This window comes from Pinus tabuliformis, chromosome 1_2, assembly GCF_031772625.1.
Source record: "Pinus tabuliformis cultivar Carrire ecotype Pingquan chromosome 1_2, CPIR1, whole genome shotgun sequence".
Taxonomy (NCBI): Eukaryota; Viridiplantae; Streptophyta; class Pinopsida; order Pinales; family Pinaceae; genus Pinus; species Pinus tabuliformis.
In genome coordinates, this window is record NC_142298.1 from 1,101,950,225 (window position 1) to 1,102,022,313 (window position 72,089).

The window sequence follows — 72,089 nt, forward strand, 5'->3', positions numbered from 1 at the left end:
GCGGTTTCGCTTCCTTAACCCCATTGCTCTTTTTATTGTTCAATTCCATGTGTTTTGACCCAATATGAAACTGGGTAGAGTGATTTAAATTTCCCTTGCTCAATTTCTTCTTTTGATGATCCTTTCCAAAATTCTTAAGATAAGGAGGTTTTTTCCTTATTGTAATCAGTATAGAATTGTTTATGCCTCCACCTTGACCCTGTTTTAAGCCTTCGCCTCTATTCTCAAACTTCTCGTAGCAAAATCTAGGTTTACTTACTACCTCATCCATTGACTTTGGATTGTCAATCTCAATCCTTTCTTTGTAACAGGATGGTAAACAATTCAAAAATAATTGTACCTTGTCTTTCTATTATTTAATGTAAGCAACATACTATAATAAATTTTTAAATTTTTATGCATACTCATACGTAGTTAACTATCACAACCTTAACTCATGGAACTCCTTGGCACAATCATCATAAGATCGCTCACATAGGTATCAAGACAAACTATTTTTGAAATTCCTCTGAATAAATTTTCTTCTCCTCCAATAGGCTTACAATTTTCCCCTCTTCCCACCAAAAAGTAGCTTTGCCCTATAGCTAGTAAATAGTAATACTAGCCTTCAAATTACAATCGTACTCATAACCCAGGATTTCACATCATCCTCCTTTACCCCATCAAAAGTAGGGGGTTTGATTTTCCTAAACTCTCCTTGTAACTCCATATTTTTCTTTTCATTATGTGATTTTTGATACATCCTATCTGATTAACCTACACTTTCAGACTTCTATCATTCATTTTCCAATTTAATTCGTCTTCATCCCTTCTAGTTCCATGTTTCTATGGCTATAATTGTCAGTCCATTATCTTATCATCTTCTCTTGTTACTCACTATCATTTAACAAACATCAATTGTTGTTTATGAGATAAGTCAACTATTGTTGAAAATTTTGGATGACATACATAATTGAGGGGATTGTGATGTACTTCCATTACCCACTTCCACATATAATTCTTCCTCGACTGTTATGGCTGGAGGGGAACCCTCTTCCATGTTGTGACCGTCTGCTTCACTCAAGAAACTTATAAAACAATAGAACCTATTGTCATTATCTCATATTTATTTTTCTATGCATATTTTATTTTACTATGATGGTTTATTGAAAGCTCGGTGTTGAAACTTGGCTCTAATACCATCTACCATGGCCCTAAGTACAACCAGATGCTCTAAATTATTATTTTTTTTCCATATTTTATTCATTTATCAGCAAGCACATTTACCACATGGATAACTTCAATACCCTTTTTCCTAGGAAGTGCATACATGAAATTTATGTATCCGAAAGAAATGTTTCCCTACACCTAATTCATAATATTATTTTATGTTAAGTTTCCTTATAATTTCTAAGTGAGTACTCTCTATTTATTTGTCACAATTAGTTTAACTTCTACACACCTTCATGTTTTAAATCAACTTAACCTTACGACTAAGCTCACTATCAATGGTAAAGAACTTATGTCCCACACACAGTATCATTAATGTTGGAGTGGTTTTACCTAATCCTCTAGCTAGGAAGTTGGATCACCCTTTATTACCATTAATTTAATAGTTATCTATGATGTCATTGATTTGATATATGTATTACTACTTTCATACCTACTCACTTGTAATGCGTTTGCATAACATTGTATGGAACTCGCTCGAAAAGTTTCATAATCCAACATGATAATGATTTTGTTGAATAGGTATATCATTAAACATAGTTTTTTCCAAGTTCCCATGTAATGTACCTTGGGTGACGCTTCCACCTCGAGTCCATTGGTTTTCTGGTGACCACGTGAAAGTCACATGGCTCTTCTACTGCAAAGACGGGATAGTGGGGATGGTTTATCATGCACTAGAGGGTGTAAATGGGTAGAAGAAACCCTACACTACCATTGGTTTCCATCGAGACCTCATTTTCTTCCTGTAAGTTCCATTGAAGTTGTCACATCTCGATGTGCCCACACAACACCCGTCTGCATTGAGTCTTGCCAAATGCTAATACCAAAAGTTCAAGGTAAGCTCAAGAACAGTAGTTGTCATTGTTTAAATAATGTTCTTTTTTTATATATCATTCCTTATAGCTCTTTTGACCTACATCTGGAAACCTTATCCCTCCATGATTTATTTCCTTCTATTGTTGTGGTTGTTTCAGTTTGGAACTGTAGCTGGCCACCGGGTTGAAGATGAAAGGTTCAAGTTTACTTCTCATACAATCCTCACAAGGTCATATTTTTTCCCTAGACCTATAATCTTGAAGAGGGGAGAAATCCCTAATTATGTGCATTATGGCTCAATTTTTATCTTACAGATCATTTCTATTAGCTAGTCCAATGTTTCTCTTATATAGTCTTACGATTTGAGCTCATCCAGCTAATGGGTTTTCCTTACTGTGGATGACTTTCTTCCCAATAAGTAGTTGTGGTGAACTCAAGTCTAAATAGGTTGCCCAGGTTTCCTAACCAAACTAGTATACACTTGGGTCTTATCTCCATGGGTTTGAAACCCATTAACAACAAGGCAATTAAGATTATTCCCTCTTATATATTCTTAGTCAAATTCCCTTACATCAAAATCACAAGAATTAATATGTAAAATTTTGTTTTGTTTCTCTTTGTAGTGAGGAGTTTGCATATTCTAGATTCTAGGAGTAGGCCAACCGACCTCATCCATATACAGGTGAGAATTTCTAATTTCTCCATATACATTATTTTCTCTCGCTATCTAAGTTTTTTTTTTCTTTTGTTTATTTTCCTCAATATTATGAAGCTTAATTCCATGTTGCCTTCTTCTTTAATACCTACAAGTATAACTAAAACCCACTCTTTTGTCTTTCAAAGGTAAATGATTTGCGGGTGCAACTTCTAATGATCTCTATGGTGCCCCCCATAGGTTGGTGCCTCATGCGGGATTTTGTGGTAGTCTTTTCCAGACAATGTTGTTCTCGTTTAATTCCTAGAAGGGATTGTATTCCTGTATCTACCTATATTGAATTTAAGAATACTTTGGAATTTGTTTTTTTTTATTTAGTTATGTTTTCAAGGATTGATATCACTTTTGTTCATAAAGCCTCGACTCAATGTTTGTAACTGATATTTTTTCCCTCCGAGTACTAGATCCAATCCATGATTTAATTACTTTATCCTATCAGAGAATGTATGTATAAATTGCTTTTGTGTTAATGTAGTACCTTTTTACAAAGCGTTTCATATGAAATAGAAACTCCTAGTTATTCTATTATTTCTTGCTTCATCATTACTGGAGATTTTGTGTGAGTTAGAATAATTATTTCTTAATTGGTTGTTCTCAATTTAGTTGTTAAACTATATAACTCTGGATTTTCATAACAAAATGTTAATGTAATTATTATTCCTTCAATATTTGTTCTTTGGGTTGTACATTTAATTTAATTTTGATTTTCATCCATCATGTGTTTCCAGGTTTTCTATACATATTATTCAATCGAATTACATGCACTTTCCGACATGCTTCATTCTTAAACCAAATTTTACCTAATTAAGGGACTTATTATGAAATAAATCCTTATCTATTTCTTCTTGCTTTAGGGTTTGTTTACCTTTACTTGATAACTAGAGAAAACAAAATATATATTTTAATTGGAAAACGCTCTTATTTTTTCAAAAGGGTGGCCTACACAGTCCAATAATATAAAATATGCACTATTTAGTTTCCTTTATATGTATGTATCTATCATGGTTAAATTATACCATATTAACAAATAGAATATAAGTTAGATTATTCACTCTTATATCTAATAGTATGGCCTCTCTTTATGGTTATAATGGGAAATCAACAAATATATATATATATATATATATATATTTATATATATATATATATATATATATATATATATATATATATATATATATATATATATATATATATATATATATATATATATATATATATATATATATATATATATATATATATATATATATATATATATATATTCAAATGAAACCCTCTGGCCTGACATGACTTTAATGATGTTATTAGGATTTCTATGGTTAGGGTTATTGGTTAAAGGTTATACATATTAGTAATCCACCTCCAAGTAACTACTGAGTATCTCATCCTTGGTTTGTTTACTATACTTGTATATCACAACTATTGTAACTATTAATTATCTTCTATATGGATCGCTTGAATATCCTACATAAGTGTGTTTTAGCTCTATGTTCCTTAGTAACTAATGCCAATATCTACATTTCAAATGTCTAAATACATCTCTACCATCAGTAATCCTAGAACGAGTTTATAAAATAAATAGTCACAGACAAAAGAAATAAGAGAAGGAGTATTCTCCATTCTCTTCCTTTTTTACAAATTTCTTGCACGCATACCCACTCGTTTGACTTTCTAGAACACACGTAGACACATATATTAAATGATAACTTAGTTAGCATACTAAACTAAAAAAGAACTTGTGCTCCCATCAATGACTCTTAGAAAAAAGTAGTCATGGCATACCATTCCCAATTATTTACATCGAATATTAACATAATAGATCAGCAAGTAATTACAACATATGTGCAACAAATCTCATAGCTAAAGATTAAGTGTACTTTAATTATTCCTATCAGATTCCAAAACAATAAAAAAATCCCCATCAATTGCATTTGTGGACAAATACAAAATTCAAACTATAATTTTAGATTTAAAACACCCAAAAATATAACCGAATATGATCTTGAAACTTTGCTTGGGAAATATTAACCTCCCAACCTGTAATAGATACTCCAGTTCCCCCCATGCTAGAATCTCTTGCCACTAGAATCAAGAATCTCTTTTGATTAGAGACAAGGTATTTTATGCCTCACTTCCCTAACATATTTTTCATTAGCAACATCCCACCTTTCAGGGTCTACCAACCCTCTAGCCTAAGCTTTATTTCTTTTCTTTTCTTTTCCCTTGAAGCCCAGATTTCTCTCTTGTGGCACTTTATTCCACCATTTTTCTAGAATTTTTTTGAAATGTGTGATCTAATAGATTTTCTCTCCCGTCATATTAAATATTCATAATCAAATCGTAGGGATTTTTAGATGTTATTTAAGGGCAAAATTGTTTGATATCATCCACGCTCACTAGTTTCTGGATCTTGGAAAGAATTTATTTACTTTAGTGTTTCTTTCATAACTAGTTTTTAATTTTTCTATTAAAAAATTCATTTATTACATAATCATAATGTATTGTTCACTTTAATTCAAGTCTATAGTGGCTTTCTAGCATTCACAACTATAAATGGTTTAATCTAAAAATAACAAGATATTTACAAAGAAATAGATGGGTATTAAATCTTCCCGTCTTTTTAAATTAACACCATCATCAACCTTTACTATTATTTTACTTCATTCTTGAAAAATGCACATTAAGTTTCTTTGATTGTATCCTTTGACTCCCAAGTATCCTCTTGAGCTGTCAAATATCTCCAGTATACTTTAACCTAAGTGACGACTCGTTTTTTGAGCAAGATCCCTTTCCAATCTATGATGCATAGTGGATCTGGCAAGAAATCTCCTTCTGGTTCCACCTGTATCAAATTCCAACCAATAACTTGACAGTTATCATGTATAAATTTCTTTAATAAGGACACATGAAATACATTGTGAACTTTAATATTTCTAGGAAAAGCCAGTTGATACGATATTGGACCAACTTTCTCCAAGGTTTCAAAAGGCCCACAAAATTATGTGCCAATTTTTCACAATTCTCGGTTCGTAGTATAATTTTCCTTGGTTTAAATCTTAGTTAAACATCGTCTCCAATCTTAAATTATCTATGGATCTTTTTCTTCTCTGCATAGCTTTTCTACCTATCCTGTGCAGTTTTTATGTTCTACCTAATCTACTGCACCACATTTTCCATTTCCTACAAAGAATCTGGTCCTAATATCTGTCTATCCTCTCGTTGACTCCAGCTAAGTGGTATATGACATTTGTCTCCATAAAAAGCTTCAAAATCACTCATTTTTATTGAAGTTAGATAGCTAGTGTTATATGTGTATTATGCTAAATACAAAAGATCATCCAATTTAGTAGGTCTATCCATGGCATACATTTACAAGATATCCTCTAGGATCTTATTGGTCCTTTATATATGTCCGTCCATTTCAGGATTATATGTTGTGCTTAAATTTAATTTAGTTCCCATGCCACCAAACAGATGTTTCAAAAACTTAGAGGTAAATTTAGCATCTCTATCTAACACTAGCATCTTCGGTGCTCCATGTAGTTTGAAAAATTCCTTCAAGGAAATATTCGCAATCTGTGTTGTTCCATAAGTAGACTACAAGAATATAAAATGTTTTTATTTACTCAACGTGAGCACCACCATGATGTTTGAATCATGTTGTCATTTTGTCCTTAGCAGTCCTGTAATAAAATAAATCGAAATTACTTCCCATTTCCACTTAGGAATGCGCAATGGGTTTAGCAATCTAGCAGGGTGTTGGTGTTCCACTTATACTTGTTGACATTCTAGACATCTTGCTAAGTATTTTGCTTCTTCTTTTTTCATGCCTAACCAAAACAATTATTTCTTTAATGTTGTTATCATCTTTTGATACCTAAAATGGCCTAAATATGGTTTCTTTTGGTACTCATCTAGTGTCCTTTGTTTAGAACATCTCACATTGGGAATATACAATCTATCTATGTAGGTTAGAAGTTTTTGATGATTTTTAGCAAATCCTCGAATTTCTTAATTTCTATTGAAATTCCATATGTTTATGATCTTGTTGAATTTAATTTTTAATCTTGTCTACAAAATATGTACTAATACTACTCACCAGTAATCCCAATGACACATGTGTGTGTTAACTTAAGGCATTTACTATTTTAATTTATTTACCTTTTATGTTTTTAAGATCAAATTCAAGGTCACTGAGGAAAGATAGTCACATTTCTTGTCTAACTGTTAGATTAGGTTGGTTTAAAAAATATTTTCAGCCTTATGTGATATGTCACTAAAGTAAATTTCTTTCCTAAAAGGAAATGACTCCACATCCTTAGGGCATCGATCACTACATCCAATTCTAAATAATATACAATATAATTATTCTCATGTGTCTTTAATTTCCTGGACTCATAGGCTACTACAACATTCTCCTCCATCAACACTCTGCTAAGGAATTCCAAACATTCATCAGTACAAACAATAAATTTCTTTTTTGGATATGAAATTTTTATTATATGAGTTACTGTCAGAAGTTGTTTTAACTTGTAAAAGCTTTCTTGACATTTGACTGTCCTTTCAAATTTTGTTCCTTTCTTTTGAAAGGAACTAATGGGATACGACAATTTTGAGAAACCCTCTATAAATATTTGATAATATCTTGTGATCCCCATAAATGAGAAAATTGCTGACACATCCTTAGGTATGGGTGAATTCATAATAGCCCTAACCATTTTAGGATCAATAGAAAATCCATCCTTGGAAATGACATGACCCAAATATTGTATTCTGTATTTGTAAAACTCACATTTGTTGAGTTTAGTATATAGTTGACGTTATCTTAATGTTTGTAACACTAATGTCAGATGTTCTTTATGCTCTCCTTCATTTCTAGAGTACACTAAAGTATTATGTATGAATACCAACACAAACCTATCAAAGTATTTGTGAAGTACATTGTTCATTAAACGCATAAATATTTCTCGCGCATTAGTGAGACCAATGGGAAACACTATAAACTCATATTGTGATCAAAAATGGATTTTGGATAGACTTCTAAGTATATGTGTTCCACACAGAGGAAAGAGAAAGTCCAAGGATGCTCCTATAAATAATCCCATTGCGTAGATATTTTCATTCTAAATCTACTACAGTTTGAATGGGCCAAAATGGACTTCGGATGTAGAAGTTACCTCAAAAGGAAGTTTTCCTTTGTCCTTTGAAAAGCAGGCAAAATATTCTAAAAATGGGCTTAAGGCCTTTATAAAGGAAAATCACATCGGAATGGTCCAAGAGGTGGACTTAAAGTAGAGGCAGAAGATATCCCCGATTACCGATCCCTGGCATATCGGGATGGATGCAGGCATATGCAAATAATATAAGGAAAGGACCCTGGGCCGATGGGACGTTGTGATCGCCGATATCACCGTTGACGGATCAACGTCGATGATGCTATGAGATAAGGGAAGGAACCTCGAGACTATGCAACATGCAATTGTCAATCTACAATGTGCGATCTCAGCCATCCGATCAAAAATGAGATCAATGACCAGGATTAAATCAACGGTCGGGAGATCAGTGATCAGATCAATGGTCTAGATTAAATTGGTGATCGACAATCAGCGACCCCTGATAGCAGGGCTAATTTGATTCTGATTGCGATAAGCGATAACGGTCAGACCCAATGGGGATTATAAGCCCGATTACATAAAATTTGAAATCCATGTTTTTTGATTTTCTGTGTATTAGTGCCTTTCCACTATAAAAACCAAAATGCAAAGGAAATGACCTAAAGTGATAAAGCTAGACCCAAAAGGTTTAAAGATGTGGCTTTGGGTTATTTGAGTTCCATGGTAAGTAGGATTTTGGGCAGGCCTCAGGCGGTACGTGGTATTTGGCAGGCTCCACCCAAACCCATACACTGGCTGACATGTGGCATGGCGCAGGAGAGAGAAAACCACCTTTTCATGTGGGTAATCTTCGTGCACTTAAGCCACCTGAAATCAATTGTTAGTTGTTGGATTGGAGATCACGCAGATAAATGGTGGGCTTGTGATAGCCATAAATGGAGGACTTGAAAGAGTTTATAGGGGCGATTTCATAATGTTTGAAGTCTGGATTTCGCACCCGATAGTGTATTCTCAAAAAAATCTCTGTGTATTGGATTTTCCTCCATTTTCAGGCTTTTGCCTCAAGGAAGGCCCTGAATCCTCTGTAACTGCCCCTGATCACTTTGCCACACTCCAAGTGGACGTTTTTTTAGTCAATGATGCGTTTGAAAGCTACCGAGCTGCAGAGCCAGATGGCCAGTCGAACAAACAATGCACATGGGATGCGCAGGGCCGCAAAGGGATGATAACATGCAGAGAAACGACCAGGGAAGCCTGAGAGTTAGAAGAATGCCTAAAAGGAGTCAGAGAGCTTAATTGGCAAGGAGGCTAAAGATTGATGAATCTAATGCACAAAGAGCTCGGGGTCGCTAAAGAAGAGGTTTTAGCTGAGAGAGAGTGAAAATCCAGAGAGCACGATTAACAGGGAGCAAAGCTGCTAAAGGTCATGGAGGGTTGAAAAAGGTCACTTGGAGGTCGACTGAACCATTGATGCATGCAGAGGCCGAGAAGGAGCTCAGAGATGCTAAAGCCGAGAGCTAGAGCCAGAGCCAAAGCGAGAAAGTCGAGAGCTTCAGAGCCAGGGATGAGATGGTGTTCTAAGCCCATTGTGTTCTCTGTAAACTAGTGGATTTGAGCGTGGAGCTTGTAAAAGAACTATTGCCATAATCCTAGAGAGCCTAGTCGAGTTGACTAGAGCTCAAGGAGATGTAGCCCAAGAGTTTTGGTTGAACTCCAAATTAATATTATTGTTATGTGTGTTACTTATTTGTTGCTTTACTAACTGTCGTATGTATTTTATACCATCATAATCAAGTGAACTTACAACACATAATGGTTTTAAAACAAATATAAGCATACACCTATGTTCAAACACATTATTAATTATGCATTGGTTAATCAATAAATATTGGGAATATTTAAGATTTGGAAGTGGGAGAGGTTCTTGTAAGCTTGACAAGAAGCCTTTAGTGCCATATTTTTGGATTAGGTGGTATCGGAGCCTGAGATTGATTAACCACACCTTCAAGAAGGTGATATCAAAGCTGATTATGCTAGAGCATGTGGTATCAGATCATAATACTTGATTGACAGAGCAAATATTGCTTTTCCGAAAGGTGTTTAAACAACCAAAGGTTGATTGTATTCTTGTTTGTAGACTAACTATTGTTTGAGTTTGCAAAGCTAAAGGGAAAGCTATTGATAGCTCAATCCAAGAAGGACAAGAAGGAAGAAGGCTTGAAGGCATTATTCTATCCCATAGGACCTCAAGGCAATCCTTGAAGCACAAGAGGTTTTTTGCAAAAGGTTGCTTAGATAAATCCTTTTTAATCTTGTTTGAATTTCTTTTCTCCATTGGTATAATGACAACTTCTACAAGTTAGTCCTCAAATTCCTCCTTCATCACAAGAGTCTTTGATGGATACATGAGGCAAGACTTGTTCATCATGATGGACAAGGTAAGAGAAATGTAGGAGGACAGAAGGAAGAGCAACATACTTAGAGAGCTGTTAAATTCCATGAAGGAAGAGAATCAGTTTCTTTCTGACAAATTGCAGGAAATGGAGAGGAAACTTCATATTGCAAATATGAACCTGAAAATGATGCATGAGTTGCAGACACTACTCTTTGTTTCCAAAGAAGCCTTAGTCAAGTATCGGCTTGAAGAAGTGGTAATTCCATTTTGTCTTCAAATTCTTCTAAGAATTCTTATATTGGTTCTTTTGAAAAAGATACTAGAGGCATAGGTTCCAAGATAATGTCCAAGATGGGCTATGAAGGAAAAGGCTTGGGTAAGCATGCACAAGGTATTGTTGAGCTAATAATAGTTTAGGAGAGGCCTAAGTATTCTGGTCTTGGCTATGGACAATCTTATGGAGAAAGTACCAAACTTGCCATGAAGACTATTGAAACAGCTCCAAGAAGGAGTTTCATTTCAGGTCTTTTACCCGAAGATTGTGAAGATTGTACTCTTGGGGAATGCAATGGCGTGAAGCATACCTTGCATAAAGAAGGTGTATATCAGCATACACTTGAACAAGAGAGTTGTGGAAACTCTGACAACCTTGAAGAAATTGATGGTGTTCCAAAGGGAGCTACTTCTTCATTCAGCTCACCTCCTCATGAAGGAAAAAGAGGTCAAAGAGAAAGGTATAAATCTGGTTCTAGTCATCTTCCTTTTGATTTTACAAAGCATGATAAATTCCCACATAGATATGGGAAACAAATTGCATGTTACTTTTGTGGTTTGAATGACCATAATGTTTCTAGATGTCGGAGGAGAATGGCCACATACGGGAAAATTTTGACAGAAAGGAAGCAATAAGCCAAAGGTCCATTGGACAAGGAAAATCATGCTTTTAAGAGGATGCACATGTGTTGCACTTACTGCTATAAGCAAGGGAATCTTCCTGAAAGGTGTTGGACTTTGAATCTAGCAATGCTCCCACAAAAGCTGAATAAGGTGGAAAGAGAGGATGGAAAAAATGGTAAGGAAGATTCCATGATTGATGTGTCTCAGGATGATTCACATGTTCATGCTAATGTGTAGACAAAGGAAAGACCATTGAAATGGATTGTTAAGAAATGGTTAGAGTTCTTATCCAATTAAGATTGCATGTCTATTAATGCATCTATTTTAATTTCTTTGTTGATGGAATGCAAGTTGTAGGATTTTACCAAGAAGGTGAATGGAAAAAGTTAAGTAGGAGACTCACTTTGTTGCTGCAACATTATGTTCATTTCAGCTTCGAAAGTATAGTGTGCTTAAGTGAAAGTTGAAGAATGAAATGCATGCGTAGGCATGATGTGCATGAACATAGGGATGTTGATGATTTCCTTGTATTTGAGCATGTATGTGTAATTAACTTGCAGTGTTGATTGCTTTGACATGCATGCGATGCAATACTGACTTGGGAGAAGTTTGTGTGGTCTACAAGATGGAGATAATGATGAAGTGTTTCATATTTTGAAAAATAACTCTTAAGATCTTTTCTACATGCTTGACTTGAAGGGTCATTTGTTTTAAAGGCACGTTTTGTGCGCTTGTTATCTAGTCCATCATTTGTATGCAGATGTAAGACATGGAGGTGCTCACACTATTTGAAATCTGTTTCTTTTGTTGAAGCAGAAGTTTAGGCCATCTAGTTGTTATCTGTATTTTTTTTGTTCTTAACAGTTGTTGTTGATAGCTTTTCAAACAGGTATAAATGAAAAATTTGTGAAGTATATGTACTTCACATTTGTTTGAGCCACCTTAGATCAATGATCAAGGAAAAAAAGTTCAAACTACCTTCTGTGACCATCTCAAAAAGAGTTTTGCATGAGGTGAAGAAGGAAGATAGTTCTCCCCAGGAGGACCAGCACATCTAGGAAGGGAAGTGGTCAGAGGCACTATGCAAGGCAACTGCATGGAGGTTGAAAGAAGAGGGTGTTGTTACTCTCATTTACTGTTCAGATCAATATATCAGTCTTTTGGAGACCAAAAGTCCTTTAGTGAGAAGGCATGATCCAAAATGGATTTTGGATAGACTTCTAAGTCTAACTGTTCCTCACAAAGGAAAATGAAAGTCCAAGGATGCTCCTAGAAATAGTCCCATTGTGTAGATCTTTCCATTCTGAATCTACTACAATTTGAATGGGCCAAAATGCACTTTGGATGAAGAAATTATCACAAAAATAAGTTTTCCTTTGTCCTTTGAAAAGGAGGCAAAATATTCTAAAAATGGCTAAAGGCATTTATAAAGGAAAATCACATCAAAATGGTCCAAGAGGTAGGCTTAAAGTGGAAGCCAAAGAGACTCCCAATTACTGATCCCTGACATATCGAGTCAGAGGCAAGCATATAAAAAAAATATAAGGAAAGGACCCTGGGCCGATGCGACATTGCAATCACCAATATTGGCATCGTCGGATCGATGTCACCGATGCTATGAGATAAGGGAAGGAAACCCAAGACTATACGACATGCGATTTCCATTACATGGCGTGTGATCTTAGCGATCAGATCAGAAATGAGATCAATAGCTGGGATTAAATCAGTGGTTGAGAGATCGGCAATCCCTGACACAAAGGTTTGATGTGATAGCAATATGCGATGCAATCTGGACCATCCGATCGAGGATCAGAGCAATGGTCCAGATTAAATCGGTGATCGACGATCCCCGATAGTAGGGCTAACGTGATTGCGATTGTGATAACTGATAAGGGCCAGACCCGATGGGGATTATAAGCCTGATTACATAAAATTTGACATCTGGGGTTTTTAGATTTTCTATGTATTAGCGCCTTTCTACTATAAAAAGAAAAATATAAAGGAAATGACCTAAAGCAATAAAACTAGACCTAAAAGGTTTAAAAATGTGCCTTTGGGTTATTTGAGTTCTATGGTAAGTGAGATTTTTGACAGGCCTTAGGTGTTAAGTGGTAATGAACGGGCTCCGCCTGAACCCATACACTGGCCAACACATGGCATTGCGCAGGAGAGAGAAAACTTCCTTTTCGAGAAGGTAATCTCATGCACTTAAGCCACCCGAGACGGACTGTCAGCTGTTGGATCAGAGATCACGTAGATCAATAATGGGCTTGCCATATGAATAAATGGTGGACTTGAAAGGGTTTATAGGGGTGATTTCATCATGTTTGAAGTCTGGATTTCGCACCCTGTAATGTATTTTCGGAAAAAATATCTGTGTATTGGATTTTTCTACATTTTCGGGCTTTCACCTCACGGAAGGCCCTAAATGCTCTGTAATGTTCTGTTATATAGCTAGGGTGGATAGTATGAGGTACAAAGGGAGGTACCCAAGGGAATAATGTAATAATGGGATGGGCCATAGTAATAAATAAGGTCGTTAACCCATATCATGTAATGGACCACAAGTAGTTAGTAATAATATAATGGTCCCATGGTATTAGATAGATGGTATTGAGGGAACCATGGTAATGACCCATGGTATTATATGTATGAGGCATATACAGAGGCTAGAGACTCCACATTGAGAGGTTGTCAAGAAATATTGTATGAATAGGCATATGGCTTGTGGAGTGTTCACCTTCCTTGAGGCGTGAATGTATGGTGTTGCCTACCTTAAGGGTCTTGATCAATAAAGTGAATCATTTCTATCTATATTCATATCTTGTCATTTATTTGGCTTATTTGTGTTCTCATATATTGTTAGATCAGATCTATAACAAATGGGATCAGAGCTATAACAAATGCTACCAGAGCTATAACAAATGGTACCAGAGCTATAGCAAGTGGAATCAAAGCACTTTCTTTGGAAAAAGTGGAGAGATTTTTAAATTTTTGCAGGAACTTTCTGGGGCAACGAGTTTGCAAATCAAATCTATACGTTTTGGGGGGAAATCTACAAAATATAATTGTAGATCTAGATTCTTTGTGAGAAAATACCCAATTTCGAAAATAAATTGGCTGAATCGGAGTCCAGATGAAGGAGATATCGCTGATCTAAAAATCAGTGGGGTTGCACACAATTTTTCAGGGAAGCGAGTTGGAGGTGCAGATCTGCACATATTGGTACAAGATCTATAGAATCTAATTGCATATCTGGATTCTTTGTTGAAAAATACCTGATTTCCCAAAAACAATTAGTTGAATCAGAGTCCGAATGAGGGATATATCACTGATTTAAAATCAGCTCTTTTTTCATAATTTTTGGTGATGGCGGGAGAGTTGCAATGTGGATCTGAAAGTCGAGCACCTGGATCAGGATTTATATCACATGGGCAGATGCAAAATGGTTGTTCCATTTCCAAAAACAGGTCATAATAGGGATTTTGAGCAAGATTGACTAAACTATGAAAATTTCGAATTTTTTCCAATTGAATTTTTTTCTCATGGCGACTCCATATTTTACAGGAAAAGATAATGATCCTACTATTGAAGAACACATAAAAATACAAAAGTCATTATGGCCAGAACATTGGAAATTTTGGGTAGTGACTAAATTTAAAGATGAGGCAACCACATGGTGGGAATTACTTAACCAAAAGAAGTGTTCCAACTTGTCCGATGAAGAATTTGAAAAATTTTGTTTAGACAGATGGTCTCATGCCAGAAAACAAGATAATGAGAAACATGTGGGGTTATTTAGTATTGGTATCTCCTCATTGCAGGTTCATGGATTGATTCAAAAGGAGAAGATCATTGTGTCTATAAATCCTAGCTGCAAGCATAATTTTATCAATGTTAATTTGGCAAAAAAATTGCAAGTTCCAGCCAAACACATTGAAAAAATACAGGTTGATGATGAGGATGTTGAAGTTTATAAGGATTTGAAGCTTTCTATGGATAAGTATGTGTTGCATGGTGATTCTTATACTTCATATATGGATAACATGGATGTTGTTATGGGATACCCTTTGATGGAATCAATGGGTACTATCAATATTAATGTGCACAAGGAATTCCTGAAGCTCTGGTATAAAAAGAAGGAAATTACATTACAGGGTATTTCAATAAATAAACAAGTAGATTCCAAGGAGGCTGAAGCAGAAGATGTTCCAGGGACTGACATATCACATGATGAGTCTTTGATGATCGACAATCAAACACAAACAGAGTCTGAAGTAGAAAAGGTTATAGGTGTTGATACATTAGATGAGGGCTCAGTGGTTGACGTAATATTGGAAGATAAGACACCACAACAGGCACCACAACATGCAATCGATAACAGTCAAGCTCTTGTAAGGGGTGAATTAAAGAAAGAGACACAGTGGGTTAAAACTTCAATATATCATCATCCACATCACCCCGCAAGACATCAACCAACAAGATGGGAACCAATTAGCCACAAGGACAACAACCCCCACTTGATAGATAGAGAGGAGCAAAGATCCACCTACTACACATCAACACAGAAGAGCTGCCACGGTCAACTTCCATCTCAAGCGAGCGGGGCACCAGCAAGATCGAGGGTTCACCTTTCTCTCGGATGGCTAGATGCACGTGCATGGTACGAGTGGACTACTCTTTTGAGTAGATATTATTATTTCTATTCTTCCCATGGTTCGGGGACGAAACATGGTAAGGGGGGTGGAATTTTATATACCTAGGGGGGATAATATGGGGTACAAAGGGAGGTACCCAAGGGAATAATATAATAATGGGATGGGCCATAGTAATAAATAAGGTGGTTAACCCCTATCATGTAAGGGACCACAAGTAGTTAGTAACAATGTAATGGGCCCATGGTATTAGATAGATGGTATTGAGGGAACCATGGTAATGACCCATGGTATTGTATGTGCGAGACCTATATAGAGGCTAAAGACTGCACATTGAGAGGGTATCAAGAAATATTGTATGAACAAGCATATGGCTTGTGGAGTGTTCTCCTTCCTTAAGGCATGAATGTATGGTGTTGCCCTACCTTAAGAGTTTTGATCAATAAAGTGAATCATTTCTATCTATATTCATATCTTGTTATTTCTTGGGCTTATTTGTGTTCTCATATATTTTCAGATTAGATATATAACAAGTGGGAGCATAGCTATAACAAGTGGTATAAGAGATATAACACGTTGAATCAGAGCACTTTCTTGGTAAAAAGTGGAGAATATTTTTAATTTTTGCAGGAACTTTCAGGGGAAGCGAGTTTTTAGATCAGATCTATACGTTTTGGGGAAAACTATGCAAAATATAATTGTAGATCTGGATTCTTGGTGAGAAGATACTTGATTTTGAAAAAATAAAATCGGCTGAATCGGAGTCTGAATGGAGGAGATATCGCTGATATAAAAATCAGTGGGGTTGCAGACAATTTTTCAAGGCAGCAAGTTTGTGGCACGGATATGGACGTCTTGGTGAAGGATCTATAGAATCTAATTGCATATCTAGATTCTTTGTGAAAAAAAATCTGATTTCAAAAAAACAATCAGTCGAATTGGATTCTGGATGAGGGAGATATATCGCTGATTTAAAATCAGCTCATTTTTTAGAATTTTTGGTGACGGCGAGAGAGTTTCTGTGCAGATCTGAAATTCCAGTTCCTGGATCAGGATTTGTATCACATGGGAAGATGCAAAATGGTTGTTTCATTTCTGAAAACAGTTCATAATAGGGATTCTAAGGAATATTGACTAAACTGTGACAATTTCAAATTTTCGCCAGGTAAATATTCTTTTCATGGCGACTCCATATTTTATAGGAAAATATAATGGTCCTACTATTCAAGAACACATAAAAATACAAAAGTGATTATGGCCAGAACATTGGAAATTTTGGGTAGTGACTAAATTTGAAGATGAGGCAGCCACATGGTGGGAATTACTTGACCAAAATAAGTGTTCCAACTTGCCTGATGAAGAATTTGAAAAATTCCTTTTAGACAAATGGTCTCATGGCAGAAAACAAGATCATGAGAAACATGCGGGGTTATTTCCTACTGGTGTCTCCTTATTGCAGGTTCATGGATTTGTTAAGAAGGAGAAGATCATTGTTTCTATAAATCCTAGCTACAAGCATAATTTTATCAATGTTAATTTGGTAAAAAAATTGCAAGTTCCAGCCAAACACATTGAAAACATACAGGTTGAAGATGAGGATGTTCAAGTTTATAAGGATTTGAAGCTTTCTATGGATAAGTATGTGTTGCATGGTGATTTTTGTACTTCAGATATGGATAACATGGATGTTGTTTTGGGATACCCTTGGATGGAGTCAATGGGTACTATCAATATTAATGTGCACAAGAAATTCCTGAAGCTCTGGTATGAAAAGAAGAAAATTGCATTACAGGATATTTCCATTAATAAACAAATAGTGTCCAAGGAGGCTGAAGCAGAAGATGTTTCAAGGACTGACATATCAAAGGATGAGTCTTTGATGATCGAAAATCAAACACAAACAGAGGGTGAAGCAAAAAAGGCTACATGTGATGATACATCAGATGAGGGCTCAGTGGTTGAAGTAATATTGGAAGATAAGACTCCACAACAAGCACCACAACATGCACCAAATAACAGTCAGGCTCCAGTAAGGGGTGAATTAAAGAAAAAGACACCGTGGATTAAAACTTCAACATATCGTCACGCACATCACCCCACAAGACAACAACTGACAAGATTGCAACCAATTAGCCACAAGGACAAAAACCCCCGCATGACAAATAGAGAGGAGTGAAGATCCACCTACTACACATCAACACAAAAGAGTTGCGACCTTCAACTTCCATCTCAAGCAAGTGAGGCACCAGTGAGATCGAGGGTTCACCTTTCTCTTGGATGGATAGATGCATGTGCATAGTAGCAATGGACTATTCTTTTGAGTAGATCTTATTATTTGTTTTCTTCCCATGTTTCGGGGACAAAACATGCTAAGGGGGGTGGAATGTTATATACCTAGGGGGATAATATGGGTTACAAAGGGAGGTACCCAAGGGAATAATGTAATAATGAGACGGGCCATAGTTATAAATAAGGTGGTTAACCCGTATCATGTAAGCGACCACAATTTGTTACTAATAATGTAATGGGCCCATGGTATTAGATAGATGGTATTGAGAGAACCATGGCAATGATCCATGGTATTGTATGTGTGAGGCCTATATAGAGGCTAGAGACTCCACATTGAGAGGGTGTCAAGAAATATTATATGAACATGATTATGGCTTGTGGAGTGTTCTCCTTCCTTAAGGCATGAATGTATGGTGTTTCCCTACCTTAAGAGTTTTGATCAATAAAGTGAATCATTTCTATCTATATTCATATCTTGTTATTTCTTGGTTTTATTTGTGTTCTCTGTTGGAAATAATACTGAGAGGGGGGGTGAATCAGTATTATCTAATTCTTTTAATAAATCTTCTTTATTTGTTCTTTGAATTATTTTTGCATGTCAGTACCATAAAATAATGAGCATGAACAAAAGAAAACAGATAGTCACACCAAAGAACACAAGATGTAAGGTGGAAACCCAATGTGGGTGAAAACCACCTGCTGCAATATGTCTCTATCTTCTTTCAAATTAGAAACTCCTTTCACAATGGTTTTGTACTGGTGCAGTCCTTTACCAGTACGCTGGCTGCAACCTGCAGAGAGCTACAACTCTCTCTCGTTTTCCAGTCTCTCCTGGAAGGGAGCTACAACCCCCTACTTCTTTTCTCACAAGGACTACTTTTCATAAATTTTCAAACTAGATCCATAAGCATCAAATGATCATAAAGTATAAGAAAATCACCCAGTCAACTGTAGTAACCAGATCAACAATAATAGGACCAAACCCAGAATACAACAATGATAAACAAAGATTTTAAGAGAAGTAAGCACCCTGCTCAACTGCTCGCCTGCTTACGTAAGCACCCTGCTCAACTGCTGGCCTGCTTACAGTACTCACCCTGCTCAACTGCTTGCCTGCTTACAGTACACACCCTGCTCAACTGCTAGCCTGCTTATGTACGCACCCTGCTCAACTGCTAGCCTGCTTATGTACGCACCCTGCTCAACTGCTAGCCTGTGTACCTCGCTTTGAGTCCATTGAACTGCCTGCGGACCTCCGCACCTGCAACCCTTTTGTGCCTGCGTACCGGCACACCTGAAACCCTTCTGTGTCTGCGTACCGGCACACCTGCAACCGTTCTGTGCCTGCGTACCGGCGCACCTGAAACCCTTCTGTGCCTGCGTATCGGCGCACCTGAAACCCTTCTGTCCCTACGTACCGGCGCACCTGAAACGCTTCGTTCCTGCGTATGTACACACTTTTCTCTCACTGTACCTACGTACCTTCGGGAATAGATGATTTCAAGATTTCAGAAATAACCTAGACAGTCAGATCTACAGATCTAAACATGCGTCGAAGAGATCTCGGTCCATCAGTAGATTCGCCTTCTTTAGATCTAGACCAGATCTAGCCCTCATAAGATCTTCAACCAAAAACATGCTCAAGCCAAATGATCTCCTTTGCTTTATATAGGAAAGCTCTTCCTTAAAACATGGATCAATACCACGAGCCGACACCATAATAACACAATACCGTCGGCTAAATACCAAGAGTAAAACATAAGAAAACCCCACATGTGAATTTCTTTGCCTTGAAATGTGTGCACTGGGGGTACGCACCTCCTGAACGAGATAACTGCGGGTATGTACGCACTTTATGTAACACTGACCTGCATGTACACACCTTATGCAAGGTGTACCTGCGTACACCTTATTTTCTTCAATATTTGATAGCTGATCATCAATCTCTGCTGCTGACTTGAAGTACTGTGATCTATCACCCGAATGGGTTGCCATCAAGGATAACACTTTAGCCATAATGCCAACAATCTCCCCCTTTGGACTTGATGGCAACCTCAAAGCTTCAGCTTCATTCTCCCCCTTTGACATCAAGGGCAAAGGGTTATGCTCCCCCTAAGAACATGCTCCCCATGAATATGAACAAGATCTGCAACGAAGAACCATAATCCACCATGAAAGAGATAGAGACATATTGCAACTACTTCCAAGATCTCCTTCTACACATCCTCCATAATGCCAACAATGCATTATATGCTCCCCCTGAACCGGTACCATCAATCAGAAGAGGTTCAGCAATAAGATGATGCATCAACAACCCCCAGCTTTTGCCTGAGGTATTCAAAAGTGTCCCTGGGCAATGGTTTGGTGAGAATATCAGCAACTTGTTCCTTAGAAGGAACATACTCCAACTTGACCTTCTGTTCAAGCACTTGTTCCCGGAGAAAATGATACTTGATTGGTATGTGCTTGGTTTTTGAATGCATAACATGATTCTTTGAGATGCTGATTACACTTGTGTTATCACATAAGATGGGGATTGGTGGTGTACAAGTGATTTGAAAATACTGCAAAGTCTGCATCATCCAAAGGAGTTGGATGCAACAAGATGTAGCATCAACATATTCCGCTTCAGCTGTAGACAAGGCAATCGAACTCTGCTTCTTGCTGAACCAAGATACTAGTCTGGAACCCATAAAGAACGCACCACCACTTGTGCTTTTCCTGTCATCCACGCTTCCGGCCCAATCTGCATCTGTATAAGCATGAAGTGTAAGATCTGTATCTCTAGGATACCATAAGCCATAATTTTGAGTCCCTTGAAGATATTTGAAAATTCTCTTCACTGCCTGAAGATGAGTCTCCTTCCGATTTGCCTGAAATCTTCCAACTATTCCAACTGCATGCATGATGTATGGGTGGGTACCTGTCAAATAAAGTAAACTTCCAATCATAGATCTGTAGGTTGGTTGATGTACTGTTGTAGATTCATCATTTTCACTGAGGCTACATCCTGTGACCATGGGTGTACATACTAGTTTTGCATCTTCCATACCATATTTCTTCAAAATCTGTTTGAGATACTTGGTTTGAGATAAAAATATTCCTCCTTCTTTTTGTTGGATTTGCAAACCAAGGAAATATGTCAGTTCTCCTAGCAAGGACATTTCAAATTCTTTCTAGATGACCAAGGCAAAGTTTTGACTCATAGCTTCTTCATTGCTCCCAAAAATAATGTCATCTACATACACAACAAGTATTAGCAATTTGTCATTTTCAACTTTTATATAAAGATTGCTATCTGCCGATCCTTTTGAAAAGCCTTGTTGATGAAGATATTTGTCCAAACGGTAGTACCAAGCCCTTGGAGCTTGTTTGAGACCATAGAGAGCCTTTTTCAATCTGCATACAAGATTTGGATCATTTCCAAGAATGAACCCATCTGGTTGTTCAATGTACACTTCTTTTTCCAAGTCTCCATTCAGAAAGGCTGATTTCACTTCCATTTGAAATACTTTGAAGTTTTGAAAACTTGAGAGAGCAAGGAACATTCAGATGGCCTCAAGTCTTGCAACAGGAGCAAAGGTTTCTTCAAAGTCTATTCTTTCTTGCTGCGCATACCCTTTACAAACAAGTCTGGCTTTGTTTCTAATTACTTCTCCATTTTCATTCAATTTGTTTTTGAAGACCCATTTTGTCCCGATAACATTCTTATCTTTTGGTCTAGGAACCAGCTCCCAAGTGTTGTTCTTTTCGATCTGCTCAAGTTCTTCATCCATTGCTTTCACCCAACATTCATCTTTGCATGCCTCTTTCACATTTTGTGGTTCAGTAGAGGAGAGTAATGCCAAATAGCTTGAAGCTTCTGCAACTGTTCTTCTTGTTTGTACACCTGCTTCTTTCTGCCCCATAATCTGAGATTCTGGATGGTTCTTCTGAACATATCTGGATGGAGTCTTTTCTTCTATTCTTGTTTGCTCCTCTGGTTCTTCTTGAGGTTCTTCTTGAGGTTCTTCTTCTTCATCATTCTGTCGTTGGGGGTAGCCTTCATCTTCTTCGATGTCTTCATGATGTACTTGCCTAGGAATGTATCCCTTCTCATCAACCACTACATCAATGCTGTCAACAATTCTGCCAAGTCTTTTATTGTAGCATTTGTATGCTTTGCTATGTGGAGAGTAACCAAGAAGAATTTCTTCATCTGCTCTAGGTTCAAGTTTGCCAAGCTGCTCATCAGTATTCTTGATATAGAATTTGCTCCCAAAGATTTTGAAGTGCTTTACTGAAGGAGTCCTACCACTCCAGAGCTCATGAGGAGTTTGAGTGTTGTTCACCCGGACATTTGTTTTGTTGAGAATAACAACTGCAGCATGTGCAGCTTCACCCCAGAAAGTTGCGGGAGTTCCTGACTCATCAAGCATAGCACGAGCCATTTGTTGGACTGTTCTGTTCATTCTTTCCACAACTCCATTTTGCTGAGGAGTTCTTGTTGTAGAGAATTCTCTTCTTATCCCATGTTCTTCACAGAAATCGAAAAATTCATTTGAAGTAAATTCCCCACCTCTGTCGGATCTGAGGCACTTAATTTTGTGACCTGATTCATTTTCAACCAAGGCTTTGAAGGATTTGAATTTTTCAAATGCTTCATCTTTGTGCTTCATAAGTCCTAACCAGACAAACCTAGAGAAATCGTCAATGAATAATAACAAGTATTCTTCTCCTCGAGGTGTTCTTTTCCTGAAAGGACCGCATGTATCTGTATGAACTAGCTCAAGAGGGCTGATCCTTCTTTCTCTGGAAAGTTAGTTCTGGTTTGTTTTCCAAACTGACATGATTTGCATATGGTGTTGTCAGGAATTTTGATGTCTGGAAGATCGCGAACTGCCTGATATTTGCATGCTTTCCTTAGTCATGATCGTTTTATATGCAACACATTGAGCTGCTTTGTGACCAACGTTATGGCAAGAAAAGCATTGTCCATTGAAGAAACTTCTGCAGTTATCAAATCTACCAGCCAATTGATTGTAATTTCTATTGTCATCTATTCTTGAACCAAATTGAGAAGATTTTACCTGTGGCTGGTTGTAGCTTTTGTTCACCCTTAAGATGGATTGCCCCTGATAGTTTCTGTTTGTAATTCGTCCCTGCTTTACCTGATGATCTTCATTGTGCTTTTGCTCATTTCTTCTTGCTGCATCAAGATAACTTTTTGAGGTGGATGCTTGAGAAGTTTCTCCATTATAGCCCAGACCTGTCTTGTTTAGTGGTGACCGCTGCACACTGATAATCTCATCCAAAGTTTCAGATCCTTTGACAAACTTGAGATTAATAGCTTTTGTTTTCTCAATCTCTTTTCTAAGACCAACAATTTCACCTTCTAATTTTTCAAGATGTTTTTCCTTTTCATCAATTTGAAATTGTAGAGTATCAATGATCATGTTCTTTTCTTCTATACATCTCTTGAGTCTGGTAATTTCATCATAAAGATTATCCACATCTATAGCATGCATATAATCATCATCTTCAAATGCCATTAAAAACTTATATTAATTACCTTGTTCATCTTCATCACTGTTTGATAGACCATCACTATCTTCATGAGTGTAGTAGCTTTTCTTATTTGCATTCTGTTTCTTGTTCCATCTAGCAGGTTCCTTTCCTTTATCCTTATAAGGACATTTTGCAGCATAATGACCTACTCTTCCACAAGCAAAGCATTTAAAAGGTAACTTACCTCTGAACCTTCCAGAACCCGTTTGAAGATTTCTGACAAAATTTGATTCTTCTTCCTCTTCTTCTGGGACGTGGCTTGCTTCATAATAATCTCCTTTGCCTGATGCCTTGAAAGCAGCTTCTCTTCTGTCTGATGGACCTCCCTTTCTGATTTCATAAGCAGTTAGAATTCCATGTAGCTGAGACATAGTAAGAATTCGTAGATTTTCCTTTTCTTCTATTGCAGATACTTTAGATTCAAACTTGGGGGACAATGATCTTAGAACCTTTTCAACTACAATAGCCTCTTTAATTTCTGCACCCAAATTTTTCATACAGTTAACAACCTCATCTACCCGAAGAAAATAGTTAGCCACACTTTCATCATTATACATTTTGAGAGTCTCATACTGAATTCTGAGAGTTTGAAGTTTAGCACGCTTTACCTGTTCATCTCCTTCATAGCTTGTGACAATTTTGTCCCATATCTCTTTTGCGGATTTATAGTGCATTACCTTAATGAATTCTGATTGAGATATACATCCTAATAGAGTACTGACTACTTTCGCATTTGTTTCATACTTCTTTTTCTTGGCTGCATCTATAGGAGTAGCTGAAGGAAAAGCGTAGCCTGTTTCTACGATGTCCCAAACTTCTGTACCAAGAGATTGAAGATAGGCAGTAACTCTTACCTTCCAATAATTGAAGTTTGTCCCATCAAAAAACGGTGGCCTGATTGATGCTTCTCTCTCGTAGTTGCTCATGATGAACGATCTACCTTCAAGCGATCAAGCTTCTCTGAAGGACCTGCTCTGATACCAATCGTTGGAAATAATACTGAGAGGGGGGGTGAATCAGTATTATCTAATTCTTTTAATAAAAATTCTTTATTTGTTCTTTGAATTATTTTTGCATGTCAGTACCATAAAATAATGAGCATGAACAAAAGAAAACAGATAGTCACACCAAAGAACACAAGATGTAAGGTGGAAACCCAATGTGGGTGAAAACCACCTGCTGCAATATGTCTCTATCTTCTTTGAAATTAGAAACTCCTTTTACAATGGTTTTGTACTGGTGCAGTTCTTTACCAGTACGCTGGCTGCAACCTGCAGAGAGCTACAACTCTCTCTCGTTTTCCAGTCTCTCCTGGAAGGGAGCTACAACCCCCTACTTCTTTTCTTACAAGGACCACTTTTCATAAATTTTCAAAATGGATCCATAAGCATCAAATCATCATAAGGTATAAGAAAATCACCCAGTCAACTGTAGTAACCAGATCAACAATAATAGGACCAAACCCAAAATACAACAATGATAAACAAAGATTTTAAGAGAAGTAAGCACCCTGCTCAACTGCTCGCCTGCTTACGTAAGCACCCTGCTCAACTGCTGGCCTGCTTACAGTACTCACCCTGCTCAACTGCTTCCCTGCTTACAGTACGCACCCTGCTCAACTGCTAGCCTGCTTATGTACGCACCCTGCTCAACTGCTAGCCTGCATACCTCGCTCTGAGTCCATTGAACTGCTTGCGGACCTCCGCACCTGCAACCCTTTTGTGCCTGCGTACCGGCGCACCTGAAACCCTTATGTGCCTGCGTACCGGCGCACCTGCAACCGTTCTGTGCCTGCGTACCGGCGCACTTGAAACCCTTCTGTGCGAGCGTACCGGCGCACCTGAAACCCTTCTGTGCCTGCGTACCGGTGCACCTGAAACGCTTTGTTCCTGCGTATGTACGCACTTTTCTCTCACTGTACCTGTGTACCTTCAGGCATAGATGATTTCAAGACTTCAGAAATAACCCAGACAGTCAGATCTACAGATCTGAACATGCGCCGAAGAGATCTCGGTCCATCAGTAGATTCGCCTTCTTTAGATCTAGACCAGATCTAGCCCTCATAAGATCTTCAACCAAAAACATGCTCAAGCCAAATGATCTCCTTTGCTTTATATAGGAAAGCTCTTCCTTAAAACATGGATCAATACCACAAGCCAACACCATAATAACACAATACCGTCGGCTAAATACCAAGAGTAAAACATAAGAAAACCCCACATGTGAATTTCTTTGCCTTGAAATGTGTGCACTTGGGGTACACACCTCCTGAATGGGATAACTGCGGGTATGTATGCACTTTATGTAACACTGACCTTCGTGTACACACCTTATGCAAGGTGTACCTGCGTACCCCTTATTTTCTTCAATATTTGATAGCTGATCATCAATCTCTGCTGCTGACTTGAAGTACTGTGATCTATCACCTGAATGGGTTGCCATCAAGGACAACACTTTAGCCATAATGCCAACATTCTCATATATTTTTAGATCAGATCTATAACAAGGGGGATCAGAGCTATAACAAGTGGTATCAGAGCTATAAGATTGTCTTTGATCACTATCCCACATTACAAGCAGGCATTTTTTTAGACAATGATGCATTTGAAAGCCACAAAGCTGTAGAGCCAAATGGCTAGTCGAACAAACAACGTGCAACAAATTCATAGGGCCGTAGAGGGATGATAACATGCAGAGAAATGGTTGGGAAAGTGGGAGAGATAGAAAATTACCTCAAATGAGTTAGAGAGCTCAATTGATGAGGAGGGTGAAGATTGTTGAAGCTAACGTGTAGAGAGGTGGGGGTAGCTAAAGCAGAGCTATTAGCTGAGAGAGAGCGACAAGCTAGAGAGCATGATTAAATAGCAACAAAGTTGGTAAACGTCACTGGAAGGTTTCAAAAGGTCGCTTGGAGGTCGAGAAAACCATTGATTCACGCAGAGGCTGAGAAAGAGCTTAGAGAAGCCAAATTCAACAACCAGAGCCATAGCCAGAGCCAAAAAGCCGAGACCTTTAGAGCTAGGGACAAGATGGTGTTCTAAGCCCATTGTGTTCTATGAAAACCAGTGGAGTTGAGCGTGGAGCTTGTAAAAGAATTGCTGCCATAATCCTAGAGAGCCTAGTTGAGTTCACTAGAGCTCAAGGAGACGTAGCCCAAGAGTTTTGGGTGAACTCCAAATTAATATTGTTGTTATGTGTGTTGCTTATTTGGTGCTTTACTTAATATCATATGTGTTTTATACAAGCATAATCAAGTGAACTTACAACACATAATGATTTTAAAACAAATATAAGCATACACCTATGTTCAAGCACATTATTAATTCTGCATTGGTTAATCAATAAATCTTGGGAATATTTAAGCTTTGGAAGTGGGAGAGGTTATTATAAGCTTGACAAGAAGACTTTAGTGCCCCATTTTCATATCATAGTGACCATATCTTGTTCTAAAAGTTATCTTATGAATATCTTCATGTGTTATCTCTAAATGGTGATAACTGGTCCATAAATCAGTCTTTTACAATATCTTAGCTCCCCTCACTTAATCTAAAAGATCATCAATTCAGGAAGTGAATATTTATTTTTTACAATTATCTTATTAAATTTATGATAATCGATGCATATTCTAAATGTTCCATCATTTTTCTTGACAAATAGTATAGGTGCCCACCATGGTGAGAAATTGTTCCTGTTGTAACCTTTGTCTAATATTTCTTGTAATTGGATTTTCAGTTTTAGTGGCTCTAGTATACTCATTCACTAAGGAGCTTTACATATAGAGGTGGTACCTGTTACTAAATTGATGGAAAAATCTATGTCTCTTTGGGGAGGTAAGCCTCAAATTTCCTCTAGGAAAACATCTTGGAATTCACTAATGACTTGCATAGTCTATAATTTTTTCTTTTCTTTTTTCAGTGTATTTATTTTTGCCCTCACCATGTATATCTAGCATCATCTCCATGCATTCCTTTTCAGTTGTAAAACAAAAATTGGCTCGACTGAAACTAGTTTTGGTTTTCCTCTAATTAACGGATTTTACCAATCTTGACTCACATGACTTATATTTTTCTCTAAATAGTTTATAAAAACTATGTGTTTCTCTAATTAGTAAATTCTTGTTAATATATCATGGGATCCTAAACAAATAAAATTTAAATCTACTTCCATTGGATAACCATTTAAGTCAATGAAACATTGCCTTATTTGACTAGTCACCTTTCTTTTGGTACCACATGCTAACTAGACCAACCATGCATTATTCAATTTTTCAAATTTAAAGTTACATTTTTACATAATTTGGGGACTAATGAAACTTAAACTAACCCCTACATCAATTAAAACATAAACATGTTGGTTAAAAAAGGTACCTTCAATCTCAATCATGGTAGATTGATGCTCATCATGTTTATCTTCTAATGTTGTCTTGATCTTGGGAATACTCCTAGCAACATCATTCACAGTTGTTGCTTCGTATATTTCTTGAATATTCTGAATAGATCATGGATTATGTGGACAATATCTTAATAAGTGTGGTTCACTACACCCCCAACACTTCAATGATTCCCTTTCCTTAACCCCACAGCTCCTTTTGTTATTATGTTCCATGGGTTTTGACCCAGTATGAGGATGGGTAGACTTATTTACATTTCCCTTGTTTAATTTTCTATTTTTATGATCCTTTCTAAAATTATTAAGATAATGAGGTTTCTGCATTTTTGTACTAATTACAAAATTGGTTTTTTCCCTGCCTTGCCATGGTTCTAAGCCTTCACCTCTATTCTTGAACTCCTAGTAGAAAAATATGGCTTTTCTTATTGCATCATCAATTGAATTTGGATTGTCGAACTCAATCCTTTCTTTGTAAGGGTTTGGTAAACAGTTCAAAAATCAGTGTAGCTTTTCTTTCTCTTCATTAATTTAGGGAACATACCATAATAAGTTTGTAAATTTTCCTATAATGGCATCCATAGTTATTTTTCCCAACCTTAAATCATGGAACTCCTTGGCATGATCATCGTAATATCACTCACTCTGCTATCAAGGCTTAAACTATTTCTGAAATTCCTCCCAAGAAATTGTCTTCTCCTCCATTATGTCTACACTTGTGGCATCTTCCCACCAAAGAGTATATTTTCCCCGTAGCTAATAAATAACCAGTCAAGCCTTGAAATTAATATCATACTCATGTCACTTGAAGAAGAAAGGACATTGGTGAGGGGAAAAATGTCACCATAAACTCATTGGTGCCGGCCAAAAGATCCTTCGTCACCAAAAACTGAACGTCACCAAAAGTGGCCTTGCCAAAAGTATAGGTGTTGTAGTGAAATTCAAAGTTTGTCACCAATAAACATTTATAATGATGGATAGCGACCGTCACTATTTCATATGAGCAATTGTGATGGACCATAGCCTCCGTCACCAAAAAATGAACGTCACCAAAGGTGGGGTCGCCAAAAGTATAGGTGTTGTAGTGACATTCAAATTTCGTCACCAATAATGATTTATAATGACAGATAACATCTGTCACCATTTCATATGAGCAATGGTGATGGACCATAGCCTCCATCACCAAAAACTGAACGTCACCAAAGGTGGCATCACCAAGAGTATAGGTGTTATGGTGACATTAAAGGTCTATCACAAATATTGATTATAATGACGGATAGTGACTATCACCATTTCATACGAACAACAACGATTTATTGTGATGTATCTTTTATGGCCGTCACTATTGGTGCATATATATGGTGAGGTTCATTGACCATCACCAAAAGACGCATTACTAGAAGTATAGTTGTTGTGGCGACATGCAAGGTCCATCATGAATAATGATTATAATGACGAACATCGACCCTCAACATTTCATATCAAAAACAATGATTTATGGTTACAGGCCTTTGAGATTCGTCACTATTGATGCATATATATGGTGGCGTTCGTTGACCGTCACCATTCGATATTTTGCTGAGGGTCGAAAAATGTCACCAAAGCTCATTGGTGATGGTCAAAAGCTCATTCCATATGGATGTCAGGGCATGATGGAATCGAGCCACCAACCTCCTGCTTGTAAAGAAGGTGTTCTTATATTGAGCTAGCACCCTAAAAAGAATTAGACTTTTAAAAATTCAACCTTGAAACTTCATAAATCATAAATTCTACAACTTGCAATAAATTAAAGTCTCGAGAATATTTTACTAAACAAGCAAAGAAAAATCAAAGGTGTAGGTCCCTACCTAATTGTTATGGAAGTTATGAAAAGGGGGTGGAGGGAACAATAATTATGTATAAGAGAATCAATATGTTCAGTTGAATACTCAATTAGAAGTGAAACTTTGAAGACATTTATAGTCTATAAATGACCTATAACTCGAAAATGCACCAAATATTACAAAGGAAATGGCATAAGTTGATAGCATATGGAAGAAGAACATTGATGAAGACAGATGCAATATGTTATAGGTTGAGTAAATAAAAAATCTCAATGTTTTTTTTTTTGTGTTTAGATATCTAAATGATATCTAAACTTTTGTGCAAATGTGACACAAATCGCCGGAAACCGTGAACAACATATTATAATAAAAAAATTATATACATATATATATATATATATATATATATATATATATATATACATATATATATATATATATCCCCTTTACATAAACCAACATGTAATTTGGAATTTCACATGTCTGCACTCAAAACATGATAGCAACCAACAAATAAAAGAAATTGACTTGAACAGAAAGCAATTGCTTCACCTTCATTCTTGATTTGCCTCTATTTATTTGAATTTGACTCATGACATTATTTATCTGACAAGGAATCAAAATAATCATTAATATTAAATTCATCCAACACAGACATTGGATATCCCACTAACATTTGCGTTTTTGTTGCCATGCCTGAAAACCATGGAGTTTCCTGTTGATAGTAGAATAAGATGTGTGTTTGTTGCTCAAGAACACATTGATTATTAACCATTGTTACCCAACAGAAACCAAAGAGGCAACACAATATCAGTGTACACAAAATCCCCTGTTGAAATATAATCATAACTTAACAATGAAGTCTAAAAGTTGTTCTTAATTAATAAAATTTGTATTTGGAGATACTGTTTCTTTAGATTTAAAAAATGTTATGTTGTACAATGCTTCTCTCTATTTATCCATGCAATTATATCATAGTACATGTCGCGCAGTAGCAATCTACAGTACCTAAAGTAAAGAGACGAATTGGCTCAAGAAAATAGATTTAGAAAAGAGCTTTGAAAACTATAAGTTTGTCATAAAACCTTTAATTAATTTAACAACAAAGTAGTTGGAGTTTGAAAATCAAAATCATTCATAGGAAATGAATAGGACAACGAGAAAAGTTGCTATTGATACAAATAAAGCTAGAGTCACTATTTCCATTGCATATAACTGAAATTTGGGTAGTGTTCTAAAAATTAGAGCTTATTTTCTGGGAAGACTCATCAATACCATCATTTTCTTCCCTGGTCTATTGTGTCTCTAGATCTATATTAGATAGAATACCATTCTCAATTTCTACCTTTCAAGTACTGATTTATGTCTCACCCTTTAAAACACAATTCTACCACTCCATTTTATTTTGTTTTCTCAAGAGAATTGGCAAGACCTTCCCATCCTCTCTTTTACATAATCAACAACCATACATCAATGATGTAAAGAATAACAGATACACAACAAAGGCCAAAGAAGTTATTGTTGTATACCTATGTTCTAGCACTCATATGACCTTATTGGTCCAAAGAACTCACCTTGAAAAAATAACATCCACGTGGAATTCACAAAACTTTTCTAAATCAAGCCCTAAGTAAACCAATCAAAATATGAACATCCTTTTAATCAATAAAATATCTGACTTAAAATAAAATTGGTTTAGAATTGAATGTTATATCAACCATGTGAAGTAACTAACATCGGGTGAGAAATAAAATCCATGCATATTGGATTAGTGAAATAATTGATTTGGTAAAGCTCAAAAATAGATGACGTAGAGCTAATAAATGCAAATAAATGACTTAGAACTAGGACATGAGGTTTCCCTTTCAACCCTATCGTTAAATAACTCTTATTTATGTCACTTACCATTAAAATTTTTCTGATACCAGGTGGAAGTGGTATTATACTATTAACCTCTGATAGCCTGTTTCCACGACTACTTCGCAAGATCTGTTCCATTACCAACATTTGGGGCTAGATAAGATACATGCAAAAACCATCGACATGAAAATGAAATCTACATCCTTGTAAAAAATTGGGAGGAAAAAAACACCCACAAATTGAAACAGACTGTACGATACCTTCTTCCTAAAACATGATTATCATATCATGAACAATAAGAAAAAAAAAATCAAGAGAAATGTAATTTTTGCGACATTTTTTCAATGGAATATTTTCCATATTCTATGAACAATTGATGAAAAAAGTCATTTAAATATTGTCAGCATCAGGATTATAGTAAAACATAAAGGGACCGATCCAACAAATATATAATCCTAAACATAAGTATCTATACATATAAGTATTTATTGAGGACATCGTATTTTGTGAAAATATGGAAGTCAAATCTTTGAAATAACACAATTTATTGTACGATTGCCTTACCAAGTCCATTCAGGAATTTTTTCAAAGTTTAAAGCTCAAACAATTAACATGTAGCCAAAAAAATCTCAGATTGGAAAAGTAGATAACCCAAAGATATATAGTATATATCTCACATTTGTATATCCTAATTTCCAAACATTCAAATGACACTTTTTAGCATACTATTGTGAATTCAGCCCAAAATGCTAGAAAAAAATATTGATGGTTATTTGGCTAATATAGAAGTTTTATACATGCATTTATTTAAATAGATAGCTTGAAATCTCAAACATATCTAAGGATGCAAACAATATGTTGCATCTTTAGCGTTGATGTGTGAACTTGAGACAATGAAGTCCAAAATTTCACAGTTTTCCTACAATATGAACTAGCTGAATAGGTGAAAAATAGTATTGTAGGTATGTGTTATGAATATATGTATTGTAGGCCAATAAGAGTATGGTTGGAATAGTCATGACAAACGCTTCCAAGTTTGCCTATAATTTGCACTGGTCTAATAGGTGAATAATAGAACTGTAGGTGTGCATTCTATATCACTTACCTAAATCCAACACCTTCAACATATGAATTTCAAAGAATATGTCCAGAACTGGTAGGCAATTTGCAAAATGAAAGAGTTGGCTTGATTGTTTCTAGAGAAGACTAGATTCTTACATTGTTCAATGTACATTCATGACACTTTTCCAATATTAGATGGAACAAAAAGGAACCAAGCTAGAAGGTTATTTAAAGAATCCTTACTTAGCCAAAGTAAAATATTAGCCCCTTTTTGTCAAAAATCATAAATGTAAATACTTTAAGAAATTCAGTGAAGAGATTGTATAAATATTCTTATCAAACCGCTACCGTAAACAAAGCTAAGAAATACTGCTTTGTAAAATAGATATTCATGGTAAACTTAACAATAACGTCACATTTTAGCATAGTTAATGCACTAGTACTCATGTCGTAGTGTCCCAGGGCATTCTAGGGACTATAGGGAGTGCTCATGTAAATCTACATAAGGGGTGGGGAGACATTGAGCTATAGTCTAGAGGACTATAGGAAATGAGGGGTAGATCCTTGTGGTACCCAGACTCTAGGATTATACCTTGCTATGGGAGCCTCGAAGAGAGAGTAGCAAGATTGCTGGATGTGGGTAGAGACAGATGCAAATGAAGCAGAAATGAGTGCTATAGTGTAGGAGTCCCCATGAAACATGAGGCTAGCAGGCTGAAATAGTGTGAACCCTAATTGCAATCACAAAGCAGCCCTAGTTGTAGTCATGGAGGGAGACCTAGCCGCAGACTTGAAGGAGCTCTAGCCACAGTCGAAAAGGAAACCCTAGTAGGAGTAAAAGGAAACCCTAACTACAATCAAAAGGAGGCTTAGCCAGAACAAGGGAGAGGCCTAAGACAAAATCTAGAGAGACACCTAAAATGCAGTCAAGAGAGGCATAAATATGCAGTTAAGAGAGGCTAGATACATAGGAAAAGGAAGGCTCCTATACACAGCAAAGGAGGTCCCCATCTGTGGCAAGAGGGAAGCCCTTATCAACCATCAAGAAGAATCATATAGCCACACTCAAGGAAGGTCTAAATCAGCGCTCAAAGGGGCCCTAGAAACTACAAGAAGGAGCCATAAGATAGCAAGAAAGAAGCCCTAGAAGCAATGCGGAAGTGTTATGTTTTGTTGTAGGTACAATATGTGAAAGAGAGGTTGTTTTGAGTGTTGTTCTTGGGTGCTCTTATAGACAGAAAGGCCGAGGTTTGAAGTTTAAGATCACTAATGATGAGGCATTCAATGCGGGTTGTTATAGACATTTTTGTGCCTCGCATCATGGAGCATGAAATGTCAATAATCACAGGGATCCTCAGTCCCTAAACATGTTGTTCTTACCCCTAAAAGAACAAGGTCATCAAACAACAGCACTTCCAATCAGTTCTCCACCTGAAAACACTTCAAAACAGGCTTATTTTGGATCATGTTAGCTGCTCCACTGAGCTTCTGCGCTGGAATGCAACTGTCCCTCCTTGTACCTGCGCTGGAAGTCAAGATTAACGAAGGCTACCTGCGCTGGGCGAGATTGGCCAAGTGGCACAGTCATTCTGCAAGGTGTCAACTGCCCAGGAAGCTTCCAAACTGACACTTGGTTCATGAGATTCGCCCTGTGATGAGTAAGAGGTACTTGATCACCATGTGTAAGCAAGGATCTCCAAGTGGACTCAAGAACTGAAGATTAACTGAAGAGGGAGAGGACACAAGGCAACTTCATGTCAGTCTCAAGCTGACTCATCCTCTCTTCTTCTCTCCTATATATAGAGCTCTTCTATGAGGTCTAAGGAGGCTGGAATTTTGTGTAAAGCAAGGAGGTGCTGTTGGTTTACAGTTAGAGCTATTGGGTGATTGTTTTACTAGAGGTGAAGAGGAGAGTTCTTGCTGCTGGGGAGGTGCTGCTGGATTGGAGCCATCATTGGTTGTAACCTTCTCAGAACCCTGTTACTTCTATCAATAAAGTTTTGCATGTTCTCCTATATACTTGTATTGCATTGATGTATTGTATTTACTTGTATATTTGATTCACTCTAATCCATGCATCAGTTATGAGTACATGTATCTTGTAGTTTCCTCTCTTGTTTTGTGCAGGATCCGTGTGTAGCTGGACCGGCAAAGAGAGCAAGGAGCTGGGAAGAAGAGACAAAGAGAGAGGATAAGGATCGACTAAGCGAAAGATACTAGGTTGGTTAATCTTTTCTTCCTTCTCTCTGTACTTTCATAAAGGAAAATATCAAAGCTTTACTTTCAGTTGTTGCTAAAGACTGTCACCTTTAGAGTAGGGATAGGGTCATCCGAGTCAGATACTTTTCCCCACAACAAACTGGCGACTCCGCTGGGGAAAGCCTAGTATCTTGTTGGTGTTTGTAGTATTTTTCTATTCATTTCTTGAAGAAAAGAGTACCAAATCGAAAAGCTTTTGACTATATCAAAAGCGAAGTAGAGGGACTGCTACTCTCGCTCATTTGCTGAGCAAATTCAAGATTTGAAGAGCTTATCTACAAAAGACTCTTTACTCTTTGTGATAGCTTTTCATCCTCTTGATCATCCCTTAGCCTGTACTTGACCTATAGCTTTTTATTTCAGCAAAAACAGTGCATTTTTGAGCTTTTTATGACCCGGAAAACTTTGTAGACGTAACTCTCGTGTCCCAGAGCAGGCTGTCCACAGGCAGTCTGCATTACAGTGCAGGTACTCCCTTCGGGAACGGCGCTGAGAGTCAAACTGACAGACCAGAGCCTGCGCTGGTCCAGTTAGCCTTTGTCTTGCTCAGTTTTCCCATCGTGTCTTGGCCCTGTTTTCACTGATTTTTTGCTGATTGCTTGCTGGTCATTGTATTTGCTGTAAACCCTTCTCCTTGACATTATTCTGCCTCAGTTGTGTGATGAAACTGTGAATGTTTTTTCAGTATTTCTTGTTTCAGTTACAGTTTCCCATTGTGAAAAGCGAACCAGTATAGCTGTGACCTCTTAGATCCTGAACTGTAAAAGTGTCTTTGTGATCTTAAGAGCTAGTTTTATTACTGTTCATGGCTGTTTGAGTTTGTTTGTTTTTCATATTATGGTTTGAATTCATATATTTTTAGTGTCGAAACAAGTACCTGTAAGGTGTCTTTTCATTTTAGACGAAACTTGTTTGTTTACGCTTCAAATTGAATTCGAAAATTATACAACAATTTCCTTTTGTCTACATCAACATTAAGGGAAAAGAAAAGAAATACATGCATCTTGCATTTGCATTTTTGATAAGTTTGCGTGTCTGATCTAGGAGAAAGTGCATTAGTTTGTGCTTTGTGCTCTGTGTGGAAAGATATTGTTTTTCTCTCCCCTCAGTAGTTAGGATTTTCAAAGCTAAAAAGATTGTAAAAGCTTGCTTATCATTTTAGCTGCATTTAGGAATTTGTACCAATACATCTCGTGGTGATCCTGAAAGACAAACTGATAAACAAGATCAACTTAAAATATATTGAATGAATCTAAAAACGCATTGTAACATAACGCTCACAATAGAGGTCTAGGTAGAGACGTGTTCCGGCGTCGTTAAACGTAGTGACTGTCGATCTCTACGAAGGTGGGTGATTCCTCCTGAGGGACGATAGCACTAATAAAGACTTGAGCTCCCGCGTACCGTCGCGTATATTGGGAGACCCCTATAGGCAATTATCCTTTATCCTTAGGAAGCCGTGTCGACCGCCCTACTGATCGCGATGCAGTGAACACAACATTCACGAAGATCGACCACCCGTACCGTAAAACGTATTCTGTGGTTTCGCGAAAGGTTTGGCACACCCTCTGCCTAGATCTCCAGAGTAGTTTCTTTTGGCCCTTTTCAAACTCTATAACTGAAAAGGTCCAACCAAGCATTTGTCACTTCGGGCTCGTTAATACATCGAAGGCGACTAGAGTCATCTTTAGCTTTTTCTCGACTCTTAAAATATGAAAAAGCAAAGTTGTGTCTAAAAGCGTCTAATAAAATTCATTCAATACGGAAACATAATTCCCCTTTTTTGTATTTTAGTTGATCTAGTAATCCGCAACCGTGGAGGAAAGTCAATTAAAACTCCGTCATTCGGGGAGACTTGCGAGTCAACCGTCTTTGTCTCCGGAACCGAGTGTTGGAAATAATACTGAGAGGGGGGGGTGAATCAGTATTATCAGATTAATCAAACTTTTCAAATGCCCAGAAACATATACGCTACTTCAGTTAAGTGAACCAGCGTGTACACGCTACTGTGACGAAGTAAAACAGCGTATAAGCAGAAAACTCACAATTTAGTTAGCTTATTCATCAATTAAGTGCATCAGGACATTATTCATCATATTAACAGTAAACATGTGCAGTATAACAGAACAGATAAAAAGCCACACACATGAACACCAAGATATAAGGTGGAAACCCAATGTGGGTGAAAACCACCTGCTGCAAGTTGTCTCTATCTTTCTTAATATGAAACTTCAGTTTACAATCTTTTGTACTGGTGCAGCCTTATACCAGTACGCAGGCTACAACCTGCAGAAGGCTTCAACCTTCTCTCGTTCTCCAAACTTCCTTGGAAGGGAGCTCCAACCCCCTTTGCTCTTGTACTAGCCAAGATACTAGTACGTAGGTGCTGACCTACAATCTTCCTTCTTCCAGGTATCACTTTTCATACATTTTCAGACTTGGATATTCCTGAAGCACAACATTACAATCTGAAGACCACAATTCATTCAATTTCCACAACAGATCATTGAAGCATAAAACAACCAAACTTTGAATCACTGAACCACTGAACCCTGTCAATCACCAGTTACCAGAACACAGAGCAGACTAGAGAACTCTGCAATAACAGTCAGACCCCACTGTAAACCCAAATCAAGCTTCAAAAGATATACGCTACTTTAATGAGCAGAACCCGCGTATACACGCTCTTTTACCGAAGCCAACCTGCGTACAGATCTAAAAATAAACTTTCTCAATTTGCAGCTGTACCAGACATTAGTTAGACTCAGAACGTAACATTGCGACAATATGCAGATCTAGAAATACGCATAATCAACCATATCATGATAGTGCATTTCAAACCATTATATCCCGATCTATCCTTAGATCTAGTCTTCCATTAACCGATGTGATCTCTCCTTGGCTTAGATCATGCAACTCAGAACCTGCATATCAGATCTCTTTCTCTCTTAGATATTCATGCCTTGTCAAAAGATGATCTTGCCTAATGATCTTCTTCTCCTTATATAGCCTTAGGCCTTTCTCAATACCAAGAGCCAAAACCATAGTAACACAATACCATCAACTTTAAAACTAGGGATCGACACGCCCGTCGAGACATAATGGTCCGAAATCATAGGCACAACTTCCAAGGACTAACCACCATGAACCAAACGAACCTTTCCACATACACGCGCTTTTTCTGAATCGAACTGGCGTGTACACGCGACTTGGGCTTAACGAAACAACGTGTATGAGCTTCCTTGGCATGCTGTACTGAGATCTGTCTTCTGATTAAGTTGCCATCACCTGTACTAACCTCTGAGCACCTGTACCATCCACTGAGTGAGTTGCCATCAAGGACAACACTTGAATCATAATGCCAACAATCTCCCCCTTTGAACTTGATGGCAACCACCACACCAAGTTACTCTCCCCCTTTGACATCAAGGGCAAAGGGCTATGCTCCCCCTGAGGACATGCTGATACTTCTGCTTGGCTGTGCTGACTCGTGCTCCCCCTGACAGTAGGCCAGATCTGCAAAAGATGTTCTTCAACAAGAACCAAGACTTATACACCATATGGGACCTTTCTATCACCAAAGGACTCAATACATACAACCATAACATATCAGAAACAACCAATTATATTACAGCATTCATCCCAGGCATAGTGGGGAAATCAACAACGGCCGTTACATGACCTTGACACCATAAAAGAGACAAGAGAGATACATGACATAGAGACAACAGATCTAGACCAAGACTTAGGAAAGACATCAGCAGCATCTGATAAACATCTTGTTAGATCAGCAACTAGAATTTCTTTCTGAGCTCCTTCTCCTGAAACCAACAACCAAAAACATCTGAATGCCAACAATGCTTTATGAGACTTTTGAGCTGCTCCCCCTGAACCTGTGCCTGTTGCACTCCCTGAAACTGTGCCTGAATAATTCTGACATTCCTATTGCTGTTCAGAACTTCAGAGTTTTCCCTTGCTGTTCAGAACTTCATATACGCGTTTTATCCTGTATAAAACAGCGTATGTACGCGGATATTCTTTCTGCAACAAGCGTCCAGCATACACGCGACTTACCCACCATGAATCCGCGTGTATACGCTCATATTCCTTCCGTAACCTGCGTATACCAACTTTTCTGTAGAACAAACAAATTTCAACAACAGGATGAAGCATTAACTACTCCCAGCTTTTGTCTGAGATATTCAAAAGTTTCCCTGGGCAGTGGTTTTGTGAGAATATCAGCAACTTGCTCCTTAGAAGGAACATACTCCAACTTGACCTTCTGCTCAAGCACTTGTTCCCGAAGAAAATGGTACTTGATTGGTATGTGCTTGGTCTTTGAGTGCATGACTGGATTCTTTGAAATGCTGATTGCACTTGTATTATCACATAAGATAGAGACAGGTGGAGTGCAAGTGATTTGAAAGTCCTGCAAGGTCTGCATCATCCAAAGAAGTTGTGTGCAACAAGATGCTGCAGCCACATATTCTGCTTCAGCTGTAGATAAGGCAATCGAACTTTGTTTCTTGCTGAACCAAGATACTAATCTGGAACCCATGAAGAAAGCACCTCCACTTGTGCTTTTCCTATCATCCACACTTCCAGCCCAATCTGCATCTGTGTAAGCATGAAGAGTGAGATCTGTATTTCTAGGATACCATAAGCCATAGTTTTGGGTCCCTTGAAGATATTTGAAGATTCTTTTGACTGCCTGAAGATGAGTTTCCTTTGGGTTGGCTTGAAATCTTCCAACCATTCCTACTGCATGTGTAATATCTGGTCGAGTACCTGTCAAATAAAGCAAACTCCCAATCATGGATCTATAAGTGGGTTGGTGGACTGCTGCTGATTCATCATTTGCACTGAGGCTGCATCCTGTAACCATGGGTGTACATACTGGTTTTGACTCTTCCATGCCATACTTCTTCAAGATCTGCTTGAGGTATTTGGTTTGAGACAAGAAGATACCTCCTTCATTTTGTTGGATTTGCAATCCAAGAAAATATGTCAATTCTCCAAGAAGTGACATTTCGAATTCTTTCTGCATAACCAAGGCAAAGTTTTGACTCATAGTCTCTTCATTGCTGCCAAAAATAATATCATCTACATAAACAACAAGAATTAGCAATTTGTTATTTTCAACTTTTATATAGAGATTGCTATCTGCTGATCCTTTTGAAAAGCCTTGTTGGTGAAGATATTTGTCCAACCGATAGTACCAAGCCCTTGGAGCTTGTTTGAGCCCATAGAGAGCCTTTTTCAATCTGCATACAAGGTTTGGATCATTCCCAAGAATGAACCCATCTGGCTGCTCAATATATACTTCTTCTTCTAAGTCTCCATTCAGGAAGGCTGATTTCACGTCCATTTGAAATACCTTGAAGTTTTGAAAGCTTGAGAGAGCAAGGAACATTCGGATGGCCTCTAGTCTTGCCACAGGAGCAAAGGTCTCTTCAAAATCTATTCCTTCTTGCTGTGCATACCCTTTACAAACAAGTCTGGCCTTGTTTCTAATTACTTCTCCATTTTCATTTAACTTATTCTTGAAGACCCATTTTGTTCCTATTACATTCTTATCTTTTGGTCTAGGAACTAATTCCCAAGTGTTGTTCCTTTCGATTTGCTCAAGTTCTTCATCCATTGCTTTGACCCAACATTCATCTTTGCATGCTTCTTTCACATTTTGTGGTTCAATGGAGGAGAGTAGAGCCAAGTAGCTTGAAGCTTCTGCAAGTGTCCTTCTTGTTTGTACTCCTGCTTCTTTCTGCCCCACAATCTGAGTTTCTGGATGATTCTTTTGGACATATCTGGATGGAGTCTTCTCTTCTATTCTTGTCTGCTCCTCTGGTTCTTCTTGAGATTCTTCTTCTTCTTGAGGTTCTTCTTCTTCATCATTTCGCCTTTGAGAGTAACCTTCATCTTCTTCATGATGAACTTGCCTAGGAATATATCCCTTCTCATCAACCACTATATCAATACTGTCAACAATTCTGCCAAGTCTTTTATTGTAGCACTTGTATGCTTTGCTATGTGGAGAATAACCAAGAAGAATGCCCTCATCTGCTCTAGGTTCAAGTTTGCCAAGTTGCTCATCAGTATTCTTAATATAACATTTGCTCCCAAAGATTTTGAAATGCTTCACGGAAGGAGTTTTACCACTCCAAAGCTCATGAGGTGTTTGAGTGCTGTTTACTCGGACATTTGTTTTGTTAAGAATGATAACAGCAGCATGTGCGGCTTCTCCCCAGAAGGTTGCAGGAGTACCTGATTCATCGAGCATAGCACGAGCCATTTGTTGGATAGTTCTGTTCATTCTTTCCACAACCCCATTTTGCTGAGGAGTTCTAGCTGTAGAGAATTCTCTTCTTATCCCATGTTCATCGCAGAAATCAAAAAATTCATTTGATGTGAACTCCCCACCTCTGTCAGATCTGAGGCACTTGATTTTGTGTCCTGATTCATTTTCAGCCAATGCTTTGAAGGATTTGAATTTTTCGAATGCTTCATCTTTGTGCTTCATAAGCCCTAACCAAACAAACCTTGAGAAATCATCAATGAATAATATCAGATATTCTTCCCTCGAGGTGTCCTTTTCCTAAATGGACCACATACATCTGTATGGACTAGCTCAAGAGGCAAGCTAGCTGATCCTTCCTTCTCTGGAAAGTTAGTTCTGGTCTGCTTTCCAAACTGACAAGATTTGCATATGGTGTTGTCTGGAATTTTGATATCTGGAAGATCGCGAACTGCCTGATATTTGCATGCTTTCCTTATTTGTGAGAAGCTTAGATGTCCCAACCTTCGATGCCATAACCAGTGCTCTTCATCCTTGCTAAGATAGCATTGTTGTTGTCCTTCTTCAAATATGTACAGATTATTTGGAGTTCTTTTGCCTTTGAGAACTGTTTTACCTGTATCAAGATCACGAACAAGACATCCATTCGATCTGAAAATAACCTCTGTTTTTTGATCACACATCTGGCTGACACTTAGAAGATTATGCTTCAATCCATCAACATACAAAACATTTCCAGCCTTGACCTTTTCTTTCAAAGGAGCAATACCTTTTCCTTTTATAGTTGCAGGAGTATCATTTCCAAAAGAAACTTTCTTTCCCTTTTCTAAAGTAGAATAAGATTCAAGTTTTTCTTTATCACCTGTCATATGTTTCGAACATCCACTGTCAATGTACCATAGATTTTCCTGTCCTTCTGCATAAAATGCTATCCCACATCTTTCTGTTTGAGGTTCCTTTATTCTCCATGTTTTGGTGCTTGTGGCTTGTTCCTTTTTCTCCTGAAACCTGCTCCTGCATTCAGAGTCTTTATGACCAAAATTATTGCAAATAGAACATTCAACTTCATTTTCAAGCACCGAAAAGTTGTTATAGGTCCTTTTTGTAATCCCTGTCATACTTCTTTGTTTTTGAGCTTCCCTAGTCATGATTGTTTTATATGCAACACATTGAGCTGCCCTGTGACCAAAGTTGTGGCAAGAAAAGCATTGTCCATTGAAGAAGCTTCTGCGGTTATTGAATCTACCAGCCAACTGATTGTAATTTCTATTTTCATCTATTCTTGAGCCAAACTGAGAAGATTTTACCTGTGGTTGGTTGTAGCTTTTGTTCATCCTTAAGGAGGATTGTCCCTGATAGTTTCTGTTTGTAACTCGTCCCTGCTTTACCTGATTATCTTCATTGTTCTTCCGCTCATTTCCTCTTGCTGCATCAAGATAACTTTTTGAGGTGGATGCTTGAGAGGTTTCTCCATTATAGCCCAAACCTGTCTTGTTTAGAGGAGACCGCTGCACACTGATAATCTCATCCAAAGTTTCAGATCCTTTGACAAATTTAAGATTAATAGCTTTTGTTTTCTCAATTTCTTTTCTGAGACCAACAATTTCACCTTCTAGTTTTTCAAGATGTTTTTCCTTTTCATCAATTTGAAATTGCAAAGTATCAATGATCACATTCTTTTCTTCTATGCCTCTCTTGAGTCTAGTGATTTCATTATAGAGATTATCCACATCTATAGCATCCTCATAATCATCATCTTCAAATGCCATTAACAACTTATATTTATTACCTTGTTCATCTTCATCACTGTTTGATAAGCCATCACTATCTTCATGGGTGTAGTAGCTTTTCCTATTTGCACTTTGTTTCTTGTTCCATCTAGCAGGTTCTTTTCCTTTATCCTTATAAGGACATTTTGCAGCATAATGACCTACTTTCCACAAGCAAAGCATTTGAAAGGTAGCTTACCTCTGAACCTTCCAGAACCCCTTTGAAGATTTCTGACAAAATTTGATTCCTCTTCCTCTTCTTCTGGAACATGGCTTGCTTCATAGTAATCTTCTTTTCCTGATGCTTTAAAAGCAGCTTCCCTTCTGTCAGATGGACCTCCCTTTCTCATTTCATAAGCGGTTAGAATTCCATGTAGCTGAGACATAGTGAGAACACGGAGATTTTCTTTTTCTTCTATTGCAGATACTTTAGATTCAAACTTGGGGGATAAAGATCTTAGAATCTTTTGAACTACTATAGTTTCTCTTATTTCTTCACCCAAATTTTTCATACAATTAACAATCTCATCTACCCGAAGAAAATAATTAGCCACACTTTCATCATTATACATCTTGAGAGTCTCATATTGAATCCTGAGTGTTTGAAGTTTAGCTTGCTTTACCTGTTCATCTCCTTCATAGCTAGTGATCATTTTGTCCCATATTTCTTTTGCTGATTTGAAGTGCATGACCTTCATGAATTCTGTTTGAGATATACTTCCTAATAGAGTACTGACTGCTTTTGCATTTGTTTCATATGCCTTTTTCTCAGCTGGATCTGTAGGAGTAGCTGAAGGAAAAGCATAGCCTGTTTCTACAATGTCCCAAACTTCTGTACCAAGAGATTGAAGATATGCAGTAACTCTTACCTTCCAATAATTGAAATTTGTTCCATCAAAAACCGGTGGCCTGATTGATGCTTCTTTCTCGTAGTTGCTCATGGTGAATGATCTTCCTTCAAGCGATCAAGCTTCTCTGAAGGACCTGCTCTGATACCAATTGTTGGAAATAATACTGAGAGGGGGGGTGAATCAGTATTATCAGATTAATCAAACTTTTCAAATGCCCAGAAACATATACGCTACTTCAGTTAAGTGAACCAGCGTGTACATGCTACTGTGACGAAGTAAAATAGCATATAAGCAGAAAACTCACAATTTAGTTAGCTTATTCATCAATTAAGTGCATCAGGACATTATTCATCATATTAACAGTAAACATGTGCAGTATAACAGAACAGATAAAAAGCCACACACATGAACACCAAGATATAAGGTGGAAACCCAATGTGGGTGAAAACCACCTGCTGCAAGTTGTCTCTATCTTTCTTAATATGAAACTTCAGTTTACAATCTTTTGTACTGGTGCAGCCTTATACCAGTACGCAGGCTACAACCTGCAGAAGGCTTCAACCTTCTCTCGTTCTCCAAACTTCCTTGGAAGGGAGCTCCAACCCCCTTTGCTCTTGTACTAGCCAAGATACTAGTACGTAGGTGCTGACCTACAATCTTCCTTCTTCCAGGTATCACTTTTCATACATTTTCAGACTTGGATATTCCTGAAGCACAACATTACAATCTGAAGACCACAATTCATTCAATTTCCACAACAGATCATTGAAGCATAAAACAACCAAACTTTGAATCACTGAACCACTGAACCCTATCAATCACCAGTTACCAGAACACAGAGCAGACTACAGAACTCTGCAATAACAGTCAGACCCCACTGTAAACCCAAATCAAGCTTCAAAAGATATACGCTACTTTAATGAGCAGAACCCGCGTATACACGCTCTTTTACCGAAGCCAACCTGCGTACAGATCTAAAAATAAACTTTCTCAATTTGCAGCTGTACCAGACATTAGTTAGACTCAGAACGTAACATTGCGACAATATGCAGATCTAGAAATACGCATAATCAACCATATCATGATAGTGCATTTCAAACCATTAGATCCCGATCTATCCTTAGATCTAGTCTTCCATTAACCGATGTGATCTCTCCTTGGCTTAGATCATGCAACTCAGAATCTGCATATCAGATCTCTTTCTCTCTTAGATATTCATGCCTTGTCAAAAGATGATCTTGCCTAATGATCTTCTTCTCCTTATATAGCCTTAGGCCTTTCTCAATACCAAGAGCCAAAACCATAGTAACACAATACCATCAACTTTAAAACTAGGGATCGACACGCCCATCGAGACATAATGGTCCGAAATCATAGGCACAACTTCCAAGGACTAACCACCATGAACCAAAGGAACCTTTCCACATACACGCGCTTTTTCTGAATCGAACTGGCGTGTACACGCGACTTGGGCTTAACGAAACAGCGTGTATGAGCTTCCTTGGCATGCTGTACTGAGATCTGTCTTCTGATTAAGTTGCCATCACCTGTACTAACCTCTGAGCACCTGTACCATCCACTGAGTGAGTTGCCATCAAGGACAACACTTGAATCATAATGCCAACACCGAGAGTAGTACGGACGAAGCGAACTCGCTGGACCAGGTCAAAATCTCCTTTTAAAGTTAGAACGGAAGTTCCAACAACATCTGAGATTCTGGTCACTCCTGATATTTCTGGAATCCCTGCCTCTATTGAAGAAGTTCAACAGCAACAGAAGGACAGTTGTACTGATCCTAGTCTGAATACAAGTACTTGCATAACTGAACCAGTTCCATCTGAAACCGGTCCACAGAGTCTTGTTGTTCAAACAACTGTCGCTGTCGAAGCAACCCCTTCTTCGGCACCAGAAATATTTTACGGACCTGACGGTCTTCCTCTTCCTCCTGGTCTGATTGCAATAGAGGAAATCGTAGAGGACCAGCAAGCAAATAGTCCAATTCATTTTGGAGTAGGTACCCCTCTTTTTCCTTCTGCATCAGAAGTTTTTCTATCGCCACCGGAAGTTCCTGAAGAATCGTTAGGAAGTTTATTGGATAGACTTAAAATGTCTGAACAACCATCGACATCTAGGACTGTGCCAAATGACACAGCGATAGCAGAAGCTCCTGCTGTCACTCCAACGATGTTTGCCGGCATACCAGCCGTCCCGACTAGCTCTCATCAGCTAGAAGGAGTCCACCCAGGGACTATTATGACAACTTGGTCTGTTCCAGTTTGTTCTTCCGGTATAATACCCGGTAATTCTTATGTTGAAACTAGACAAATTGATCCCTTTGGGAATCAGTTTGGGCCATCCAGTCCTCAAAGGCCATCTATACCCTTGAGCTCCAGATTGTTACCGTATGGGGGGCAATATGCCCTTTCACTTCCCCTTCCGGGGGGATACCCATACGGCAGTTTTCAACAACATTCAGGTTTGACTGAAGTAACGACGAGTGGTTGGGTACCTATGTTACCCCAACAACCAAGAGTTGTATATTCCATGCAACAATGTGTACCTATGTCTAGTATCCCGACGACGCCAACAATTGTAACCGTGTCGCAAGTTCAATCGATGTCTGTTGGATGTCAACCTCAAGTTGTAATGCAACAGCCCATTGACCCTGCAACACAACCACAATCGCCAACTTCCGGGACGACACAGATACAAATGGGAACCATAACCCCGCATCTTGGTCCGTCGGTTAGTGTCGCACAGCAAAACATGGCTTCACAACCATGGATGGTGCAATACCAACAACCTCAGTTTCAACAGGTGTACCAGGGATCTGAACAACAGATCTTTGCGAATAGTGGGCAACCCTATATTCAGAACGGGTTAAATCAACCACTTTACAGTGGCCAAGCCCACCAGCCGTATCAGTCATATCAACATCAGTTGCATTATGCTGGTATGCAAAGACCTACTGCTCAGGCGATTCCATCGTACCCTGGGCACGCCTCGCCAAACCTGAATCAGCAGTTGCCATTCGTGGCGACCCTAGAATTACCAGATTTACATCGATTAATGAACGATCCAATCGCCTATGCCCATTGGTGGCCAGCGATTCCTCACAAACTTCCTTCGGACATTCCTAAATTCAATGGAAATCCTGGTGAAGACCCGTCGAATCATGTGATGACATTCCATCTGTGGTGTTCATCGAATACCTTGAATGATGATTCAATAAGGCTTCGTCTTTTCCAGAGGACATTGACTGGTCCGGCGGCCAAATGGTATATTGAATTACCTAGAGCCTCGTTCGACGATTTTAGTTCCCTAGCCACGACTTTCTTAACACACTTTCAGTTACCTATAAGGTACGAAACTGGAACAGAGATCTTGACCAATTTTAAGCAGACAACGGCCACACATATATCAGATCATATACATGAGTGGCGCCGTCGGTGCAGAATGGTAAAAACCTATGTTCCAGATCAGCTATTAGCTGAGTGGTTTATAAAGTCGCTTCTGCCAGCTATAACAGAAGATGTGGCCAAGGGAGGCGTCGTAACAGAGGAGCAAGTTATTGCTCGTGCTCAATATTTGGACTTAGTATATACTCAGTCGGGCACGCTCTATGATAAGATACCTGACGCCCCCAGACCGGAATTTTCAATCCCTCCTCCTCCCGGATCGAATAGTGACTCTCATGCCGGTGATGGCGTGATTGGAACTGCAAACGCTAAGTCGACAAGGGATTCAGATAAGAAAGCCTGTAAGACTTCGAATCAAAAAGCAAATCAAGAGATTCTTGCTTCGGAGGTAAATGCTGTATCTACGGATAAAGGCAAAAACTCCAATCAACCAGGAAGCAAGAAGAATCAAAACAAAGGGAAGAAGAAGAAACAAGGACAGTCATCTCCTCGAAAAACTTTTTCAATCCCTCCTCGAGATAGGAAACCACCTTATGGGTGTCAGATATGTGATGAGGATCACTGGACGAGAGAATGTCCATACAAAGCTGATCTAAAAAGATTCTTAAAGAGTTCGCAAACTCCAGCTGTGTTAACTGATCCGTTTCCCGATCGAGGAAAAAATCTGGTTGATAGTGGAAATGCTTCACCGTCGCAAGTGCTTATGTTATCGATATCGAAGCAACAGAATGATGCTTTGATTTCGACAAGGAACAAAGATTACGGGAATCCACAGGTGTCGAACGATAAAGGTAAAGATCAACCTAGCAGTTCGACAACAACTTCGGCAGAAGTTGTACCCCCCATCACACATGAATTAACAATAAAACCGCCAAAGGGAATAGTACACAAGTCGACATTTAATCCTCGTGCCAAAGCGGCACAGCATTATAATATAGTGGAAGATTTGGCGCAATCGCCGTCTGCTATGTCGACTCTTGAAGTACTACAAAATTGCCCATCCCAAAAGCAGGCATTGTTATCAGCAATTGGTGGGGTGGATCCTAAAGATTCCAATCTTGTATCCTTTGATCACAAAGGATATGATCCTCAGTTACCAGCTCAACTAGCTTTCCTCGTCCAAGTGAAAGCCCTCAACAAAACTGTTCACCGAACAATTATTGATGAGGGGGCATCGACATGTATTATGTCGATGAGTTGCTGGAAAACTTTAGGATCTCCAACCTTGTCGCGATCATCGACAACATTAAAAGCGTTCGACGGAAGGACATATACCCCTTATGGTATCCTTAGTAACTTGAAAGTTGAACTAGGGGGCAAAACAGTAGAAATAGATGTTGAAGTCATCGATGGAAATCTTGACTATAACATCCTACTGGGAAGACCATGGATTTATGCCATGGAAGCTGTTGTGTCGACCTATTTTAGGAAAATCGCATTCCCCTTTCAAGGAGGGATTACGATCATTGACCAACAAAATTTCCTCCCTAATGGTTCACAAGTTACAGGAAGCGTTCCTCTGATCCATGGAAGCGACCATTCGTTTCAAAATATCGGAGTAGGTCTTCTAAAAGACCCTGCCTTAATGGGTACTTTCGCCCTACCGCCTCCAAGTAATCTGGCGGGAGTGGCCACGGTGGAAACCTACAAACTGAAATCTAATCCAATCTTCTAGTTGGATTCGGAAGATTCCTAAATATTTTGTCGGCTCCGAGGACAGTTCTTATCTCGCATCAACCTCGTTAAAAAATGAAACAAGGAGTTATGAGGATAGTTCTTTTACTATGTCAACCTCATTAAAAAATGAAACAATCCCCTTTCCAGATCTCAATGGTAAACCTTCATTCCAATCAACAAAGTTGAATGCAATGAAGCTTGGGGGACATGCACCTCGATTGCATTGTTATGCTGGGGGCATGATTAGCATTATCGAGCAGTTTTACCACGGAATTTATGCTCGTTAAAAAATAGAAAAGTGTGAGCAAAAGTTTCCTCCAGAGTTCAAGCTCATTTAAAAAATGAACCTATCTCGGTAAATAACCATTGCGATCGTAAATTTATCAGCCTTAAAAGCCTTGGTCGTGTTTTCATCCATCACCTCCATTTCATTTGGCCGGTCGTTCACCCCCATATGTGTGTTTACCCATTTTGAGGAACAGCTGCAAAGAGTGATTTCACCTAGCCATCCCTGTGACACTACCGTGATTGGAAAATTCCAATTTGTACCTGGAATCTGCTGCTATCCCTGTTTATCACTCGTTCCTCAAAAGACGAGTCTTCTTTGAGCTCTTTTCACTGACTCGTAAAATATGAAAAGTTTGCCGAGTTTTGGCCTTCCAGCTCGTTAAACGACCGGAACGCTATCCCTCATTTAGACTTTAATCTTTTTGGACCTGAGGGATTATTACACAAAAAGATCGAGCGCTTGTCTTGTTCGGCTCGTTAAAAGTACCGAACAGCCATCCCTTTTGTATTGTTTTATACTTTTTCGGACTTAAGGGATTAGCTGACGAAAAAGGAATTATGGAGTTAACTTTCTGTACCTTTTCAGACTCTCTAAAAATGAAAAGGACCGAGTTTTCTTTGTCGTTAGACTCGTTAAAATGATTAAATAGCGACAAACTTGTCTTTAGACGAGAACGAGTTTCCCTATCGCTAAGCTTGTTAAATCATAGTGATAGGCTTACCCGAAGGGTAGGTTATAGAACAAGCATATGTTATCCTTCTCAAGCTTGACAAAAATAAAGAGGTACTGGTCAGAAATGACTGGGGAAAAATTGGGAGAACATCAAAGTTTAATGGTAGCAAGTCACTCTTGAACATGACACTTTTCCTCCGTACCACATCGGGTTGGGTTGTTTCATTCACCGGTCTCATCACCATGGTCCTCACCAAACCATCCACATTTGGGGTAATGCTACCGATCCATCGCATCAGTGTCGTTATATGTTCAAGAGGGGTCATTCTGAAAGTGTCAACCGTGTCCCATCCACTGCCATGCATTATCCTTCATCCATTCATGATCGTCACCCTGAATCATATGTCACAGTTTGTTTGCACCTCCACTAAAATCATTAGCTCCGTTCCGTGTCATTGATGTGGGATTCATTAAGGCCCTCCTTTGACGGATCGCTTCTTGTCGACTTCAGCTCATTATCCAAGAAGTTGATCTAGGAACACCCCCATCAGTACTTTGAAGCTTGCATGCCTCAATGGCAAGTTTCTCACTTCCGGCGACAGGTATACATCAATGAACTTCGACCAGAAGATTTTGCGTGGCGTTCGACGCCAAGTCCTTTATTCACGCCACGTGAATTGTACTGCAGTACCTTGAGGGTCATCGTCATTATTGGTGATTCCTCTCGCGCTTGTTAACGGTTTTAATTATTGACCGGTAATCAAGCGATGTCTTTCCATGTTCGACTTCAGCGCAATTCTCACATGGATCGACTTGTACTTAGAGTGAAGATCGAATGAGTTTGAAGACCCCGGATCTAGTTTCATCCATCCGGGCTGCGATATATATTCAGGAAATATAAAAGCATTTGTCATGTACATCATTGCAACAGATGATCATCCTATTCAAAGGATGATAATTTCAGCAGAAAATTATCAGTCTACCTTCAGACGATCGTCTGTCATATGTACCAAAATGTATTTATAAAAGCTGAGCATGGGAATGCCCGCCTCAGCTAGATCATGAAAATAGAATGAAAAATAATGTATTGTATTGTATTGTATTACAGGGCGCCTCCTCAGCACTGGAATGAACTTCGGACCCTCTAGATAAAGCATTTCACCCGATAAACGGCCTCATACTTTAGGGGGCAACTGTTATAGACATTTTTGTGCCTCGCATCATGGATCATGAAATGTCAATAATCACAGGGATCCTCAGTCCCTAAACATGTTGTTCTTACCCCTAAAAGAACAAGGTCATCAAACAACATCACTTCCAATCAGTTCTCCACCTGAAAACACTTCAAAACAGGCTTATTTTGGATCATGTCAGCTGCTCCACTGAGCTTCTGCGCTGGAATGCAACTGTCCCTCCTTGTACCTGCGCTGGAAGTCAAGATTAATGAAGGCTACCTGCGCTGGGCGAGATTGGCCAAGTGGCACAGTCATTCTGCAAGGTGTCAACTGCCCAGGAAGCTTCCAAACTGACACTTGGTTCATGAGATTCGCCCTGTGATGAGTAAGAGGTACTTGATCACCATGTGTAAGCAAGGATCTCCAAGTGGACTCAAGAACTGAAGATTAACTGAAGAGGGAGAGGACACAAGGCAGCTTCATGTCAGTCTCAAGCTGACTCATCCTCTCTTCTTCTCTCCTATATATAGAGCTCTTCTATGAGGTCTAAGGAGGCTGGAATTTTGTGTAAAGCAAGGAGGTGCTGTTGGTTTACAGTTAGAGCTATTGGGTGATTGTTTTACTATAGGTGAAGAGGAGAGTTCTTGCTGCTGGGGAGGTGCTGCTGGATTGGAGCCATCATTGGTTGTAACCTTCTTAGAACCCTGTTACTTCTATCAATAAAGTTTTGCATGTTCTCCTATATACTTGTATTGCATTGATGTATTGTATTTACTTGTATATTTGATTCACTCTAATCCATGCATCAGTTATGAGTACATGTATCTTGTAGTTTCCTCTCTTGTTTTGTGCAGGATCCGTGTGTAGCTGGACCGGCAAAGAGAGCAAGGAGCTGGGAACAAGAGACAAAGAGAGAGGATAAGGATCGACTAAGCGAAAGACACCAGGTTGGTTAATCGTTTCTTCCTTCTCTCTGTACTTTCATAAAGGAAAATATCAAAGCTTTACTTTCAGTTGTTGCTAAAGACTGTCACCTTTAGAGTAGGGATAGGGTCATCCGAGTCGGATACTTTTCCCCACAACACGGGTGAAATAGGGTTGTTTTGTAGCCATTCCAAGAAGACTAAAGGGCTAAAAAGAGGTCGAGTATCTTGCTTGAAGCTTCAAATAAAGGATGAAACTGAACTAAAGGATGACTTAACTTAATAAAGGTCATGAGGAAATTTTACTATCAGATACTTATGACTGAACCCAACTCTTATTATTGGGACTTATCCCAGTGTCCTGATAGGTGGGATATAGAGGAAGAATACAATCTCCCTTCCTCCATTGCATTCCTCCCACCTTGAAAATCGAAAGGGGAAATAATTAATTTCATATACAGATACTTAATATATATATATATATATATATATATATATATATATATATATATATATATTCCAAATCTCTTTCCATCTGCTAGTTGCGCCTGTTTGAGCCAGGCTCAAGCAATTAGTTAGTTCGATGCATTCATATCCCAACTTATTCTCCACACAGCTCCGGGTGGACCTTTCTATCACTGCAGTGCCAGCAAAAGGGTTTTGGTATGGTAAGGGCTGTTAGCTAGTTTTTTGAACCTCTGTATTTACATCTATTTTCGTGTGGCTTTACCTTACTCTCATCTCTATGTATTCTCAAATTAAACCAACTACACAATCAGAAACTCTATTCCTGTGTGGTATCTCAAAATACTTTTCAAACATAAAACTACAACGTATTGTCAAAAGTAGACTTTTCATGGTTTAACATATCAAACGTGACATTTTACATTAACAATTTCCTTTTACGTGATGCCAGTCTTCTGCCCAAGCCTTGGAACCATGACTAATGGTGTGTACTACATGACCATGGGTTTGCACTGCCAGTAAACTTAATTATAACTAATTTTGAGAACAAGATAGCATTGCTTATATACTATATTGCTTAAATTAAAGATTAGCTTCCTGTATGAATTACAGTGCCTAATAGAAGAAAAGATAGTTTCCAACAAAAGGCACCATAAAATGAAGCAAAACTCATAGGGGACACTTATTTCACTTCTTTCGTGCTAGTCTTTGAAGACCTCCACCATCATCATCACTTCCACATTCATCCTCCTGCACCTCAAGTGCTGCAGCTACCATTATGATCCTGTTTCTTGAAATCTCTCTGATAGGAATCTCTGCATCCTTCTCATAACAAGGAATCATAAGTGGATTGGTTCTGTGAGTCATCAACTCCCCACCACTTTCAACAACTTCCATCATCAACTTCCATTCTTTAAAATCAAACTAAAAAAAAAAATTGGCCGTAAGAAGCTTCTCCAGATACCATTTCTATAGCTATGGGAGCATTTTTTGGGACAAAAAAATGTCTTCCATTTTCATCAACATTTATTTCAACTCTACCATCCTTTACTAGAAATGATAACGTAAAGATGTTTTCTACAGTTAGGGAAAATGATATTCTATTTAGAACCAATTTCTATAATATGGCTTGCTTTTATTTTCGCAAAATGTTAAATACGCTTACCATATTGTTGTCTATTTCTAATTTTTCATCTTCCGGGGACACTTTCACTGCTTCAAGTCGGGTGATTTCTCTCATCTTTGTTTGTTTTCTTTCTACTATAGCTTTCCTTTTCTTGGGTTCATTATCCATTGGTCCAAGAATAGTGCAAATTACTACCACATCCTGGAAAACAGAAGCAGCTAAAAGCCCATGATTTCTCCATGATATTTGGGTTTGATCGTCATTTCCCTCCAAAGACCTGCTTCCATATTCCTGGTCACTATAGTTTCTTAGAATATCACTACTATTAAAATCAACTGGAGTAGCACCATCATTGATTTGTGATCTGTTAACTGTAGTGAGGATTGTGGATGTGAGATCAAAGAGTGTATTAGCATCTCCAACTTGCTCACGAGGTCACGAAACAAAATTTTGCAATCTTTCTACTTTGCTAATTATAGCATCAAATTTACCAAATTCTTCTTTTAAAATTTTTTCTCTCTCCTTAGCAATCGAAGTCTTGAGGGCATGATAATGGGACCTTAATGTATGGTGTTACACCATACTCTGATTGTTACCACTGCATGAAGTAGCATCTTCTTTCTCTCTTAGGGGTTTACTATGGCCTTGTTGTGATCCTTTTACCCCACAAGAGGAATCTTGTAGTGTCCAACTCAATGTTTCTTCCTCTTTAACTCTAGCGTGGGTACCAAGCCTTCTACCCATCCTTTCTATCACCTTCTTTTGGAGTTGAGAGAAACGCAAATATTCAACCAAAGTTGGAAGGAACGACTTGAAATTAATATTTCTGATTGAGGAACTATCGTGGAATGGAAAGAGAGCAAGAAAATATTTTCGTGTTGCACTGAAATGAGGGAGGGTAGGGAGTTGTGATTTCCCCTACCCTGAGAAGTCTGCTTTGTAATAGAAGAGGGATGAAGGCACACTACAGTGGATACATATGAATTGTCGAATGAAATGCATAGGTGCAGCGTGCCAATTAAGCGTGAGGATTGGGAGAAACGACACATGTGGGAGAGTGGCCATATTATTGAAGAATTGTTTACATTGAGGAAGGACACCATTTGAATATGGTAGGAATGTTCATTCTAAATGGTACTCATGGTTCTCTCACCCTTCAGTCTAATAAATTTAGCATGGAGAGTTTCCAACACCACTTGCTCATCTACATGAGGGAGTTTACAATTTGTATATATTTTTCTCAATCCCATGGCAAATATATTAGTGTGAGGATCCACTGCTTCATGATCCATATGTTGGATGCTTTACTGAATATGAGCTTTATAAGGAAATCTCTGTAGATATCTAGAATGTCTCAGAAATGTATTTGAACAATTATTGTCTTGCAACAATGTTTATTCATGATAAATTCCTTGGTAATGCACACATGCATAGAAGAGTGTGACTGATGGCATGGATACTCAGCCTTTCGAGTTGAAATGGCCACCTCTAAAGAAAATATTTGGAATATCCTTTGAGCCTTTCTTTGAGATGGCATCCAATAAGTTGGAGTGAATACATCAAGGAACTCTATATTTTGACATATTCCAACTAAATCACCAAACATGCAAGAGAAACTAAAACCAGGGGTTACATAAGTAATAGGTCTAGTGTATGGGAAATCCATGCTTTTAGAGGAATACTTCCACATTTAATAATTGGATGAGGATGAATATTTATGTCAAACTATGTGTTGTTATTGATATGTTTAGACGTTTTGGGTGAACACTTGGCCCATCTTCAAGAACATCCAAGAACATTCAAATCCAAGATAGATTTAAAGAGATAATTTATCAAATTAGTTGTCCACCTATGAAAGACAATCAATTTTTGGAAGAGAAACATCGTAGTACTATCAAAGAAAATTGTGGACCATGTTAGGAAATGGATCAAAAATGTTTTCAGAATGTCGGCTAAAATTTGACATTTAGCATTTTCTTAGCATTTTCTTATCAACTTTCATGCAGGCAAAAAGTGACAAGAGAAACTTGTACAATAATGGTGGCCACTAGAATGAGAAACAAGATGAATTAGAAAAATGGAGTATGTTGCTATGATGAAAGATGGGAAGATACTTATTACTCTCAATGTGGTTGTACAGGAAAAATAGTTTTTTCCTTTGAGTATAGTTCATGTATTGTAATGTAGCGGTTCTTTCCCTGCTGCAATAAAATAAATATATATCCATGTTAAGGTGAACTAATAACACCAATATATCTTTGAAATATATGGGCTATGTGTTGTTCTCAATAGCTATGAAAGACTCTATTGGTCATAGTGTGATGAAGCGAGGGGTTCGGGTCTCTGTGCCCGTTTTGTCAAAGTATATCAATAAAAGTGATCAAAAAAATATGTTCAATTGCCTGGAAGATATCTTATTTTCATTAATTGTCCAGGATAAATCGATGGCCATAGTTTAGAAACATAATCAAAAGAAAATAAATATGTATTTTATTTAAACAAATGTGGCTTGAGCGGAATACATATACACCAAATTACAAAATGCGAAAGTCAAAGTCCTATATAAAGTATTTAAATTAAAAAAATTCAAATAGTTTCCAGGATGTTTTACGAATGCAACTGCCCAACACTCATCCAATGTCCATTTGAGGAGGGTTGAAGCCATCCATCAATATGAAGAGATCTATAAAAGAAAACAGGGACTTTGAAGAAGGGATTCCTCATTTTTCATACCCAAATGTTGTCCGATTATCGAGCAAGGGCCTGATTAGTCAGTGAGGGTTTCCATTTTGTTTTTGTTTGAATCTATTTTCATGCGTATACTTTTGCTAATATGATGTCAATGGTGGACCTTAATTAACGGTGTTGCACCATACTCTGATTGTTACCACTGCATGTAGCAGCATCCTTTTTCTCTCTGGGGGGCTTACTATGGCCTTGTTGTGATGCTTTTACCCCGCTATAGGAATCTTGTAGTGTCTGACTCGATGTTTCTTCCTCTTTAACTCTATCTCGGGTACCAAAATTTCTACCCATCCTTTCTATCACCTGCTTTTGGAATTGAGAGAAATGCATAAATTCAACCAAAGCTAGAAGGAGGGGCTTGAAATCTATGTTAGTAGAAACTAGAAAGGGGAAATGAAATGAAAAACAACAACGAGACGAGAAATGGAGTTTGTAGGTTTCACATTCACGGAACGAGGAGAGAGAAAAAACAAGAAAAATATGAAACGTAAAACCAATGATTTGTTTCACATTCAAGAAACGAGGAGAGAGAAAAAACAAGAAAAATATGAAACGTAAAACCAAACATTCATCATTAGCATTCTCGAATACTATGTTTCATAGGTAGTTTCTCATAGGCTTTAGCTTCTCATATGAACCATTCCTTAATACTTATAGTGATCAGAAAAGCTTCCATTGCTCACATAAGCCATTCTTGAATACTCATGTTTGATCCTCTAGGCTCGAAAATAGAATAGTGAAGAAACACTTCGCACCAAATTCAAGTTTGATTTAGCCTTTGTATTTTTCAGTTGAGTATAGGATCCCACATAAATTGTATATATTCTTGGATGTGAGTTGAGTCGACCTTAAATTTGGGACCTATTGTAGAATTTGCCACACAGTTATTGGGTTATTATTTTCATGGTTGGGTAACAAGATGGCGGAGATTGAGTTGATCTCCATTGGATATAGAGCTAAAAAAAGAGGGTTGTCTTGAGCTATTGTTACTTTTAGAACCATAAATACTACAACATGTGTATGAAGACAAAATCTAAAGAGAAAACTTTCAAAACTTTATCTTTCATCCATTATAATAGAAAACTAATCTTTATAATAATAAAAACAATATATTTTAAAAGTATAGTTGAACTAGATATTGAATTGCTAGTTTGTGAGAAAAAAAAATTAACTAAATTATTTAACTACTAATTTATAAATATATATATAAAATATCTATATGCATTACTAATTTATAAAAGAGATCTAATCCCTTTAGGGTGTTGGTATATCCGAAATTAAGATGGATCGAGGCTAGTATATATTATTTACCATAAATATTGTTAAAGTGTATAATGGTTGCCTCATATTTGTATTTGCATTGATTAAATGATTAATATATGTAGTCATTTTTTATATTAATTATTTTAACGCATCACATATATGGTTTTGTATAGCAGTTTTTTTTTCTTTTTTTTTTATGATAAATTTTAACAGTTAAATTTAGATATTCTTTCTTGAGATTAGTTATTTTTTATTAATTATGATTTTGTTCTTTTGGATCCATTAAAATTTGTTATCTGAGTCAATGTTTCCAATTAACCAGTGTGGTTAATCAATATAAATAAGTGAAATAAATTATTATTGACTTTTTTAATTTCTAGTTAGTTAAATATCATATATAAATATCACTTGTGGTTATAACATACCAAACCATTCATTTCTAGTTGCTAAATGTGATTATGTTAAAATAACTTTTAAAAAAATGTTATCACCATTGGTTAGAACTTACCAAACCATTATTTTTTAGTCCCTAGATTTATTTATGTTAAAATAGCTTTTGAAAAAATGTTATTGCCAATAGTTTTGTTATATTCAATGGTTTTGTAATTTATATTCATTTAATTTACTAGTTTTTTTCACATGGTTTTGTTAGATTCCAAGGTTCTATCCTTCATATTTATTTTATTTATTAGTTTTTTCTCATCAGTTTTCTTTCACAAATTAAAAGGAGCGAGAGAGACCTTGAAGTCTTGAAAATAAATGTCATAATCTAGGTATTTTATTCTAGACCCCTCTTAATATATTTTTGGTTGTTAGTTTTTTGTGCCAAGAGACCCTTTCCACCTAGCGGATATCTTATAATATTTGGCATATTAACTCAGTTAAAATAAAACAAAATCAAATCAAATCAAAAAATTAAAAAACATAAAATTCTCCAACCTATGGTTTTTTATTGTCCATGGCTTTTTTCCATTGTACTCCTAACCCATGGTTTTTGTGCATTGTATTTTTCTACAATGTAGCCTATTCAAAGGCTAATAACTAAAGCAACCTAGATCCATTTTAATTGTGGATCAAGCATTGAGAGGATCAAATCTCTTCACTTAAAGAGGTTTGTAGCTCAAGAGAGAGAGAGAGAGAGAGAGAGAGAGAGAGAGAGAGAGAGAGAGAGATAGATGAAGCTCGTTATTTACAAATGAAGTGGAGTATTTTCTTGTAGTAGTACTCCTATTTGTTTTGTATTTAAAATTTATTAAATTATGGATTTCTATTTTGTATTTTGATTTTTGAGACTTGTTTATTTTTTTAAATTTATTTCTATCACTATTTTTATGTAATTATGAAACTTTCCATATTTATCATAGTTGAAATTATGTTTGTATTATACACATATTAATCAATAGCTTGTTGCTCTTAAGATTTATTATTGTGTACTACCTAACATAATATCTCCTATCACCGATGAAAAAAGTATTTATGGGATAAAATTATTAATGTGATGGATAATAGATAATTATAACCTTTTATATATTAAATTAATGTCTTTATTTGATGATATTTAATATTATAGATAGTATAATAGTTGATAAAAGTTTCTATAAGATGGTTTTATCAAAATCCTTTTCCAATCATTTTAGAGGTTGTAAACCAGACCAATGGAAAAAAAATATTGTGTCCCAGTGTTTATATAAAATAATAAATTAACTAGAAATATTAACTAAATTATTTAACTACTAGTTTATAAAAATATATATAAAACATATATATACATTATTAATTTATAAAAGTATATATAAAAAAACATTATACATTTAAATTTACAATTTTGTATAAAAATACATATTTTAAATATTAGATACAATCACTAAATCCACTTTTAAATAAAAGCAACACGTGAATAACAAAAAAAAATTGTAAAAAATTAACAATACACTGCTACATATCAATGGCTACAATTAAAAAATAACATAACTTTAACTAATAAAATCCCTAAATCGTCAACGTTGTTAAAGATATATTAAACACTATTGCAAGGTGTTGTCACTAGGGAGAACGCCCAACCTATTTGCAACAAACCTGTTCCGTTAGCACCTAAGCTATATATGGTTGACTTCTGACCATAGACTATGAAAATGCCTTCAAAAACTATCCAGAAAACCAAACTGTGGTTTTTATAATTCATGTCGACGTCTAATCAGGAAGAGACCTATATTGGAAATGAACTAGATTAACGTTTTCCATAAAAAAGTTTCAAGAAACAAACCATTTTTGGAAAACCCAGTTTCTTGCATTAAAAAAAGAAAACTACTGTATAAAACACCATTTTCTATACTGTTCATTTTTTATACGGTTTTTTCAAAAACGAAGACTTCCATTCCGTTTCTAGTAACAAAGCTTGAAATTGAGATTTTGGATTGAAGAACTCCCATGAAATGGAAAGAGAAAAAGACAAGCAGTCACCATGAGAATTTTTCTTTGTATTTTTCACCATTGTTTTTTTTGTTGTTTCCCCTGTTGGGTTTTTCCTGTTTTTGTAATTTCTTATCTGTTATACAACCAAACAACTATAAAATTTTAGCATATATTTAATATAAATTTCATTTCCAATATAGTAATTGTGGGGCTAGTTCATTTGAAGCTAAATTATTGAAGAAACAAAACCCAAATAACCTAAATTCAGGTGAAAAACTTGGTAGACTGCTTGAAGCAATTGAATTCGAGGAAGGAATCAAATGAGAGAAAGGGTACCTGTGCAACTATTTTCTTAGGCTCTTGAAAGAAGACAAAGCTTCGGCTGCTTCCATAGTGGTCCAAATTTTCCCATCGAAAATAGATCCATGTTTTGTAAGCAAGCCATTGAAGAGATCCTCCTCAATCTTATCCCTCGACACATCCAAATTCAACCATGAAACAACAACTGCTAGTGAATCACTGCAACATTTCATGTGAAAATATAAAAATAAATTCAAATTAATTCTAAGAATGGCACTTGATCTAGAAACCCTAAAAATCAATCTAGCTACATGTACCTGTACTTTTTTCCACATTTCCACACATCAGATTTCTTTTTCAGCTACTCAAGGTCATTTGAATACACTAAGGTGGGGAAGAAAACTTGTTCTGGTCTTTCCTTTTTTCTTCAAACACTTAAAATTCATTTGAATACACTAAGGCAAGGAAGAAAACACTTCATCATGGTCTTTCCTCTTTTTTCAACTGCTCAACATTCATTCAAATATACTGAGGGAAAGAAAACATGGCAGAATAGTCTTTCCTTTTTTCCAACTACTCATTCATTTCAAATACATTAAGGCGGGAAAGAAAATGCGCAGAAATTAAATTTTTAATTTGCATGATAATTAAATTTTTTAATTATAATTATTTATTTTTTTATAAATTTTAAAAAAATTATATTGTATGAATATATCAAAATGTATGGAATGTATATTTTCTTATCTTATTGTATACTCATTTCAAAAAATTATATTTTTTATTTTTCAAAATTACAAAATAATTAACCATGTTGTAAGTTGTAATTTTAAACAAATTCAGGTTTGGATTTTATATGGTTAAACAAAACAAATATAAATATTTTTTTATTAATGTTTAACTATCTAATACTAATATAATGGGTTTCCATGTTATTTAAACAAATGAGATTTGGTTTTACAATTATTGTGTCAAACATTAAAGCTAAAAATTAACTGCAATCTTTTATAACCAAATTGGATGTAGTTCATTGTTATGGCAATAAAAAATGAATCTCATGAGCTCTGCCTTCACATAAATCCTCTGTAATCAATTTTGTTGTAGTTCGTTGTGATGGTAGTAAAAAATGAATCTCATGAGCCTAGTACCACCCATGCATTGGTATAGTTCTAGCTGAGGAACCATTGATCTTTCTCCATGAATCAATAATATTGTATCAAGAAGCACCATAATGTATGGAATTTCTATTTCCCGCAATTGAAAAAGCACCATAAATCCTTCTACATGGTCATTTTTCTTCCATATTGTTGAACTAAACATGGCAATACCTTCTTGTAGAAACAAGAATTTCTGAAACCCTTGTCCCCACTATCACCATATATCTTAGAGTTTGTCAGGTTGGAGTGTAGTATCCCTAGTAAGCATATAGGAGCGTAGGGGAACACAACCTCAAATTAAATGGGAAGCCAAGGGGAAAGGTTTGTTCATCTAAGAGGGATACCTCGATTACATAGATGTGGTTTTATAAGCTTTTGCATTAGTCAAATGTATATTTGAGGGGGAATTCAACCATAAAAAAATGCTTGACTGAATTTTCATACACAAGGGTTGATTCAACATCGAATTTTGATACTTTGTGTTTACTCAATTTAATGTCATTACATATAACTAATAATTTGCATGTCCTTGCCTCATTTGATCTCATTTTATCTCAATTGTGAAGTGACTAAGCCTTGAGCCCCAAATCCTTGTAGCTAAGATTTACAAAGTATGCATTGCCTCATTTCCTTTCGTTTTACTTCAGTTAAATGGAGCAACTATGCCTTAGCCCCAAACCCACACAACTAATCTTTGCACACTACAGAATCCTCTCTCTCCTAAGCTTGGCACACTAAAGAATCCTCTCTCTCCCTGGTATTGCACTTGGTTTAGATATACTTTTCTTAGAAGAGAAGCAATGTCTCACTAAATACCTTACATGTTAACTTATCATCTGATCCCATTACATTTTCCAAGTGTTGAGGACATTAATAAAATTTCAAAATTCAATTTCACACTCATTTGATGTAATCACCATGTTCCATCAATTTCTAGTAAACTCTACAAATAAATGTAAGTAAATATTTTGATTTTTCTGATTGATTCTAGATTACCAAGTGAGAAAACTGCAGATGCATCTTTATTTTTAAAGTACAATCATCCAAAAGAACTCACCAAAGACTAAATATAGGCTAAAACCTTTATAGAGTGAAAAATGTTGCTGGAATCCTCCAGAATAACACTACTTTCAGAAGCTGGGTTCAGGTTTTACCACAAATGCAAGAACCAAAGTGAGAAGCTTATTTTAAAGTTTTTATAACATTATGTATTATAAAAAAAATTGAAGAAGCACACAATACCTTTTTTTTTGTATCTAATATCATTCTAGATAGAGAAAAGTACTCATTATGCTATCTATGATGTGAGTAAGAATTTCTACCCACCTACTTTCAAAATCATCATGGAAATTTTCAGATTAAAAAATGAATTAATTAGGCTACCTATGACTAAATAAGAGTTATTCCCCACCTTTCCAAAATATCATGTACATTTAAGCTATCAGATTGTATCCACATCCTTTCTATGATGCAACACATTACAACTTTCCATAATGTTTATGTATTATATGAGTTGATGTACTTGTAAGGTGCATAAATTCCAAAATAATTGTCGAAATACCCATGGTTCCACTAAATTAATTTTTTAAGTAAGAGACACATTTTATTGTAGGATGCATGCATCAATCAAACACTGCTCTACTCATAGTTTACAAACCCAACCAATTTTTCATACACAAACACATTCAAGACTAATCCGCAATAACAAATAATGCCCAAAACAATATTCTTCATCAAACATCTACCAATTCATAAACAATGAGGAGATAAGAGACACATTGAATATGCGATCAACCAGGGCCAAAACCTCTCCAACATGAGAGGAAAACCCAAAAGAGATCTTATTATTATATAGACTTCAATTGCTGAATACCAAGACCATGGCCTAGACCCTTGACTCAATGACCTCTCCAACACCAAGTCAGAAGCCTCCTTGATTAAACTTCCTTCTTTTTCCTTGAGTCAATGATGATCAAGCTTCTTCCTTCAATAACTCAACTATCCTTTAAACTCTAGTTCCATGGATCAGATTTGTACTTCTTGGCCCTCTTGCATACACCCTATAATGTGTGGTTAACCAACCTTTTGAACCTTGATCTTCTTCACTTGGACGGTATGAACTCTTATTATAATTCAGCATGTAACCTTACTTATCTTCTTCCTTGGGTCGACTTCTTGGACAACAACAAGATCTTTGACCTTTTCTGCAGTAGATAGTTCTTCCTTCCTTCGCACATGTGGATTTATTAGCCCTAAAACAGACCCATAAACAACACCAAAATCTTCTCTCTTTGTTTCCTTCTCTTGGTTGGTTATCTTCGCACTTATTGTTACATACTTGCTTAACCAAATTTGCTTGTCCATAAATGCAGGATGAGATGCCCTATATATAGTGTTTTTTCCAACAAAAACATGTGCTAGGAAGTGTTAAGGAGTGTTAGGGGAACACAAGGGAATAATAGGTGAAAATAATGCATGCGAATGAACGATTAAGATTTTGTGACAGGAAGTGTTAGTGAGTTCCAGGTGTGCTAAGGAGTGAGCGATAAGGTATGCTAGGTAGTGTTAACATATGTTAGAAGCCAAGGAAACATGCCAAGATGTGTCAGGTTCTAGGGTGTGCCAATGCATGCCAAACAGTGTTATGGATTGCCATGGAAACATAAGGGAGCACTAGTTTCAATGCATGGAAATGAATGACTAAGAGTGTGTGACAAGGAGTGTCAACGAGTTCTAGGTGTGCTAAGGAGGGGATGAAAAGGTATGTTAGGTGGTGCCAAGAAATGCTAGAGTGTTAGAGTGACATGCCAAGGTATGCCAATGCGTGTCAAGCTATGCCAATGCGTACCAGGGAGTGTTAGCGAGTGTGACATAAATACAAAGTAAAACTAGTTCAAAATGCATGGAAATGAACAAATAAGAGTGGATTATAGGGAGTGTGAGTGAATTCCAAATTTTCTCACGAAGGAGTGACAAAGTTATATGCTAGGTAGTTCCAAGGCATGCAAGAGTGCCATGACATGTCAAGGAGTGGTACGGTATGATCGGGAGTGCTAAAGAATGCCATGGAATGCGGGGAATTCCAAAATCTGCCACATAGTGCCAAGGGATTGTTAGACATGCCAGGTGTTATGCCATGTCAAGATGTAACTATGTTTCTTAGTGTTTTTATGGTTGTGGTTAGACGTGAGACTTGACTTGGTAACTTGTTAAGTTGGATGAGCTAAGATTGGGCATAAGTAGACTAAGATGAGTTATAGGCCATTCTTAGGTGAACAAGGGATAGTATAGTTGTAGTAAATGTAACTTTGTCAAGATGTTGTAGTTGAGGTAGGAGTTGGTTGGTTCCCAAGCCTTAAAACCAATAAGGGTAGTTATGAGGGCATGATAGCTAAGGAGTGCCAGGACATGCCAAGGAATGCAAAGGCATGATAACACATGCCACATAGTGTCAATGCATGTCGAGGAGTGTTAGGGAGTCTGAGGGCATCACAAGGGAGAACTAGGTCAAAGTGCATGGAAACGAACGAATAAGAGTATCTTCTAGGTGTCCTCAGGACGAATTTTATTAGGAGAATTTCAGAATAGGACTTGCAATAGGTAAACCTACGGTTACGATAAGGGGATGGAAAAATCAATTTTAGACAAAGGGAGACATTTGTCTAGGGACAACACTATTTTTTCAATGACTTGGTTGGGTTCCCAAGTCAGGAAAAAAGTAAGGCTATCTATGAGGGAGTGATAGCTAGGGAGTTCCAAGGTGTGCAAGGAATGCCAGAAAGTGATAACACACACCAAAAATTTCCAAGGCATGTTAGTCATTCCAAGACATGACAAGCGTTAATGCATGTCAAGAGGTGTTAGGTGCTACGTTGTGGCGCCAACGCATGTTAAGGAGTGGTAGGGAAACAAAAGGGAGGACCAGTTTCAATTGCATGTAAATGAATGAATAAGAATGTGTGGTAGGGAGTGTTAGCAAGTTTTGTGTGTGCTAAGGAGTCATTGACAAGGTATGTTAGGTAGTGCCAGGGAAACACAAGGAAGGACTAGTTTCAATTGCATGGAAATGAATGAATAATAGTGTATGATAAGGAGTGTTAGAAAGTTCTAAGTGTGCTAAGGAGGCATATTTGGACAAATTTTGGAATGGTTTGGAGAAAATTTTGTGTTTTGGTGCAGACTTGCCATTTTTTGGCAATTTTCTATCTAGGAACGGAGTGAGCTCATAGTGTGCTTCTTCCTGAGCGCTCCAAATGATGTAAAATCATCATTTTTGGAAAGAGTATGACCCCATCTCAAACCCCATTTACCCACTTTCCTATTCTAGTGCTCAGGTTTTGATAAATTTGTAAAAATGATGCCATAAATCACCTTCCTACCCCTCTTTTTCCATTTTGTTGTGCCCTGGAGACACCTTGGGAGAATGGCCATATCCTAGCCGAAAATGGGTCATTCTGAGTGAACCAATACTCTATATACATCTACACTCTCCTAGAGTTCTAGAAAAGGCTTCCAATATGGATTTGGACTTCATGAAGTCACTAAAAAATGGCCTCCAACAGCTCACTTTGCACCCGAAAATTTTTGATATTTTTGTAAAATTTTCACTATGTAATTTTTTGTAATTCCTAGTTTGACTTTGGTAAAAGTCAAAAGGGTGAAGTAGATGAATGTGACGGATAAAAGAAAATGTAAATAATGGGTGGTTAGTATTTGTAAGATTTTTTGATGTATGTTTGACCACATTTATGAGAGAGGTTGGAGTCAAAGTTAATTGTAGAAGTCCTTTTTAACTTCCCTAGACATTAGGGTTTTGGTTAGAATACCTCGTGGAATAGTTACTAGAGTCATCGATTCGACCCATCAGAGTGGGGAGATGTTGTTTTTGCCTTTTTGTATCAATTTATTAGTTCATAGAACAAGTTTGATTTCATAGGAGAGAACTATTGTAGCTTGTACTTGGTTATTTTCTGGAAATCAAAGGACATAATTTGCAACTATTATCTAGGAATTCATTTGCAGTAAGTTTGTCATGTTATTTTTTCTCTGTTATAGATTTATATGAAATATATTAATTTTCTCTTTCCATTCATCAATTATTGAATGGTTTTACTTACAATTTATAAACAAAATTCTTTCCATAAAGTTTTGTTTTGATGGAAAAATCATCATGTGTTACTTTATTTCTTGCTTAAGGAATTCATGTTTCATGCTCATTAAGACCTTTTGATTCTTCTAAACACTACACTACATCAACAAACCCTAAGATCCGTCACAAAAGTAATGCTACCTTGATCCTTTTTATAGTTTCTGTTGTAACCCTTTGATCCTATGACTTAGCTACGTGGTTTTTCTCACTTATGCAGCAACAAAACCCTAAATTTTCCAAAACCCACCTGAGCCTAGCTATCTAGCCTAAAATTATTTACATTCTAGTCATCTCTTTGTGGTGATTTCATAAAGAGAACCCTGTCTATTTTGGTAGGGCTAGCTACCAAACTAAGAGATTGGCTTGTGGTGTTAGGGCCTAGATCTACCTCAGGCTAAAGGAAAGTAAGTTTAGGGTAACATCAAACCACGCTTAACCTGGTAGCTAGCCCTACTAGGTCGGGAGAGGGCTCTCTCCTTGTCAATCTCAATTAGGATATTGGCAATTAGGGCTTGAGATGACTAAATTTAATGTAGATTTTAGGCTAGGTATAGTAGCTCAGGGTTTATGGTTTGATTTTGATGAGTTTGGTTGCTGGATCAATCGAAGAAGGCAGTTTGGGTCCGGGAAATCAACTCAACGATACAATCATGTTCTGTGGGGTGAGGTATACAAGGGTTTATGTACTAGAAATGGATTAAGATGGTAGATTAAGAGAGCTAAGGAGTAGAGGACGGTGTAAAGAAACTATGAATCCTCTTCAAATAGTTGAAAACATTGAAAACCAAATTCATTCCCAAGACAAAGCACAACAGCATAATTTTTCCATTCAACTTGATTCATTTAGTTTTAGAAGACAAAGATGGATTTGGATACATAGAAAACATAAGAAAAACTCATTACAAAGAAGAAACAGTACATAAAATTACTGTCACAAGAATCCCACAAAAATAGCTGTGAAACATGGTTTTATTCCTTGCCAAAGTGCTGATACAAATGTTCAATGAGTGTCAACAATTCTACCAAAGTCCAACCTTTACAAATGACTAAGAAATTACATAATATAGGCAAGGAAAACACTCATGCTAGCTATCAAGGTCGAATCCATGAGAAAAGGGGTGGTTTCAACCATATCTAAACTAGGAACACAAAAGTAGGTAGTGGAACAACCTGCCTTTAAAACTTAGGAAGCCAATTCATTACAACTCAAAACCACTTGGAACTTGATCGATCTACCCTATGAGGTGATTTTCATCTACACTTACATCAAATACATCATTTACCATGAATACATTTACCTAAACAAAAAGAAAAGTCAACCACTGAAGAAACTGGGCGAAATTTTGAGTTTTAGGCAAAATTGACAAAATCTGTGTGATGTGCAGTGCCATGAGCTTGATGGACAACACCAATTTAGGGAAGCTTTTGGAGGCCTTACGCTCATTCAAATCAGGACCAAGATAGCTTGTTGGAAAGCTTTTCCTATCTGGTTTCTGGAACATCTTTAATTTCCTGATTTGGAGTTGATTTTCTACTTCCAAAATCCATTCTCCCAATACTGCTTCTTGTGGGTCCAAAAAGTGGCAAAGAGGGCATTTTTTGAGTGTTTGTTGCCCTTTTGGTGGCCCAGATCTTCTCCAAAATTGATGAAATTTTCTAGGTTTGGTTGTTTTTTCATGCTAAATCCAAAACTACAAGCCATTTGGCAAAAGAGTGAGCCAATCCAATGCGCAGTGCCAGTGGCATTGTGCATCCATCGGGATTTCCTGTGTTTCTATTTTCAAAAATACAAAATGACAAAAAGTTTCCAAAAATTTCTCAAATTTGGTAAGAGGCAACCTCACTAAGGGCTTTTCTGAGCTAATGAAGTTTCAGCCAAGATTTTGAGTTTATCATGTTCTTTCTTGGCAATCAAGGCTTCTTAGCTTAGCTTTTAACCTCTTTACCCTTGTTTTGCAATTCGTGTTCTAAGTCAAGTATTGATAGGCCATATGGCACATCATTTTCTTCTTTATGTTGGCTTTCTCAAGCAACTTCTCAAGGTGAATGTTCACACTTTCCAACCATGTTTCTCTGTCATTCTCAATTTCCTACTTAAGGGAGGTCATCTCGATCTTTGCTTTCTTTGCCTCTTGCCTATCTTCCCTAATCATCTGTAGCTCCATAATAGTTTTCTTATCTATCAACTATTTGTTTTCCTGCTCAAGAAAGTTGATGATACATTTGGCCCCCTCAAGGTTAATGATAAGGCTTGAATTTTAGCCTCCTCCTCTTCGATAATCATGTCCTTGAGTCCTGAGCTTTGAGAGACCAAATCAGTAACATCCTCCTCAATCAAAATAAACTCTTTGTCTTGCCCTTCAGGAGGGCTCTCCTCATGCATCCTTTGCTTCCCTTTGTCTCTGCTCTTTTGCTGTTGGCCAACCTGGATAGATGGAGAAGAAGGAAAAGCGCCTTTCACCCTCGATGAAGATAGCATTTTCCTATGGTCTAGTGAAGAAAATGAGACCCCTTCCATCCATGGTGGAGATAATACTCACCTGGCAGTAGCAAAAGTATTCCTTGTGCCTCTCTCATAGGTGAAAAACACAGGGACCTCCTCCGTTTTATTTTCATGCTCTTTTTGCTTCTCAAAAGGTTCACCTTCCTCTTGGGGATCTGAAAATATTTAAGGCCCCTTGAAGCAGTCATGGGCAATGAAAATTTTCCATGGCATTCCAAACTGAGTCAGCTGATGCAAAAGAATAATTTGGATGACAAAAAAATGATAAATGCTATTGAGTTGTTGTGGATATGGTTTTCTCTTTGCAATCATTGTCATCATGTCTACGTTCTTGCATATAAAATAAGGGATGCTCATCATTCTGACCCTGGAGAGGTGCATGAGCAATATGATGTGGTAGGCATAAAGTCTGGAGAACGTACCCTCACATGTAAAGTATTTAATGATAATTTTCATGAGTGGAACATACTGGTCATCTAGCTATTTAAAAGGAAACACCCTGCTGAGTTTGCCATGGTACTTGGCCTTGATATAAGGCTCATAATGCTACTTACTAATATTTTTCCTTTTGTTCCACTTTTCCCCTACATATGGAATTCTTGTGGCCTCTGCAATGATATTTGGTGAAAGGGTGAAGTTTACCTTAGCAATATGTACCATATTGTTGTCCATGTTTATCACAAATTTCCTTGCTAGCTCATGGTGAAATTTGACCCTCTCAAACATTTCACAAAACTCAAAAGAGGACTGATATCTAAAACATGTGGTTGCTAGTGGGAAGGCAAGGAGTTCACTCATGTTGATAGGTTCCTCCCTGATGATTGTCAACCTTTGTGAGGCTTCATAGACTACATATTTCTTTCTCTTAAGCTATCACTAAGCGTGTCCTCTTCAAAATCGGATTCACTGCTTCTTTCCATGCTTGTCTCTATGAGAATAATGGATATGGTGATAATATGTTGAATAATGGATAGTAGGTGGGAACAAAAGGTGAGTATGAAGAGTTTTGTAAATGGAACAATAGTAATGAGATGAAGTGGAGGAATGAAGAGAAGGATTTGGAGAACTAAGGTTTTGATTTATGAGGGACTTAGGGTTTCATAAAGGGTGTTAGTTTCTTAGGGAAAATAAGGAAAGGGAAAATAGAATCAAGGGGTATTTTTAGTGCAATGAAGTTGGGAAAAGTGACAAGAGATTGTGATTTTGCAATGATGTGAAGGTTTTGCAATTATGTTACATAGATTATGGAGGCAAGCTAGGGTTTGAACTTTAGGAAGAAAAAATCATGAACCAAATATGAAAAACCATTTTTGAGCTTAGGATATATGAACACTTACTTATTAGGAGGTGAATGCAACAACAGAATCGATAAAGGATGATTTTGGGTGAATTGGAACCTTGGCAGCTCAATGCACAGCTTGTTGAACCCAATGCGTAGCGCTAATGTATTTTTAAATAGGAAAAAGTTTCCTGATGTGTAGCGTCGACCCTCTAATGCGCACCGCCAGGCAAACTTGCTACAAATTTCGGGTTTTATTCCTCCTTTTCTCAATCATCCTTAAAAACATGATTTCAGCTCTCAAATTGAATTTTTGCACAATGGAATGGCTTACTATCATGGATTTGCTTTATATACAGTACACTTTGATTTGTGTTCATTCCAAACCCACTTTTCTAAAGTCTTAGTCACTTTTATAAAAACTCTGTTTTTTTTGTTTGAGGTTTGACTCTTTTCTTGGCAATTTAACAGACTGATGCCTTGATGCTTTTATTTCTGCAGTGGTAGGAGTTGGAAAGGTGACCAAGAATAGCTGATGAGTGATTATTACATATAGAAACAATAAAATTACATGAAAAATACCAATGTTCTGTTTTACCTCAAAACAAGTTTTGAGGTCAGAACTTCATTAAGATTACAAATTAGCAAATTTCGACTTTTCTGATTGTTATTTATCTTCTCATGTATTTGTTGACCATTATTAGATATAATCACTAAAGTTTGGTGATGGAGGAAACCATATACCTAATGACACTAAAACCCTAAGACCTAAGACCTATTTGAACATGAACCATTGACCTGAAAAGTATGAACAGAGGTTAGCAATATATATGTCATGAGGACTAAAACATGGACTAACATCTACAATCAGTTGATCCATGGCCATGCAGCTGATTTAAAGTGGGACTCCTAACATGAATGCAAAAGAGTAAATTTTGATCACTGATGTCAGTGTGAAGACACTGACACTAACATGTGGTTACCTTCATCGATCTCCTCATCGGCCCAGGAAATTGTGGAGGATAACATAGGGCATGAAAACTAAGGAATTCCAACGTGTTCTAGTGAATGTAATGTTACCCAGTCATGGAAATATGTAGTGCTAGTTGTAAGGTCATGAGTACCAAGGCGTGTTAGTGAATTCTAGGGCATGCTAACATGTGCCATATAGTATGAAGACATGTTAAACAAGATAAGATGTGCCAAGTGCTAAGGCATCCCAAGATGTACAATGGTGTGGCAATGCATGCCTAGCACAATCAAGTGAATGAAAAGGGAAGAACAAGTTAAACTACAAGGAAATGAGCACATAATAGCTTTAGCAAGTCATCAATTTACCTTTTCCATGAGGGGCATGCAATACACACCAACACTAAATTCTAATAGGTGCCAAGTGACAAGTGTCAATGCATTCTAAGTGCCAAATCTTCCTTTGTTTCTTCTCTTATAGTTTCCAATAATTGATGTCAAATAAGTTTAATATTAAACCATGCCAAATCATACACTATCATCTCAATGCATCCTAAACAGGCTAATACCTGCCATGTGCCAACACATGCCAAGTGCCAATGTGTGTCAGGGATTGTGATGCAT